The sequence below is a fragment of the Musa acuminata genome, chromosome BXJ2-6 (genome assembly GCF_036884655.1).
Source record: "Musa acuminata AAA Group cultivar baxijiao chromosome BXJ2-6, Cavendish_Baxijiao_AAA, whole genome shotgun sequence".
In the NCBI taxonomy this organism is placed as follows: domain Eukaryota; kingdom Viridiplantae; phylum Streptophyta; class Magnoliopsida; order Zingiberales; family Musaceae; genus Musa; species Musa acuminata.
The window spans coordinates 30007843-30079931 of NC_088343.1; the positions used below are offsets into that span (position 1 = coordinate 30007843).

Sequence of the window (72089 nt, forward strand, 5' to 3'; positions counted from 1 at the left end):
TTGAGCTGTAGATTCGGGCATCGGGCCAAGAAGAGCGAATATTGTACCAAGGATATCGAAGTTGCAGAGTCAACTGGCCGATTAGGCAATAGGCCGCAAGAGAGGACGATGTGCCGAAGAATCGGACGAAGTGTTGAGGGACCAATGACATGCCAGACAACTTGATTAATGCTTAGTATTAATTGTCTAGATCGAAGTATGTTTTACATGTGTATGATTAACTACGACAGCAAGACATGAAGCAAAATGAAGTCTTGGAGTTAAGGACGCGATTTCGTTGGGAATTTGAGAGTTCGTCGGAAGTCTGGACGTTCGTCGGAAGTTCTGACGGAACCTGTTGAATCTCGTATTTTGATGATGAAACTACTTGATATATGTTTATGATTTAATCTGCGTTTTGAGTGACGCAGGATGCTTTGATCAGGATGAGACAATTAAAGCAGGAAAATCATGTTGTGCCGAAGGAACATGTCAGAAGATTGGACGTCGGGCCAGTGGATCGGTCGACGTATCGACAGAAGGCTTCAGGCCGTGGACTCGGGCATCGGGCCAAGAAGAGCGGGTATTGCGCCAAGGATATTGGAGTTGCGGAGTCAACTGGCCGATTGGGCAATAGGCCGCAGGAGAGGACGATGAGCCGAAGAATCGGACGAAGCGTCGAGGGACCAATGACATGTCGGACAACTTGGTTAATTGCTTAGGATTAATTGTCTCGATCGAAGTTTTGTTTTAATTGTGCAGGATTAACTATGATAACGATGAAGACATAAAGCGAAACAAAGTGTCGGAGTCAAGCGCGAAGGATTTGTTGCGAGTTCGAGAGTTCGACGGAAGTCCGAAGGTTCGTTGGGAGTTCGCGGAGCTCGCCGAGAAAGATCGGAGCTTGCCGAAGAAGCTTGTTGGAACTCGCTAAGAACAAATCGTGAAGTCTAGGAGCTTGCCGGGAGTCCGCAGAATGGTTTCCGAGAGTTCATCGGAAGACCGCCGGAAGTTTGCCGGAAGCTCGCCAGAAGAAGTCTTGACTTGCGGACTTTGTAATAGCTTAGAAAATATCTTTAAAATCATAGTTAGCACGTTAATTAGGGTTAGGATTAGGTGTTAATCCTATAACCCAAGTAGGGGCCAATTAGGCCCAAGTTCGGACTGGTTTGGGCCAAGTTTGGAGCCAAACCAAGTGAGCTGAAATAGTGAAAGAGGTGGCACCGCCCCAGCCAAGAGGTGGCACCGCCTGGGCTAAGTCTCCCAGTGAGACTGGGCGATGCAACCTCCCCAGCCAGGAGGTGGCACCGCCTGAGCTCAGTCTTCGAGCAAGACTGGGCGGTGCAACCTCCCTGACAGAGAGGTGGCACCGCCTGAGCTCGGTCTTCGAGCTCTGGCAGAGAGGTGCAACCGCCTCAGTCAAGAGGTGGCACCACCTGGGCTCAGTCTTCGAGCTCTGCCAGGCGGTGCAACCTCTTCAGTCAGGAGGTGCAACCGCCTGATCCCGGAATTCCGGGATTTGATCGTTTTGAGCTCCAAATTTGAATAGGGTTGGGGCCTATAAATACCCCACCCATTCAGCACTGAGATAGCAAGAACTTACCCGAAATCTTGATCTTTTCAGTGGTTCTTAGAGCTCAAAACTGCTAGTTTTCCTCCTCCTTCTGTTCTTCAAGTTTGAGTTGTAAAGAGAGGAGAGAAAACATCTGTAAGGGTTGTCTCCTAAGCCCGTCAAAAGGAGTGAATTTGTAAGAGGGTAGTTGGCCTTCGCCTATTGAAGGAAGGCCTCTAGTTGACGTCGGTAACCTCATCGGTGGAGGAAGCCAAAAGTGGAGTAGGTCAAGACTGACCGAACCACTCTAAATCTCTGGTTTGCGTTTATTTTGAGCACTTTATCATTACTGCAAACCTCCTACATAGCTACTGCTCTCTGCGCTTTTACGAACGAGTTCTGTGCAGTTTACATTCACGTCTTAATTCCATTTACAAACTGCAAACTGCTCTCTGCGCTTTTACGAACGAATTCTGTGCAGTTTACGTTTACGTCTTGATTCCATCTACAAACTGCAAACTGTCTCTCTGCGCTTTTACAAATGAGTTCTGTGCAATTTACGTTTACGTCTTGATTTCACTTACAACTGCAAACTGTCTTCTGCGCTTTTTTTACGAACAAGGTTCTGTGCAGTTTACGTTTACGTCTTTTGATTTCATTTACAACTGCAAACTGTCTTCTGCGCTTTTACAAACAAGGTTCTGTGCATTTTACGTTTACGTCTTGATTTCATTTAGAACTGCAAACTGTCATCTGCGTTTAGACGCAAACTGCGTTTAGACGCAAACTACGTTTAGACGTAAACTGCGCTTAGACGCAAACTGCGTTTAGACGCAAACTGCGTTTAGACGTAAACTGCGTTTAGACGTAAACTGCACTTAGACGCAAACTGTGTTTAGACGCAAACTGCGCTTAGATGCAAACTGTGTTTAGACGCAAACTGTGTTTAGACGCAAACTGCGCTTAGACGCAATCTGCGCTTAGACGCAAACTGCACTTAGATACAAACTGTGAATCAGCTTTTGCATCATAATAGTTTCTATCGAACGAACGCAGCTTTCGGTTTTAATCGCTGTAAAATTTTCGCTGCACTAATTCACCCCCCCCTCTTATTGCTCTCGATCCTAACAATTGGTATCAGAGCGGGGTATTTCTCATTTCGGATTTACACCCGAGAGAAATGGCTCTTTAAGAGGGCTTTTCGGTCTTTCGTCCACCGTTCTTTAACGGATTGGACTACACTTATTGGAAAACTCGAATGAGAGTTTTCTTGATTTCTCTAAATATGGATTTATGGAATATCGTTGAAAACGGTTTTCAACTTCCCTCTAAACCGATGAACGAATGGTCGGATTTAGAGAAGAAGTATTTTTCTTTAAACGCAAAGGCTATGAATGCCTTATTTTGCGCTTTGGACAAAAATGAGTTCAATCGGGTTTCTTTGTGCGAAACGGCTTTCGATATTTGGTGCACTCTTGAAATCACGCACGAGGGAACTAGTAGAGTCAAAGACTCGAAAGTTAATATTTTACTACATGATTTCGAGCTTTTTCATATGAAACCAAGCGAAACCGTTGTTGACATGTACACCCGTTTTACGGATGTCGTCAATGGTTTAAAATAACTTGGTAAAAGCTTTTCGGATTTTGAACTCGTTAACAAAGTTTTGCGCTCACTTTCTAAAACTTGGGATTCAAAAGTAACTGCTATTCAAGAAGCTAAAAACCTAAATAACTTACCACTTGAAGAACTAATTGGTTCATTGATGACATATGAAATGGTGCACAATGCACATGATGAACATGTTGAACACAATCACCTTCCAAAGAATAGGAAGGATTTGGAACTCTGGACAAATGAATGCCACTTGAGCGATGACTCAAGTGATGAGGACAATGATGAACAAAACAACCTTCCAAAGAACAGGAAGGATTTGGGACATAGAACATTTGAAGACCACTCGAGCATAAGCTTAAGTGATGGTGAACTTAAACTACAAATGAAACGAAAATTAAAAAGCAAAAAGAATGGAACTACTTGCTTTAAACGCAAGAAGAAGAACAAAAATTAGGATGAATCGAGCTCCTCCGAAGACGAAGAAAAAATCAACAAAAGCGAGGCGGCAAACTACGCCTTAACAGCCTACAACGTTGAGGTAATAACTTTGGTTTATTTTGAAATTACTTGATGCTTTCATGATGTAGTTTTCTTTTTTAGTTTAGAATTAATTTTCTTGAAAATTACATGTTACAAAAAAAAAATTACAAAATTATGATCATGCTAGTAATTTCGAAAATGATAATATTGCATATTTTATGATTGAAAATATGAAATCATGGTTAAGAAGTAATAATGTGTATCATATTTGATTAACATTGTTGAATGAAATCACGTTTGATTTAAAGTAATGCATAATAATATTAAATGGTTATGATACAATGATTAACAATTTTATGCATGAGATTTTAAGTTATTCATGATCATGAGCTTGTTTGATCTTCATGATTTAAATTCAAAATCTATAGCAAAAATCATGTCTGAATATATGAAAGTGTTAATTTCATTTTCGGATTCACTTAACAAGTGGTATCCTAACAATCGGATTTACTCATACACTTATGAAAAATAATTTTCTAAAATAGATTTGATGAAATGATCCCTGCTTATAAATTCCATCTTGAAATATGAATGATAGTATTTTTGCTTGCAAAGATTTGTTTCACATACATATCTCCTATGATTCATGTGCAGAAAAAGAATTTATAAATCATAATACAATGAGATTTCTTATGCAAAAATAAAGTGCTTTTGTGATTCATTGCTAAAGAGAATAATTATTAAAATCATGATCTTGATAATTATAACATGAAGCTCGTTATAAATCAAGATCGTTCATTATGCTTATCAAAAAGGAGTTCTTCAAATGAAATGCAACTTGTCTTTTGATTTCTTAGAATTCAATGAAGTGTCATATTAATATCTTAAAACTTGGAATATTTTAAAATGTGATCTTGATAATAATGTTTCAAGTTGCTCTTTGTACTATATCTTTTCAAATGAATCATGAGCCTTGATATCATATATTTCATAATATAGAAATAACAAGATTTCTTTGCATTTTGTCTTGAACTTTCATGCTTATCTTAATTTGGCATATAAAGACTAAGGCATGATTAGATGAAAAAGAATCTCTTAAAAAATGCTTTTCTCATCTGATCGAGATTAATGATTTCATTATATTTTGTGAATCTCGAAATTAATTTTAATGACTTGATTATGAATTTCAAGTTAACGATTTGATTTGAATAAGTTTTATCTAAATCATAATCTTGATCTTGTAAAATTGAAGTCACAAATAATATCCTGTGGTATTCATGAATTGATACTCACAATATGAAAGCATTGATATTCATGACTTGAATTGGATTGAAACATTGTATGCTTAAATTAATCATTCTCCTATGTTTCAAAAATTCCTTAAATGCCTTATGTGATGATTGAAAACTAACTTGCTTTATGATGAATCACGAATCATAACTTGATCTATGATGCCTTGAAATGATTGAAATATTTAACACTTTTATGCTCTACCCCCTACTTTCTTCTTGTTTTCAATGATAAAATGGGGAGAAGTTTTGATCATGCATGGTAGGATATAATTTGACAAAATTGATACCATCATGATATGAAACATTTATGATGTGCAATTATGCATGCAATACTTGTGCTTTCTAATTATGATGTGATGTGTTACATATGATGTAAATCATGATTTAAAATGCTATGAGTGCTAAGTTACACACTTTGAGAAGAAATTGTTATATTGAAACATTAATGTAATTATGAATGGTGATATGAAATTATGCATGTAATACTTCAACCTATGATAACGATGCATGCAATGATAAAATATTCATGATGAAAAATTGTCTTGACATTCATAACTTGATTATTCATCCTTTGTCATGATTTTGAAATCGTTGTAAAAGGAAAAAGAACTACAAAACTGTATTCTTCCTTTCTTTTTGACAATGACAAAGGGGGAGATAGCTAGCTTGCACAAGTCAAGAAGATGCAAAAACTTGATTGCTAACTTGCTTATTTCAAGAAGCAAAAATTGTCTTCTTGAAAATCACTATCTTGAATATCTCAAGAAGCAAGACTTGCAACCTGCACATTACAATAGGAAGCAATAATCATGAGCCTACACAAGAAAGTTATCTTGCATTTGCTTTCGAAGTTTTTGCTAGCTTGTATATTGCGAAACTTGTATATCGTAAAAATTGCTCGCTTGTAGTCTAAAGAGAAGCGAAAAGTTGCTATCTCAAAAGAAGCATATGTGCTATCTTGCCTATCTCAAGAGGCAAAAATGCTAACTTGCACATCTAGCAAAACTTGACAAATTTGCATATCTCAAGAAGCAAGAGTTGCTTTCTTGAACATCTCAAAACTGCTAGCTTGCATGTTCTAAAAGTGCTATCTTGTATGCTGTAAAACTTGCATATCTAAAACTTGATAGCCTGAATATTCTAAGCATGATGTAACATTTGCTAAATTTTTTGGCTTCAAAACTGCATGATGATAAAACTTGATAATATGTTTTTCATGCAATAAGTTGAACTTATATTACAAACACTTGATTGTGGTACTTCTCCTTTTTGTTGATGACAAAGGGGGAGAAGTATGTTGATGACATGACATGTGATGCATAAGTTTATGTATATGTTCATGTTGACGTGTTGCAAGTATTCATGATGAATATTGCAATGACTTGAATTCAGTTTGAATTCAAGGTTCTATCAATATGGCATATTGATAGGGGGAGTTTGTTTAAACTCCGGGAGTTAAGTTTAACTCCGTCATCAAGTGGTTGTCATCATCAAAAAGGGGGAGATTGTTGAATCTCGTATTTTGATGATGAAACTACTTGATATATGTTTATGATTTAATCTGCGTTTTGAGTGACGCAGGATGCTTTGATCAGGATGAGACAATTAAAGCAGGAAAATCATGTTGTGCCGAAGGAACATGTCAGAAGATTGGACGTCGGGCCGGTGGATCGGTCGACGTATCGACAGAAGGCTTCGAGCCGTGGACTCGGGCATCGGGCCAAGAAGAGCGGGTATTGCGCCAAGGATATCGGAGTTGCGGAGTCAACTGGCCGATTGGGCAATAGGCCGCAGGAGAGGACGATGAGCCGAAGAATCGGACGAAGCGTCGAGGGACCAATGACATGTCGGACAACTTGGTTAATTGCTTAGGATTAATTATCTCGATCGAAGTTTTGTTTTAATTGTGCAGGATTAACTATGATAACGATGAAGACATAAAGCGAAACAAAGTGTCGGAGTCAAGCGCGAAGGATTTGTTGCGAGTTCGAGAGTTCGACGGAAGTCCGAAGGTTCGTTGGGAGTTCGCGAAGCTCGCCGAGAAAGATCGGAGCTTGCCGAAGAAGCTTGTTGGAACTCGCTAAGAACAAATCGTGAAGTCTAGGAGCTTGCCGGGAGTCCGCAGAATGGTTTCCGAGAGTTCATCGGAAGACCGCCGGAAGTTTGCCGGAAGCTCGCCAGAAGAAGTCTTGACTTGCGGACTTTGTAATAGCTTAGAAAATGTCTTTAAAATCATAGTTAGCACGTTAATTAGGGTTAGGATTAGGTGTTAATTCTATAACCCAAGTAGGGGCCAATTAGGCCCAAGTTCGGACTGGTTTGGGCCAAGTTTGGAGCCAAACCAAGTGAGCTGAAATAGTGAAAGAGGTGGCACCGCCCCAGCCAAGAGGTGGCACCGCCTGGGCTAAGTCTCCCAGCGAGACTGGGCGGTGCAACCTCCCCAGCCAGGAGGTGGCACCGCCTGAGCTCAGTCTTCGAGCAAGACTGGGCGGTGCAACCTCCCTGACAGAGAGGTGGCACCGCCTGAGCTCGGTCTTCGAGCTCTGGCAGAGAGGTGCAACCGCCTCAGTCAAGAGGTGGCACCGCCTGGGCTCAGTCTTCGAGCTCTGCCAGGCGGTGCAACCTCTCCAGTCAGGAGGTGCAACCGCCTGATCCCGGAATTTCGGGATTTGATCGTTTTGAGCTCCAAATTTGAATTGGGTTGGGGCCTATAAATACCCCACCCATTCAGCACTGAGATAGCAAGAACTTACCCGAAATCTTGATCTTTTCAGTGGTTCTTAGAGCTCAAAACTGCTAGTTTTCCTCCTCCTTCTGTTCTTCAAGTTTGAGTTGTAAAGAGAGGAGAGAAAACATCTGTAAGGGTTGTCTCCTAAGCCCGTCAAAAGGAGTGAATCTGTAAGAGGGTAGTTGGCCTTCGCCTATTGAAGGAAGGCCTCTAGTTGACGTCGGTAACCTCATCGGTGGAGGAAGCCAAAAGTGGAGTAGGTCAAGACTGACCGAACCACTCTAAATCTCTGGTTTGCGTTTATTTTGAGCACTTTATCATTACTGCAAACCTCCTACATAGCTACTGCTCTCTGCGCTTTTACGAACGAGTTCTGTGCAGTTTACTTTCACGTCTTAATTCCATTTACAAACTGCAAACTGCTCTCTGCGCTTTTACGAACGAATTCTGTGCAGTTTACGTCTTGATTCCATCTACAAACTGCAAACTGTCTCTCTGCGCTTTTACAAATGAGTTCTGTGCAGTTTACGTTTACGTCTTGATTTCACTTACAACTGCAAACTGTCTTCTGCGCTTTTTTTACGAACAAGGTTCTGTGCAGTTTACGTTTACGTCTTTTGATTTCATTTACAACTGCAAACTGTCTTCTGCGCTTTTACGAACAAGGTTCTGTGCAGTTTACGTTTACGTCTTGATTTCATTTAGAACTGCAAACTGTCATCTGCGTTTAGACGCAAACTGCGTTTAGACGCAAACTGCGTTTAGACGTAAATTGTGCTTAGACGTAAACTGCGTTTAGACGCAAACTACGTTTAGACGTAAACTACACTTAGACGCAAACTGTGTTTAGACGCAAACTGCGCTTAGACGCAAACTGTGTTTAGACGCAAACTGCGCTTAGACGCAATCTGCGCTTAGACGCAAACTACACTTAGATACAAACTGTGAATCAGCTTTTGCATCATAATAGTTTCTATCGAACGAACGCAGCTTTCGGTTTTAATCGCTATAAAATTTCCGCTGCACTAATTCACCCCCCCCCCTCTTAGTGCTCTCGATCCTAACAGAACCAACCGAGAAGTCTCAAAGCTTGCTAGAGAAGCTCGTCGGAACTCGCCAAGAAGATCGTCGTGAAGTCCAAGAGCTTACCGGGAGTCCGCCGGAGCATTGCCGAGAGATCATTAGAAGTTCGCCGGAAGATCGCCAGAAGCTCGCCGAAAGAATAGACTTATGGACTTGTTTAGCTCAGATTATGTCTTAGATTTCGTAGTTAGCACGTAATTGTGTTTGGATTTGGGCCAACCCAATTAGGAGCCAGTTAGGCCCATGTAAGGACTATGTTGAGCCAAAAAAGAGGCCCAAATAGTACCCTAAGAAGTCTCACCGTCGTGGCATAGCCTTCTAGACTATGTCAAGCGGTGGTACTACCGGTCTAGGCGGTTGTACCGCCCTTTGCAGGGTGCCAGGCGGTGGTACCACCAATTTGGGTGGTGGTACACCCAGCACTGCTCCCCAAGCGGTGGTACTGTCAGACCTGGGCGGTGGTACAGCCTAGGACAGTGTTAGTGTCGATTGACACTAGGCGGTGGTACTGCCCAACGCAGGCAGTAGTACCACCCGTGCCCGAGGAACCCGGGATGGAAAAGTTTTAGGCTTCAAGTTTGAATCAACTTGAAGCCTATAAATACCCCTCTCATCCCTAGTTAAAGCATATAAGCATAGAGAGTTCAAAAGTAGAAAAACGCTACTGCAATCTCTTTAGAAATTCCCTCCTCCACTCTAAGTTTAGAAATCTGTAAAAGGAGTGTGAGTGCTTGTAAGAGTTATCTCCTAAACCCGGTAAAAGGAGAAGAGGGGTATAAAAGGTGATTGGTCTTTGCCTATTAAAGGAAGACCTCTAGTGGATGTCGGTGATCTCGTCGGAGGAGGAAGCCGAAAGTGGATATAGGTCACGTTGACCGAACCACTCTAAAACTACTGTGTTCTCTGGTTTGTATTTTATTCTTGCTATTTATGTCACGCCCCTCAAATAATATCGATGATTTTAAAATTTTCATCATAAACTAATCCAGGATCCAAACTAACATTTGAGGATACTGAAAAACATTCTATCAAATTCACATCTATAAAACCTGTGCAGTTTATAATCATATATCACATCACTCGATAATTCACATTTATGGCAACCCAAGCCAACTTGACAAACATGAACAACATTTATAAATCCACAAGCTAAATAATTTATACAATCATAACTCCAACCATTTACCACAAGTTCATTTCATCGTAAACTAGACTTAACATTCCGAAATTCCAATTAAGAGAGATCTTCTAACACTTTTACAAGGTATATCCATTTCGGTTCATTGACAACATTTCATTACATACAAAATATACTTATACAATAATAACATAACAACCAACAAGACTTGCCCATAATTCTGAATAACTCTCCACTACCTCAGCCCAATTCAAACATCTCAAAGAGTGACAACTTGACCTGAAAGATTTATATAACAATGGAGTGAGCTAAAAACAGCTCAGCAAGTGACAAAGCATATTCAGAACAAAAGGAACGGTTTCAAACAAGTAAGATATCATAATACAAGGCAGAATACAAGAATTCTCAAGGATACCATCTCATTAGATACAAAATCATATGTGTCATGTCATTCAAAACATATTTGGTTCAGAACAAATGGAGCACAGAGTAATTGGAGCATATCAATAGTGTACGAGATATTCTAGAGCATATCAATGGCAAATAGGACATTTCAGAACATATCAATTCTTAGCAAATGGAGCACAGAGTAATTGAAGCATATCAATAGCGTATGAAATGTTACAGAGCATATCAATGATATATGGAACATTTCGAAGCGTAACAATAACAAATGAAACAGATAGAAGGTGAAGTGGGATTCCAAACATAATATGGTCCATCCATTTCTGAATGACCACCAAACATAATCTAGACCATCGCAGGCTCTAAGCACATACCCTTTACCATTTCTGGCAAAGGTCGAAATAATCCCACAAACACCAGAGTACAAAAGGATATTGTGAACAATAATTTGAGACAATAGCATATGAAGCACTTCGGAGCATATCAATGGAGTATGAAATGTTGCAGAGCATATCAATGACATGGAACATTTCGAAGCATAACAATAACAGATGGAATATTTCGGAGCATATCAATGGGGTATGAAATATTTCAGAGCATATCAATAACAAATGAAATATTTCAAAATATATCAATAACAAATACCAAACAGAAGCTCAAACATCGTATTTGACGTTGCATTCATATCATTCTTATCCAAAGCATATACAGAAACACATAACCAAAGTTCTGGATATCATATCAAACATACAGAAGGTGTAGTGGGACCACAGACAGAATGTGATTCATCCATTTCTGAATGACCACCAGACAGAAGTCTCCCACGTATGGGAGCTCCATCTACCTACGTCTAGGTGAAGTCAGAGGGGGCTGATAGAGCATCGTAGGCTCTATGCATAACTCCCTTTACCATTTATGGCAAAGGTTCACAAATCCCACAAACACCAGAGTACAAAGGGATAGTATGAACAATAAATAGCATATATCGGAAGCACACGCGGAATAAGAAAACGTACATGTGCCTTTACGAGTCAATACGAAGTAAGCAATAATCTTTCACGATTGTATTCAGATTTGAAAGGAAATGAAAGCAAGAGTATACAAGGATTCCAAGCAATCACATATAGCTCAATTCAAATAAGAAGGTTAGATGAAATCAATTTCCAAAGGAATGAAACCAGAATATGTGAAATCGACCAAAGCTCGATTTCTAGTAGAATTCAAGAGGCACATTGAACAAATGATTCAAACTATCAATCGTGCTCCAATTTACTCAGAAATATATCATTGGAAAGATATTTCAATCTACTTCCAGATAAAATAAGCTTCATATGAATTGAACTGTCCAATAGAGAGAGTTACAAATAATTTGGTAAACAATGGTCGTAGAACAAAATCTCTGTTTGGCAGAATTCATAATGTTAGATTCAACAGATAACTGGATAGGTGTTTGGATTCCAAATCTTTCAATCCATATATCAAAAGAAAGATCTATGAGTCTAGTTTCCAATGAAATCAGTTTTGAACAAATCAGAGTTTCTAACAAAGACTTATAGGCAGCTCGGTATCAAAAGGTCAGAATCTCAAAAGTCACATAGATTCGAATCGTTACGTCTAAACAGGAGATATATCAAATGCAAGGTTAGAACAATTTAAAGTTCCTCATATTCAAAGCAAATGTAGAGATAAAATTGCAGTAAGAAAAGATAAGGACACTTGCAATAGAAAGGATCGAAATATTTGCAATAGAAAGGATCAGAACACTTGCAAGAGAAAATATTAGAAAGCTTGCAATAGGAACGATCAAAACATTTGCAAGAGAAAATATTAGAAAGCTTGCAATAGGAAAGATCATAACACTTGCCTTTCAAAGATTTTGATCTGAAGATCCAAAGAAGGTGTCAGCTCAAATCCTTCTACTTTTCCTCCGTGTCCTCTCCCTGTTTCGTTTTCTACATGTCTTCTCTTTTTCCTCCACAACTGCAGCTCATGCAGAACATAGAGGCATAGTCACCTGCTCTCTCTTACTCTCATTCCTTCATTTTCTTTTTCAAACGTAGCTGTCGCAGCCATCGCCACTACCACTACCACAATCGTAACCACGACCGCAGCCCCTTCCCCTGCACTACTTCCTTCCTCCCTTCTCTCGTTCCTATTTTTTTCTTTCCCAAACACAGCTGTCGTAGACACAGCTGCCACCACCGCAGCCGCAATCACGGCCACAACCCCTTTTTTTTTCCCCTTTTCTTTCTTTCTCTTTCCCAAAAGCAGCTGCTGCAGCAACCATCACTGCCGCAGCTACCGCAGCCAATGTCGCAGCTGCAGTCGCAGCCACCACAGCTACAGCCTCTTCTTCCTCCCTTGCTCTGTTTCCTCTCCTTCTCTTCCAACTGTAGCTGCCACTGCCGCAGCTGCCTCCCCTCTCCTCTTCCTCTCTTCTTCCCTTTTCCTTTCTCTTCTTCTTCCTTTCCTTCTCTTCTTTCCCAGCTGCACTGCTACAGTCGCAGCCTCAGCCACGGCCGTAGCCTCTTCTTCCTCCCCTGCTCACCTTCCTCTCCTTCTTCTCTTCCAACTACAGCTGCCATCGCCGCAACTGTAGCCCCTTCTTCCCCTTCTCTTCTTCCTCTCCTTCCCTTCGTCCATCCTCTCCCTCTTTCCCTGCCATAGCTGCAGCTGCCACAACCGCAGCCGCTGCTACTTCTTTCCCTTCTCCTCTGCCTTCTCCTTCCTTTCTTCTTCTTCTCTTCTTCTCCTTCCTCCCCTTCTTCTCCCTGATGAACAGCACCTCCTTTCCTCTGTTTCCTCCTGCAGGAAACAGAGGTGTCGCCTCTTCACCCACTTCTACTTCTTCTCTTCCTCTCCTTCTTCTTCTCCTTCTTCTCCTTCTTCTTCTCCTCTTCTTCCCTTCTCCTACTTGACACCCCACACCTTCTCACTGCAGCCCATGCCGCAGCCATCCTTCTTTTTTTTTCTCTTTCTCTTCTTCTTTTTCATCTTCTTCTTCTTCTCCTCCCTAACGCCCCCACACCTCGTTTCCTCTGTTTCCGCCTGCAGGAAACAGAGGTGCTGCAGCCCTAGCTGCTGCCACCTCTCGCTCCTCTCCCACTTCCCTCTCTTCTTTTTTTCTTCTTCTATTCTTCTCTTCTCCCTCTTCTTCCTCCTCTCTTCTTTTCCCTCTTCTTCTTTTCTTCTTCTCCTCTTCTTCCTTTCTCCTCCCCAACGCCCCACAGCTCCTCGCTACAACCCTTGCCACAGCCACCTCCTCTTTTCTTCTTCTTCTTCTTCTTCTTCTTCTTCTTCTCTTCCTCTGCTTCTCTTCTTCTCCTCTTCTTCCCTTCTCCTCCCCGACACCCCACACATGAACTCCTCTGTTTCCTCCTACACGAAACAGAGGTGCTGCAGCCCTAGCTACTGCAGCTCTCTCTCTTTCCTCTCCCTCTTCCCTCTCTTCTTCTTCTTCTTTTCTTCTCTTCTCCCTCTTCTTCCTCTCTTCTTTTCCCTCTTCTTCTCTTCTCCCTCTACTTCTCTTCTTCTTCTCCCCACGCCCCACCGCGAAGAAACAGAGAGAGCGTGGGAGGCGGTGGGATAAAACCGAAATTTTTGGTTTTCTTTTTTTTTGTAACTTAACAGTTTAGTCCTTAAAATTTCTATATTTACATATAGGTCCTCCGATTTATAAATAAATCTTTATTAATAATTTTCAAAAGTGAGGGATATTATAATTTATAATACTGCAAACTACTTTACTTAGTCACTATACTTCCATACACTTCCAAGTTATTAAGCTTCCGAAATCGATTTTCGTCGAAATCAGTTTTTATCGTACGAAAGTTTTTAAACCGACGTTATTTTATCGCTGCACTAATTCACCCCCTCTCTTAGTGCCGACTCTTGATCCTAACAAGAACTATATATAAGAGGCAAGATCTATTAATGAATTGAGAGAAAATGTTTGAGAATTACCCTTGTAGTGATCTTCTTGAAAAGTTGAGATTGATCCTTTGATTTGAAGAAGAGAAGGGTTTCCTTGAGTTTCCAGAGGAGGAGCAAGGAGAATAAGGGGTGGAGAGGGGTTTAGAGGTATGGGAAAGAGATGTAGGAGGGCCTGTGATCGGTTCTACCACCGGTCCTAAAAGCCTTTTTATAGAACAGAGTTACCGGCGATGCCACTGCCTACAACCAGTGCCTACTAGCGGTGTTACTGCCAATCCGACGGTGCCACCGCCGGTGCACTGTTTTCCTTAACTTATTATTTTTCTTCATCTAGCATCATTGCTTCTCAATAGGCAAGAATTCTTACCTACTCTTTTAAGCAAGACATTAGTCATTTTGTGGTGCGAATGCTTATTCACGTAAATATTGTATCAAGTCAAAATGAAGTTCAATTTTCGTAATTGGGAGGAAGAACTTTTATTAAAATTATTAATTCATAAAAGACCAATTATACCAATATTGCATGAATCAGATTTCCCTTTTTGCAATGAGAAGAAATAATAGCAAATAAAGACTCAATTTTCAAATGCCGAGAAATCTAGAAATCCAAAAATTGTGAGAAAGAAACTCATGCATAAGAATTCTCAAGTTTCAAATATTGAGAGATCAAGATCAAGTGTTTATCATATAAGATTTCAAATAATCATTGCATCATCAAGTCATCAAACATGATCTTATGGAATATAAGTATCATTTTGTAATTGATAGTTTTAATTATAATGATCTTTTCTTTGTTATTTTGGCTAGAGAGCTTTATGAGTTATTTTGGATCTCTAGTCATAAGCCTTGAGCATCTACTATCAAACTATCATTCTTGCTCTTAGCTTATTATGATAGATAATTCTACAAAAAAAGATGATTTTTAGGTACTTATTTGACCTTGGGCACCTCAAAAATCAATCTACATAATTTATCATGTTGCATTTGAGTCATTTGAGGTTCCTTTAGGAATCCAAATCAATTTATATGGACTATGTCTCTTAAATGGATATTTATACGAAACATATCCAAATTTGTAATAAAAGTTACATTTGTTTTGGGGTGAAACATGCAAGGTAGAGCCTTTAACAAAGGTGGTTGGATTTTGGCGAGAGCTACTCACAAATCTAATTCCGCCTATTCCATAAACGTGAGTCTTATTGGCAAGGATCATGTTTAAGGATTTGCTACCAACCTCAAACTTTTCTAAGGTTTCTTTGAGTAGTAAGTTTTTTCTTTTTAAGCATTTCTAATTCATCACATTTTGTATAAGGAGCTAAACTATCATTGTGCTCAACTTTTAATTTATCAAAATCACTAACAAGAGAAGCATACTCCTTTTTTAATGGTTTATATTTTTTACTAATTAATTTATATTCATTAAATAAATCATAAAGAACACTTAAAAGCTCATTGAAAGATAAATTTGTATCTAATGAACTGCTTACCTCATCTCTGATAGCCATTAGTGCATAGTGAGCAACTTGCTTTGTGTTGGTTAGCTCCTTTTCTTCAAATGCACTTGAATTGTCCCAAATTGCTTTAAGAGCCTTCTTCTTCTTTGGTTGCTTCTTCTTTACTTGGGGACATTCACTTTTGAAATGTCCCGGCCTTTTGCATTCGTAGCATATAACTTATTTTTTCTTGGGTTCAAATTTATTTTTAGTGTCATTTTTAAATTTATTCCTTTTTATGAATTTTTTTAACTTTCTTGTTAAGAGTATCAGTCATCATTATAGTCCTCATCACTTGAATTTTCTTTCAAATGGTCTTCTTGAGTTCTTAGTATCATATCCTTCATGTTATTTGGAAGGTTGTTCTCAAGCTCTTCATGAGCATTAAAAGTCATCTCATAGGTCATTAGTGACCCGATAAGTTTTTCGAGAGGAAAGTTATTTAAATCCTCGGCCTCTTGAATGACCGTTACTTTAGGGTCCCAACTTTTTGGAAGTGATCTCAAAATTTTATTAACAAGTTCAAAGTTCGAAAAATATTTGCCAAGAGCTTTTAAACTATTGGCAACATCTATAAAACGGGTGTACATGTCGACAATAGTCTCGCTTGGTTTCATCCGAAACAATTGCCTTTACTCTACTAGTGCCTTTATGAGTGATTTCGAGTGTGTGTCAACTATCAAAGGCCATTTCACAAATAGACACTCGATTGAACTTGTTTTTATCTAAAGCGTAAATTAAGACATTCATAGCCTTGGCATTTAAAGTGAAAGTTTTCTTCTTCAACTTATTCTAATTACTCATTGGAAGAGAAGACTTTTGAAAGCTATTTTCCACAAGATTTCATAACTCAAAATCCATTGAAATTAGAAAGATCCTCATTCTAGTCTTCCAATATGTGTAATCCGTCCCATTGAACATGGGAGGACTTGTAATTGAATGACCCTCTTGATTATTGATAAATGTCATCTCTCTTAGGTTTTAAACCAAACTAGAGTGACCTTGTTCTAATACTAATTGTTAGGATCAAGAGCGACACTAAGAGGGGAGGGTAAATTAGTGCAGAGGAAAAATTACGTCGATTCCGAAAAATATTTCGTTTCGATAAAAATCGGTTTCGACTCAAATCATTTGTTTCACTTTGAATAAGTAGGGAGGAGAAGGTTGGGCAGTTTGTAATGTAGTAAAGTTGAATGTAGTAAAGAGAATTTACAGTAAGGAAAGAACACACCGGAATTTATAGTGGTTCGGTCGTTGTGGCCTATATCCACTTTCGATTCCTCCTCCATCGAGGTCACTAGCGTCCATTAATGGTCCTCCTTCAATAGGTGAAGACCAACCACCTCTTTACAGTGCTTTCTCTTTTTCACGGGTTTAGGAGATAACCCTTACAAGTCTCACTCCTCTTTCTTAGGTGATTTTTTCACACTTTTGATTGCACTTTGTTACCCTTTTATATAGAAAAGGGTGGGGTATTTTAGACCCTAATGGCTTCAGAATTGGAGCCAAAAAGTGTCACTTCCCCAGATTTCGTAGTACTAACGGTACCACCATCATTATTGGGTGGTACTATTGCTTGACTCTCTAACACTAGACGGTACTATCGCTTGACTCTCTAACACTAGGCGATACTACCGCTTGACAAAGCTCTCAAAGATTGAGCTCTAGTGGTACCATCGCCTGATAAGTAGTACCACCGCTGGTAAGTAATAACTGCTAGCGGTACCACCGCCCAAAGAACTTGGGAGACTGAGTCCCAAGCGATGCCACCATCGGTCGTGATTTCAGGTACTGAATAGGCTACTCAACTGGCCCACTTCAACCCTATTAAGGGCCTTAGTGAGATTATCTCCAAATCCTAACTCAACTTAAGGTCTAACTACGATAATTAAGACATTCTTGTTCCTGTATGTCAATCGTTCTTCTAGTGAACTTCCGACGATCTCTCAACAATGTTCCGACGGACTTTCGGTAAGCTCCCGGACTTCACAACAATCTTCTTAACGAGTTTCGACGAGCTTCTTTGGCAATCTCTTGGACTTCTCGGTTAATTCCGGTGGAACTTTCGATGAACATTCAGACTTCCGAAGAACGGAAGAACTCTTGAACTCCCAATGAGATCTCGATCTTGACTCTGACACAACATTTGCTTTATGTTTTACGCCTATCATAGTTAATCATGCATACTTTTCTCAACATATAGATTAGATCAAATAAGTTATCAATTGATTTCATCATCAAAATCCAAGATTCAATATTATATACTCAGTTTTCAATTTTACAGATTTTACGTACTAATTTTGACACGATGACGAATATAATTTATGAGAAATATAAGGATTTTTATTTTCTATTCTTCGGTTGTGCATGTAATGTTGTGCCAGAATCCTCTACAAATTAGTGCTTTCAAAAAATCTTTGAAAAAATCTTGTAATTTGTAAGGAATGGCTTGAAATAGTTGAACTTGAATCATTATAATATAATCAAAATTATAATAAATTTTTATATTAAAAATTTGATGATTATAATAAAAACCGTCAAAGAAATCTTGTAATTTGTCGAGCATGAAACAGTTGAAATTCTATCATTATAATATAATTTAAATTATATTTTAAATGGATTATTATAATAAAATCTTTGGAAGAAATCCCGTAATTTGTAAGACATGGTTTGAAACAATTGAACTTGGATCATTATAATGTAATCAAAAGTATAATAATATTTTATTTTAAAACTTTGCTCATTATAATAAATACATTCGAAGAAAATTCGTAATTTGTAAAGCCTAACTTGAAAAGTTAAACTTGGATCATTATAATATAATTAAAATGATAATAAAATTTTATATTAAAACTTGAATTATTATAATAAAAACTTTCAAAAAAATCCTGTAATTTATCATGTATGACTTGAAATAGTTGAACTTGGATCATTTTAATATAATCAAAATTATAATAAAATTTTATGTTAAAACTTAGATCATTATAATAAAAACCCTCGAAGAAATATTGTAATTTACAAGACATCGCTTAAAACAGTTAATTTGGATTATTGTAATATAATCAAAGTTATAATAAATTTTTATATTAAAATTTAGTTTATTATATTAAAATTTTTTGAAGAATTTCTGTAGTTTATCATGCATAGCTTGAAATAGTTAAATTAGATTATTATAATATAATCAAAATTATAATAAAAATTTATATTAAAATTTGAATAATTATAATAAAAATCTTGAAATTTTTTTTGTAATTTGTAAGACATGAAACAGTTGAACGTGTACGTACTAACACCAATAACACTTCACTCGAATCCAGATCGAATAAATCTTGAAAAGGTTTTCGTCTATCGTTCGTCGAAGCGTCAGGAGAGACGACATTCCATTATATTCCACCCAAAACTGTAAACGGCTCCAAAAAGTTTCGGAAGAAGTTCGTTTGGATCTCACTGCACTGCTGCAGGCGCCGGGATGTTTCGGCGCACCGCCCGCGTGGCGCTCCGCTTTTCTCCCTTCCTTCCCCGCTATCCCCCTACAACCCTAAACCCCATCCCTAGCCCTACTTCTCACCTCCTCCGCCCCCTCTCCTCCTCCGCCGACTCCGACGCCGAACTCCGAAAGTATGCCGGCTACTTTGTCCTCCTCGTCGGGTGCGGCGCCGCCACCTACTATTCCTTCCCCTTCTCGGCGGATGCCAAGCACAAGAAGGCCCAGATCTTCCGCTACGCCCCTCTTTCCGACGACCTCCACACGGTTTCCAACTGGAGTGGCACCCACGAAGTACACACCCGAGTCTTCCTCCAGCCGGAGACCCTCGCGGACCTTGAGGCCGCTGTTCGAGACGCCCAACAGAACCGCCGCCGGATCCGTCCCGTCGGCTCCGGGCTCTCTCCCAATGGGCTTGGCCTCGCCAAGTCCGGCATGGTGAACCTGGCTCTCATGGACAAGGTGCTTGAGGTGGACCGCGAGGCGAAGCGGGTGACGGTTCAGGCTGGGATTAGGGTATCGCAACTCGTGGATGCACTCAAGGAGCATGGCCTTACCCTCCAGAACTTCGCGTCCATCAGGGAACAGCAGATCGGAGGAATCTTACAGGTCCGTCTGCATAGATATTGTTCCTTCACTTTAAGCTGCATATATTCCACTTGAAGATAGAAAAAGAATTAGACTGCTGCTAGGATTAATTTGTTTCAAGGTCAGGTAAAATAGTTACTTATTCAAACAATCTAATATAGTTGTTTAGGTTTATCCTACATTGTCTTTTTTGATGATTACTTTAGGAGATTCATGCATATGGAGTGAGGTTATTTCTCGAAGGGATTTTTTGCGACTCTTTTTGAGTGTCGAAAAAAGCTGGTTGATAGTCTAGATTTCATTTTTCAATCTTACTTGGTTATATAAGTTTGCACATCTTGCAAGAAAGTAACTTTTTATTGAATGTATACGAGACCCATCATTTGAGGGTCATTCTGGACAATGACAATTGAAGAGAAAGGTCAGAATTTCTTGAATGCCACATCTATTGGGGAAGAGACGTGGAGGGAGGGAGAATGATTTGGATTCCACTGCCCTCTCCAATTATACTGTTAAAAAAAAAAGAATAAAAGAAGAGGAGAAGACAAAATAGAAGAGAAGAGAAGTGAAAAGGAATAGAGAACATGAGGACAGGAGGAGAGTATAAAGTAACGAATAAACAAGAAGAAGAAGAGAAACAAAGAGAAGAGGAGAGAAGTAGAGAAGAAAGAAGTAACTATGGGCTTGCCTATAATTTCCTGGTAACTTTTAATTGGTAGTCTATTTTTTATGTCAGTTTGCATATCTTCATACATAAAATCTTCTTAGATGTAAATTCTAGCCTCTTCATTACTGGTTGTTGTTGTACTCAGTGATGCCTAATTTGATTATTTATTGTTCTTATTCTTTATTTTGGTTCGTGTCTCATAACTATGCTTTATTTAGTACCATTTAACTCTTTTTTTACATAGGACTTTATGTATAACAAATGAATGAACCCACCAACTATCTAAATGAATGTTCTATTGTCAAATTGAGATGTCCCAGGCTTATCTGTCATATTTTGCTTCTTTTTTTATTTTTCTTTGCTTATGTTCTTTTTATTGCAGTTAAAACATGCTTCCTGGATTACTGACTTGTGTGCTATTTCGATGATGCTAGGTGACAATGCCATGTTTATAATATTATCCTCTTCACAACTTCATAATACCCTATTTTATCCAATATCTTATTGGTTCATTCTTGAGTCTCCTTATTAGAGATTAGCAACCAGTTACTTCTACTATGGATATAGCAATTCCTAGATCATTTACTAATATATCTTTCAATGACCTTTCTCTGTATGCACATGATAAATTATATGTTCTATTAGTTGTTTTCTTTTTTCTAGTAATAATAGTTGTTGAATTTAACATTTAGATTCTTATGCACACGTCATGTTTATTGAATTCTTAACTATCTAAACAAGCCCTTTCATAAGTGGTTTTCTTTATGGTTGTCCTTGTTATTGAGTTTTTTTTTGTATATTTGCATTATCTCACAGCAATGAGGCTTGGAATTATAAGCTATCACTAAAAAGTTAATTTAATCCCTGAGCAAAAATAAGATGTTATTTAATTGAAAAAGCACATAAAATTGTAATGGAAGTTTGCCACTTTCTGGCTAAAACTTTATAGCAAATAAGAGCATAGAACATAATGGTAGAAGAGCAACAAGTTAAAGCCAGATTTGATCCCTCTTAGTTTCAATGGACCAAGGCTCAAAATCTTGGTTTAAGATTCATATCCGTTCCTGGGCGAACTGGCATGGTCTTGACCTGGTATGATCTCAACATTGGGGCATACCAACACATGATATCTTGACACCTTTGTGAATCTCATGAAGTGCGGAATTTGAGGGAAAAGGCATCTCCTCATTTAATTGTACTTGTTGCTCATCGATTGCATCCAAAGGTCAACCAATTGTGATGAGCAATCTTTTTTCTGCCCTGAAAGCTGGACAATCGACTCTAACGTGCTCTACCATGGTCTATGGAGGATTGACTGCTTATAGACCAACCTTATATTGATATCTGATGCCGCTCTTCCTCATATTAAGCCTCCTGGTACCCAGTCAATCCTCCTCGATTACCTCTAAAATAAAATGATTAGCATATGATGGATCTCCTCTTGTATCCAAAAGTGGATCACCTAAGCTTTCTGTTGCACATTCCAACCTGTCATTGAGTTTGAGTCATCATTATAAAACGTTAGAATAGATGGATTTGTCTTGGGCTCCTTTGTTCCTTACCAAGTTTATGCAACATAGCTTGACAGGCATGCTATGATGAAGATAAACAATTTTCTCCAATTGCCTATAAGAAAGTTAATTGTGGACTTTTATGTGCATCAAGGCAAATGTCAACCAGTCACACTTGTGATCGCTAGATAAAATGGTTGACCTTCTGTCACGGACAAACTTCTAAACAAGATGTTTGATGTAATGCTTATGTATGTCTGTGTCTTTTGGCATGTTCATGCCTTGTACAGCATGTAGAGGGGCGGCCGAAGGCTTAATAGTCCCATTTTAGTTGGGTTGGTGGCCTCTTTAGGTTTGTAATTAAAGGTTGTGTCATGTGGACACGTGCGAGAGATTTTCGGTCTGTAATGGACCATTTTACCCTTTGTTGTGCCACTGTTCAGAGCTTGTAAAGTCTGTTTGTAATTTGCATTGTCTATGAAGTGTTTTTCGGAGATGTTTGCTTGTGGATCCCGATTGAGGCGTTCTCTCTAACCCGTTCTCTCTTTTGTTGGTCCTAAGGGATAATGGGAGGCTTCCGGGAGGCTGACCTTTGCGGACGGACACGCAAGGGTGCCGCACGACTTAGGCAAAACTAGCTAAGTCCATGACAGATGGTATCAGAGCGGGACAAGCACTAATAGAAACACTTAGCATGCAAACGTGGGGGACTTAGCGGGGCTGCGTTGAGGGCAGTCAGCACACGCGCGACCGTTTGGGGGAAAACGGGCATGGAGATGTAGGGAAAAGGAGTCGCTCGGAGGAGCGGGCATCTGACATTGGCATTCAGAGGAATGGCCAACCCTTCGCGCAAGAGGCACCACGAGAACAGGCAAGCTTGGAAGAATGTGGAGCGCACAAAGGTTGGGATGGCTGAGTTTGAGCTACGGCTCAACGTTGACAACTATACTTGATGGTGCTCAAGACAAGCGAGGCGCTTGGTAAAGGATGAGACCATCCAAGGTGGAATGAGTTGCTCAACGACCAAAAGAGTTCTGCAAAGCTCACAGAGGTGAGGGGAATTGCTAACTCGAAGAATTTGGTACTCATGCATGGGCTTGTATGCGGACGATGGAATGTTCGTGGCCATCCCAAGGCGACCGAAACTCGGTGCCATGGAGCATTGAAACTTTCTCTTCGGCATGTGAAGGATACGTCCGTAGGAGGCTGAAGTGTGCAACGAGTTCAGCATGTTGCTAGGCCTTGAGGGGTGCAGCGGGGACTGTATTGACGGGGAGTCGCAATCTAGCAAGTGCGTTTGCAGGAGGCAGAACAATGCACAGTTTGTTCAGCAGATCGGAGTAGTCCAAGGGGATGGTGGTCTCTGAAACGAAGAGAGATGTTGCTCCAACGGGATAGTTATCCAGGAGGGATAAGTCCCGGCTCTCCAGAGGGAGAATCATGTGGGACGGACCTCATATGTTGAGGAGGAGTACCTCAACAAACAACAACTCCACGAAGCTCGATGGACTGAGCAAGCGGCGAGGAGTCGTCGCATGATCTCGATTGAGAGAATGCTTTGGTGGATGCATTGCGAGATCAAGTGGGGGAGCGACCCAAAGCAACTTAAATGAAGGCACACTTGGAGTCGATGTGGAGATCGGACTCAAGGGAGGGCTGACCCGTGGAATGGTGGGCACGAGGGCCACCATCGACTCAATGTAAAAACGAGGAGCGGAGCAACTTAGGTGTAACTTGGCGAAGTACCCAAGCCGCATGAAGGGAGCCAGCATAGAAGTTGGAACATGGAGGAGAGGCATAGTGCTTTCCTTAGACAGAGGTCAAGGACATGAACTCTTGCAGAGGCAAGAGCAGGATCATGTTGTTCCATGGGTCCTTCATTCTAACGGAGCGGACTCATCTTGCATGGTGCCAAAGACGAAGGGAGCTTCTGGGCACATGCACCTTATCTCGGAGGAGCATTTGATGGAGGAACTAAGGCGACTCAATTTGCGGAGGCGAAGTTGGGTTCAGAAAGCCTTAGCACGGGGCAAGAGGACGCAGAGGCGGGTACTCTCGAAGAATATGCCACAGTGTTGCCATTCAAGTTGCCTTGAAGGAAGCAGTGCGCAGCGGAGATTGTGCTGGTAGGGGCAGAGGCCCAGGATCCAGACAATGGTGTATAAATTACAGTGAAGTCCGTGGACTTCGGGAGCTACTAGGCGACGGACTGTCCTAGAGGGGTGCTTCATCTAGGTGTGACCCAAGAGTGGGTGGATGAAGGTCGATTGCCAAAGGAGCGAGCAAAATCGAAGGTGGAGGAGACCCTGCGATGTATTGGCAGAGGCCACACATGGAGGGTTCACAATTCGAGTTTATTTCACAAGGATCAGAATGCAATGGAGATGTCACCAGGAGGCGACATGGTGCAGCGGATCGTGGTGGAACAGTTCGTGGCAATACGATACACACGATATAGTCCCGGGAGGGACTAGATCATACGGAGGTATGATCGGGAGCTACTGGAAGCTCCACTTCGGTGAACAACACGACGACAAGAAGGGCTATGGATTCAAGGAGTGAAGGCCATGGTACCGCAGAGGCGGGTCTTCCGTGCGTGCATCGAATTTTGCATCGGATGAAAGCCTTGGTCATCAGCATATGGGGGCTGTGTTCCACCAAGGGAAAAGTTCGAATGCAAGTACCAGTGAGTTCCATGGGAGGGACTAGATCATACAGAGGTATGATCGAAGCAGTTGGAGAGTTGGACTGCTCCAGAGCTCATATTCGCTTAAGGGAGCCCAATAAGTCAGAGGACAAGGTCGAGTAAGCGAATGTTGCTACCAAGGAAGCTAAGGAGAACAGAATCGGTGCAAAGCCTACAACGTGATGGCAGAGGCCATGCATGGGAGTTGCAGTCTGTCTTTCCATCGACAAACGGACTGCTTGGAGAACACAGAGGTGTTGAAGCAGGGGGTCGAAAGGGGCGAGGAAGCGACGACGAGTCCAGAGGGACTTAGCTACCCAAAATCAAGCATCAGTTAGAATGGAGGTGGACTCGGAGGAGTGCCATAGAGGCATATCTACTGATTGTGAAGAAAAGGGATGCAGATGCGAGGCGACGGATAGTAGTGCCATGGGCATGGCAGCGCCATGGTACCGTAGAGTCGGGACTTCCGTGAAAGTCATTGATCCCTTGCTGTCATGGAGGAGAGCGCTTGGTCGTGAAAGGGGCCGAGGAGGTGGAGCATGCAGAGGCAATCTCCAAGTACCGAGACAAGGCTGAAGGGCAGAGGCCGAGGAACTTCGTAAGACCGGTGTCAATGAGCTTCTCATCAAGATAGCCGAAAGTGAAGGACTTCGGGTCATGCAAGAGTGCATAACCAAGGAACGAAGCAGGCAGTACGCGGTGCTATACCTTTGCTACTCAGTGGAGTAGGCGGCAGGGTTGATGGAGAAGACGGTACAATCCCAGAGGCGACCAAACCTATGAGAGAATTACTCCAAGTTGGGGTGAAAACTTCCTGCATTCCAGAAGTTCGATGGCATTGAGAAGGTGAATCTCAGTAACTAACTCAACGCAAGGAGTGCAAACACTTCAAGTGCTTCAGAAGTGTGAGCAAAGAGCAGGCGAAGGCTAGTAACCAGCTCGATGCATGAAGTACAACCTCGAGGAGGCGGGCGAAGTCAAGTAACCTTTGCCTTCTCAACTCTTAAGAGAATGGGCGAAATCGAGTACCCTAATTCTCTTATCTATCCAGCAGAGGAGCTCTACACAAGTTCAAAGACTCTTCGAAGATAATGGAAGACAATAGTTGTCAAATCCTCACCAACGGTGATCAGTGCTACTGAGAGTAGATTGTCCGCTTCATTTCCCAACGAAATGCCAATCGAAAGCGGAAGTGATGCGAACCTACTTGGATGTGACAACTAAGTGAAAGAAGAGTCAATGAGCAAATTTTGTGGAGGAAGGACCCAAAACTTCAAAAGTTTACGAGACGATGCTCGTTAAAGCTCCAACAAGCATCCACCCAGTTCAAGCAGCATAAGGAATTTGAGAGACTGGCGCAGTAAGGATGGTCTTTTCCTTCATCTGGGGGATCCGCAGGAATCAACAAGGATCAACACAACTCAGCCAACCCCACACCAGAGTCAGAGTCATTGGTGAGTTGAAGCAGCATGGCGGATCAAAGGTTCGACTACTCAAAAATAGCAGCGGAGAGCAGCTAGGAGCCAAGAGGCGCATTGCAGCTGGAGCAGAAGATTGAAGACTCAGCAAAGGCGAGGAGTTGCAGTGTCGACAAAGGCTTCAACGAGGACGTCGAAGGAATAAGTGGGGGAGAATGTCACGGACAAACTTCTAAACAAGATGTTTGATGTAATGCTTATGTATGTCCGTGTCTTTTGGCATGTTCATGCCTTGTATAGCATGTAGAGGGGCGGCCGAAGGCTTAATAGTCCCATTTTAGTTGGGTTGGTGGCCTCTTTAGGCTTGTAAATAAAGGTTGTGTCATGTGGACACGTGCGAGAGATTTTCGGTCTGTAATGGACCATTTACCCTTTGTTGTGCCACTGTTCAGAGCTTGTAAAGTCTGTTTGTAATTTGCATTGTCTATGAAGTGTTTTTCGGAGATGTTTGCTTGTGGATCCCGATTGAGGCGTTCTCTCTAACCCGTTCTCTCTTTTGTTGGTCCTAAGGGACAATGGGAGGCTTCGGGGAGGTTGACCTTTGCGGACGGACACACAAGGGTGCCGCACGACTTAGGCAAAACCAGCTAAGTCCGTGACACTTCGGTGTTACTTTCCTTAAGTTCAATATGGATTCTCCAAAATTGTGGTCAACATACGATGACAAAGGGTACTTAAACAATCACATTAATATGAACTTATTTGATTGATATGAAGAGAGCCAACTTTTAGTAATTTTAGTAATAAATTGGATAATTTTCTTGTTAAATGTGCCAAAAGCCTCTTGAAATAGATGTCTGCTGAGTTGATATATGACTCAGATTTATATTGCCTCAATTTGTATTTAATGTATCCTTTTTGCAAAAGGGTGAGAGGAGTATATATTTAAAGAAAGATAATTTATAATATGCAGCTGACGCGTACCACTACTAGGACAGTAGCGGTAATGAAAGGATAGTACCAAGGGCTATAAATACAAGTAGATTAGATGTGGATAGTTTGAAGCCCATTCATACACTAAAAGAGACAAAGCAAACAAGAAAGCCCTGTCAAGCATTTAACATATCTTCTCCTTTGTAGTGCATATCATGTGATACATGTCATCCACTGATGGCCTCTTTTCTATACTAATGTGGTGCAGGATTAGTGCAAGGACTCCAAGATGACAATGCTATCTGTTATTTATTCCAAAATTTGGAGGATAGAATGTGCTTCTGTGTGGCTTTGCCATCTGATCTTTCTTGGCTAGATGGATTTTTTAGAGATGAAGTGATGGTCAATTGAGTGACATGGGTTGCAGAAGTTCGCTCTATGTAAACTTTTGCATAACACATACATTCAATGATAATTGTAGATGAAACAAGTGATGCTTGGTGCCTATGTTATGATCCTCTTCACCATTAGTTTATAGTAGGCTGCACATAATGTCCAAAGACATTGCTACGAAGCATGCTTCAGGCTATTTGAAGAAGCTTGGAGGTGTAGCCATCACAATCTAGATCCTTATCACCTTTAATTGCACACCTGATCAGTCACATCTTTAATCAGCCAGTCTTTGTCAACTTCACTTATGACAGGTCCATTAGCCAGTGGGGTCCATATTGACTGTTTTCTGCTCAGTGGAGTTTGATTAAAACTAATACACTCAACAGCAGTGTTAGGTTCCTAGTAAATTTTGTACTGAGTTATAATTGGCAGAATCTTATTGGCATATGTTTTGAATATATTATAACCACAAGAGACCTGATCATGAAAAGTTCATAGTACATCATGAAAATTTAGGTAAAATAATGGATGGTGGACTGCGTCAATGAACACACATTTATGGTTTCACTATCAGTTTTTAAGCAACAATAGAATAGGTTGGTCTGCAAATTAATTGAAGCCATCAAGCTCAGATAATAACTCATCAAATATCAAATTATCTGACCAGAATGGTCGTTAAACATTTTCTACTTAGATCTTTTCAGCCTCTTCTCTCTTCTTTTTTTACCTTTTCTTGGGTGTTTATTGCTTTCTGGATTATCATATTCTTGAGTTTGCTTTATTTGCAATACATCTGTCAGCCTGAGAGCTTTGTGCTACATTTATTTCTTCATGTTGGATTGATATCAAATCAATCTTCTATCTGATCTGCTTGAGTCATCACAAGGTCTCTTAGACTGGAGTTGTCTTATCTCCAGGTTGGAGCTCATGGTACTGGCGCATGGTTGCCGCCCATTGATGAGCAGGTTATCAGCATGAAGTTGGTGACCCCCATGAAGGGAACAATTGTGGTCTCAAAAGAGAGAAATCCCGAACTGTTCTTTCTAGCTCGCTGTGGTCTAGGCGGCCTTGGAGTCGTTGCAGAAGTCACCATTCAATGTGTAGATAGACACGAGCTTGTAGAACACACATTTGTTTCTAATGCCAGTGAGATCAGGAAAAATCACAAGTAATATCATCACTAAGTGGCTGTTTAACTATTCGCAAGTAATATTATCCTAGTTATTGTTTTGGTCCTTCTTGTTTATCTATTTTATATGTTATTATTCAGGAAGTGGCTAGCTGAGAACAAGCATATAAAATATTTATGGATTCCGTATACAGATGCGGTTGTAGTGGTGCGGTGCAATCCTCTGTCTAAGTGGAAAAATCCAAAGTTTAAACCAAAATATGGGAAGGATGAAGCATTGAAACACATCCGTGATCTCTACTGTGATTCACTCAGGAAGTACAGGTGAACATATTGCCCAGGCAGCTTACTCTATCGTGATAATTACTTTGATCTCATCACTTAAGCTTGTAAACAAGTGATCCTTGGAGCACTCAGGCCTTTTTGCAACAATTACACAGGCTTTCTTGATTACATTGCCCGTAGTTTTCTGAGTCTTTTGTGCTGGCCCTATCTGCAAAGACATTGATTTCAAGTTGTAAATGGTTGCAGAACTGATGTTGGTAATGATGAACAAGATATAAATCAACTATCTTTCACAGAATTGAGAGATAAACTTCTTGCCCTTGATCCTCTTAATAAAGATCATGTCATGAAAGTCAACCAAGCAGAAGCTGAGTACTGGAAGAAGTCTGAAGGATATCGTGTAGGATGGAGTGATGAAATACTGGGTTTTGATTGTGGTGGGCAGCAATGGGTGTCTGAAACCTGTTTCCCAGCAGGGACCCTTAAAATGCCTAACATGAAGGATTTGGACTACATAGAAGAATTAAAGCAGCTCATAGAGCAGGAGGATATACCAGCACCTGCTCCAATTGAGCAGCGTTGGACTGCTTGCAGCAAGAGCCTCATGAGCCCAGCCTCAAGCTCAGAAGAAGATGATATATTTTCATGGGTAAGACAAAATTTGCCATTTTCAATTCTTCAATAAGAGCACAATTTATGTGTAGTCAATTTTTGGCTACATTTTTAGAGAAATTTTAATCTGCAGTTCCTCTAATTAACATCAAACCTCTTACATTTTAGTCCTCAAATATTGGTCTTTGCTTTAGTATATTTTCCTTCTGCCAATTGCAAATCTTCGTTGAAAGTTTTCTTACAACATAAGCTTACTATACAGTTGTTATATGTGACACAATAAAGCACTAGAAATAGTTTTTTTTTTTGTAATTGGAAAAAAAGTCTCCTGTGCTCACTTATTGTATCCTTGTCCTTTGTTTTCTTAGGTTGGCATCATCATGTACCTGCCTACAATAGATGCTCGCCAAAGGAAGGATATAACAGAGGAGTTTTTCCATTACAGATATTTGACACAAACTAGACTGTGGGATGAATATTCTGCTTATGAACACTGGGCAAAGATTGAGGTATCAATCAGTTATAGTATATCATTTGACTCTTTTGTTCAACTACAAATACATTTGAAAAAAACTAGAACGAGGGATGAATATTCTGCTTATGAACATTGGGCTAAGATTGAGGTATTAAAAAGTGATAGAATGTCTCATTATTGTTTTGTTCTAGTGCTTAATTTTCCCATTTATAAATATGACAGGATTATATCTTTGGAATGTTGGGAAGTTTCTGGGTGTCAGTTGTGTACCTAGGCAGGTAGTTGGAGTCCATAGTTTTATTTAGCCTGAGGTCCTATCTTGTGGACGACCATCACTGGTCATATAGGGGCTATGAGGGCGTGTAGGTGGTGTTGGCATGTCGTTTGAGCAGATAATTTAGTGGAGCGCTAACCTTCCATTAGTGAAAGTCGGTTATGTGCGCTAAACGAGATGTGCTTGTTAGCCCATGGAAACTTCTACTCCTGATAAGATAGGATGGGGCCAATGGTTTAAATAGGTGCTCAAGTGCTCGCTTAGGCGCTCGGGTGAGGCGAGGCGAGGCTCGAGCGCCTCATAGATTTGCCAGGCGATATGCTTCAATGAAGCGCCGCTTGGGCACTCGCTTGAACCTGAGCATTGGGTGCCTCCGTCCAGCGCCCAATTGAAACCATGCAACCCTAGCACCTACAGTTCGATTGAATAGTAGCTAGTTGGTTCGATTGAACCAACTAAGCTACATAAAGTTACTTTATTTGCAAAATCTACCCCCTGCACGTCGCCTCTCCCCCTCCCCCCCCTGCTTCGCGCGACCCTGAGCAACTCTAGTGTAGCCTCTACCTCCGTTGCCGATGTATAGGACCAATGCTTCCTTTGCCACTGCCTCTGTCGTCGACGCACAAGACCGATGCTTTCTTTGTCATCGATGGAAGAGTTTGAAGGTGTAGCTTTCATGTGTAGTTCTCTCCGTCGTCGTTGCTTCCGTGTGTAGCTCCTTCCACTATTAAGGGAGAAGACTGCAACGTCCTCTATTGATGGACACATCTAAAGCTTCCCTTGCCCACGACGCTGTTGTCTGCAGCTTTTGTTGTCACCACTGTGATAGAACCCTTACGGATTCTAAGCTTGGGGTTGATCTCTTTAGGGGATCGGCTTCCTTGGAACTCTATAGGGGTTCCTTCCTTCAAGTTGGTGCCCAAAGGCTACTAAAAAGATTTATCTATTTCTTATCAAAAGAGGATGAATACATGACTATTTATAGGGCTTCTAAACCCCAACTCCTAATAGGACTCATACTCAAGACTCATACTCAGGACTCCTACTCAATTAGGACTCCTACTCAAGACTCCTAATAGGACTCCTACTCAAGACTCCTACTTCTAACCAACTTCTAATGCTTCTCTAAGAAGCAACCTCTAAACTAATCCTATCCTTAGCCGGCCCCTTCACCTCTTTAATAGGGGTCGGCTAGGTAGGTTTTACATGAATGCCCCTTTCAATTAGGACTCTCCTAGCTAGAGTTCTAACATACCCGCCCTCTTCAAATCAGCCTTGTCCTCGAGGCTGACGATCCATGAATTCTGGGAATTTGATCTTCAAGGCGTTATATTTCTCCCCAGTGGCATCTTCTGTTAGTAGGTTCGCCCACTATATTAGCACTTCAGTAGTGGGTTGTCGTCGTCGAGTCACGATCCGTCGATCAATAATGACACTCGGCTAGGTCTAGAGTTCTCCTTTGGTAGTCATATTTGGTAGATGGTTTTGTGCTGTCTCTTTTTGTCCCAGCTTAAGCTTTAAACATGACACATGGAAGACTGGAAGGATTCGGGAGCTGGCGGGTAAGTCTAATCTATATGCTACCGCTCCGATGCGCTCCAAAATTTGGTAGTGTCCATTGAACCGAGGTGAAAGCTTCATAGATGCTCTGGTCTGGATTGATGTTTGCTTGTATGACTGGAGTCGTAGGAACACCCAATCTCCTACTAAAAATTATCTTTTGCCTTTGTGTTGATTATATTACTGTTTTATCCTTGCTTGAGCTGCAATGAGATTATCTTTTAGCAACTTCAGCATTTTGTCTCTGTCCTGTAGTTCCCTGTCTACTTATTCTACTTTAGAGGTGCCCAACACATATTTTGGGATCACAAGGGGAGGTCGGCCATACATAGCCTTATAGGGAGTACCATTTTATGGATGAATGATAAGTTGTATTATACCGCCACTTGGCCCAGGGAAGCCACTTTGTCCACTCTTTTGGTCGGTCATTGGTGAAGCATCTGAGGTATGTCTCCAAGCACCTGTTTACTACTTTAGTCTGGCCGTTGGTTTGTGGGTGATATGCCGTACTCATTTTTAATTTAGTGCCCTGCATCTGGAATAATTCTGTCTAAAATCTGCTCGTGAAGACCCTATCACGACCACTTACAATAGATCTCGACATCCCATGCAATTTTATAATATTCTCCATAAAGATTTAAGCAATACTACAAGCAGTGTAGGGATTACGAATAGCGCAAAAATGAGCATAATTTGTAAGACGATCCACCACGACAAAAATTTTACTTTTTCCTTGTGATGAGGGAAGCCCTTTGATGAAATCCATTGATATATCAGTCCATATTGAGTTCGGGATGGGTAAAGGTTGCAGCTTTTTGGGACTTGCCACTATCTCGCCTTTATGTCGTTGACATATATTACATTGTGCCACAAATTTAACAATAATATTTTTCATCCCTACCCAATAAAAATTTTGTTTAATTCTCTTATAGGTTTTAAGGAACCTGGAGTGCCCGGCCACAGGTGTGGAATGTATCTCTTGAAGGATGGTTTTTATGCAAGTAGAATTTGGCATAAGCACAATGCGTCCCTTATAGTGCAATTCTTTTGATTCCCAACTGTAATGAGCCACGTAGCTTCGTGTTTCCTCCAATTTTTTTTATGATCTTACTGGTCTCCGGATCTTCCCGCCATTTCCTCTTAATATCCTCAAAGAAGTCACTGGTCGGAAGTGAAACGACCGAAAATTCAGCTTGCTTGTGTAGCCGTGAAAGCGCATCTGCAGCAACATTCTCTTTTCCTTTTTTGTAAGTTATTTCATAATCATATCCAAGAAGCTTTGTTACCAATTTTTGCTACTCGGGGGAAGATATCTTTTGTTCCAAGAAATATTTTAGGCTTTTATGGTCGGTCTTGATTTGAAAGCGTTGCCTAATCAAGTACGGTCTTCATTTGGTCACCGCATGCACAATCACGAGCATCTCCTTGTCGTAAATAGTTATTCTGAGATGGGAAGGAGATAATGCCTTATTGGTATAAGGGAGGGGGTGGCCATCTTGCATTAGTACAACACCAATTTCGACTCCGGAGGAGTCGACTTCAATAACAAAAGTCTTGCCGAAGTCGGGTAGCACTAGTATGTGCGTCGTCCTCATTGCGGCTTTAAGTTCGTCGAAGGCGGTGGTGACTTTGTCTGACCATTGGAAAGCATCTTTCTTCAGCAAGGAAGTAAGGGGTGCATTGATCTTTCTATAGTTTTTCACGAACTTGTGGTAGTAGCTTGTTAAACCGAGAAAGCCACGTAGCTATTTTATGTTCCTCGAGGTCGGCTAGTTCTACATTGCTTTAATTTTGGAGGGGTCTACCGGCACACCTTCCTCTGATATGATATGCCCAAGATATTCCACTTTCTGTTGAAGAAAGCTGCATTTCGATTTTTTGACAAAAAAAACATGTTCTCGAAAAATTGTCAAAACAAGTCGTAAGTGCTGAAAATGACTTTCAAGAAAAGGGCTGTAAATAAGGATATCATCGAAGAAAACCAACATAAATTTACAAAGATAATTTCGGAAAATATCATTCATAAGACTCTGGAAGGTGGAGGGAGCATTGGTGAGACCCGTGCACTCGTATTGGCCGTTGTGTGTTCGAAAGGCGATTTTCGGTATATCTTCTTCGTACACTCGTATTTGATGATACCCAGATTGAAGGTCCAGCTTTGTGAAGACCCGTGCTCCCTTTAATTCATCAAGCAATTCATCTACTACTAGAATAGGGTATGTGTCCTTGACGGTTATGCCGTTGAGAGCTCGGTAATCAACGCACATTCGTCATGTTTCATCCTTTCATACGAGGAGCACTGGTAAAGAGTAGGGGCTGCAACTTGGCCGAATAACTCCTATTTTGAGCATCTCTTTTACAATCCTTTCTATTTCATCCTTCTGGAGATGTGGATACCGATATGGTCGAGTATTTGCTGGAGGTTTGCCCGGAAGAATCGGTATACAATGATCATGCCGACGGGTAGGAGGTAGGTTGCGCGGTTCGTCAAATATATCTAAAAGTTCAGCAAGCAAAGGAAGTAGGTTTGGATCTTCAAATTCTGTTGGCTCTCCCTTAGTTTGCTGCTCAAGTTGTACCAAAAAACCGCTGCATGCTTTGTGCAAAACCTTCTTCATTCGTTGTGTGCAAATCGTCGTTACGTCGCCCCCACGTTTCTCGTGCAGTATCATCGGTTTCCTCTTATTGTAAAATTTCATAATTAGTTTTATAAAGTTCCAGGAAATATCACCTAATGCCGTCAGCCATTCGATGCCGAGCACAGCCTTATAAACATCAAGAGGGAGGAGGAAGAAATATGCAATTATCTCTTAGTCTCGCAGCAACAGTTTCACCTACGGGCACCTATAATCACACTTTAAAATTCGTCCGTCGACGACCTTAACGTCAAACCTGCTGCAATTCTCGATAGGTAAGGCCATCCGGACAGCAACCATGCTGTTCATAAAATTATTAGTGCTCCCGGTGTCAATAAGAACGGTGATAGGTTGTTGCTTCAGAAGTCCTCCCACTTTCATCGTTTGCGGGTTCACGCAACCAGCAAGGGCATGCATTGTAATATCAATCGGCTGTTGTTCTTCATCCGCGACCTCTTCCTCATGCTCCTGGACCTCCTCCTCCATGTCTTCAAGAGGTTCAATCAGTAGGAGGCGGTCCCTTTTGCAGCGATGATCGCGGTTCCACGGCTCGTCGCAATGCCAACAAAGACCCTTTGCTGATCGGTCACGTAGTTCTTCCCTTCTCAATTTTCTTGGCAGTGAAGAATGGTTGGGAGCAGAAGGAGGTTTATATGTTACGAGCCTAGGAGAGGTTCTCAACCTCCGAGCATCTTGCTTGAGCCGTTCTTTTTGTATTCGGGCGAAAGAAATCGCAGCTGTCATGGTACTGGGCTGTCGCGCTTTAACCTCCCCTTTTATCTCTGGCTTGAGTCCTTCGATGAATGTACCTAATAATTGACGGTCAGTCCAATCACAAGCAAGGTAGGATAGCTTCTCAAACCTGGTTTGGTACTCTTGAATCGTAGAGGTTTGTCGAATCTTTGCGAGTTGCCCATCGATATTTTCATACTCCGTAGGTCCGAAACGATTCAGTAGTGTGTTCTTAAATTGATTCCACGTCGGAGCCCCATGATTGTATTCCAGCCAATTGTACCATTGAATAGTATCTCCTTCAAGGTGGATGATAGCAATTTCCACCATAGCATCATCCGACGTTCGGTAGTAGCGAAAGTAACATTCGTCGTACGAAATCCACTCCGCCGGGTCTACTTCCCATCGCGGAAAGTCCACCCTCATGCGTGGCTGAAGCATGTCCGAGGGCTATCCTTCCTTCTCTAGAGGTCTCTTTGAACTCTCTCATCGCAGAAATTTGGTTGGACTCTGTGGTTGTCCAATTTTGAATATGCAAACAATGTGTGCAATTTATCCTCCAAGCGTGATTCAAGTCGCGATTCAATCCGAGATTCCAATGCTTCAAATTTGGCATCAATTGAATCTTGAGAAGTCATAGAATATGCTTGTAGATCAGAGATGTCTCTGTCTTTTTTCTGTTGACGGGTTAATAGCATGGGGTGGTGGAAGGTTCGGAAAAATTGAGGATCATGGAAAGGTACTGCAGTAGATTTTTACATCTAAAGTGTAGCAGTTTGGATGTAAAAGGTCAATGGTTTATATTGAGAATTTTTTGATAAAACCAAAGGGAAATCGGTTGTTGTAATTCACGATGGAATTCGACGATGATCTTTTAAGCAATTGTGGGAATTGCTTTGGGCAGCTGTGGAGGGCTGATGGATGGTTGTGGAAGGGCAGCGAGACGCCAAGAACGCTGCTCTGATACCAAGTGTTAGAACCCTTGCGGATTCTAAGCTTGGGGTTGATCTTTTTAGGGGATCGACCTCCTTGGAACTCCATAGGGGTTCCTTCCTCCAAGTTGCTGCTTAAAGGCTGCTAAAAAGATTCATCTATTTCTTATCAAAAGAGGATGAATACATGACTATTTATAGGTCTTCTAAACCCAACTCCTAATAGGACTCCTATTCAAGACTCCTACTCAATACTCTTAATAGGACTCCTACTCAAGACTCCTAATTCTAACCAACTCCTAATGCTTCTCTAAGAAGCAACCTCCAAACTAATCCTATCCTTAGCCGGCCTCTTCACCTCTTTAATAAGGGTCGGCTAGGTAGGTTTTACATGAATGCCCCTTTCAATTAGGACTCTCCTAGCTAGAGTCCTAACATATTGCCATAGTCGTTTGAAGCTTTCTCTGTCGTTACTGCAGTCGTCTGTAGCTTCCTTCATCACTGTTGTCGTCCGAAGCTTCCTTCCTTGCTGCTACTGTCGTTCGTAGCTTCCTCTGTCGCCGCCACCATTGTCTAAAAGTTTCTCCGTCATCGCCGCCCTCTCCTTCCTCACTTTCTATCGTTGGTGACTCTTTTCTCCCCTCTAATTACTGTTAACAGTAGATTAAATACTGTTAACAGTAGATTGTTAACTACTGTTATCATATAATAGTCCCTATTTAGATTTTAGCATTGTTAATCTCTATATATCAATTGTATTATATAATTTTTATATTTTAAAATTTCAGAGCATTTCGCTTTGCTTGGGTGAGCGCCTAGTGCCTCGGGCGTTTTGGGACTATGGTGCCTAGCGCTTTTTAAATCACTGGTTGAGGCAAGTTGGAGAGAGGCCAAGTGATGAATGCCCTTGACTAAGTTCCTCAATGAGTAATAAGCCTTGTAGTTTGTACCCAGTCCAGGTGTTTTTTCCAAGTATCTCTGATCAGCAGTCAAGCTAGCCCTTTATAGAGGTCTTGGCATGTCCAGGTTGGGTTGGACCATGTCGTATTTAGTGCTTTTGTAGGTCTTTGTAATGTAACTTCTTGTATTAGCTATATGCATGCGTGAAGTACAATTCGGGTGTGCAAATAAGTCTTTTAAAACTGGATGACTTTATTTAGGAAACAAGCCTTCTAGGGTTTTTTTGTGTGCTTCACATGCTATAGTTACCTTTTGTTTTATATTGCCAATAGATTATGATCACTTTTGAGAAGATAAGAAAATTGTCATCATTTATTTATCAAGGAATAGTTTTATAGTAGTAGAATTGATGGTTTATCTTATGTGTTTCTTCAACGACATGTTTAGATGGAGGGTAGTGGGGAGGAGAGAATAGAAATCAGGAGAAAGTTAATTTATCTTCTTTTGTTTCAACAGATGAGAGAAGCAGATGGAAGGTAATTTTCTTTCATCAGATACCATGAGGAAGAAGTGATGGGACCTACTTCTTTCCTGACCACCTTTTTCTTCCCCTCCAAAAATGGAGCCATTTCAAAAGAGAGAGAGAGAGAGAGAGAGAGAGAGAGAGAGCGAGAGAGAAATAATATCAAGTGAACCGTTTAAATTCAGTAATTTTTGGTGTTGGTGTGATACTTGGATGTCTTTGTGTACAGTAAGGATGCTTAATATAATACTTGCGGAGGAGCATATAAAAGATAGATGTTTCACTTTCATGCTGAAATTTATATTTCTTTAGATATATTCTATACATTTTGAAGGTACAGGACTCAAAAATGCAAATAAGTGTTTCTTGATGCAATCTTGGAATTATGTCAATTACTCAAAGTTTCATTAATTTCAGAACTTGTGGTGTCTCTCCGCAGGTTCCAAAGGACAAGGAAGAGCTTGCTGCACTCCAAGAAAGATTAAGGAAGCGTTTTCCTGTTGACACCTATAACAAAGTACGCGGGGAATTGGATCCTAATAGGATTCTTTCAAATGCAGTGCTAGAGAAGCTTTTCCCATGGAAGGAGACTGCTCGAGTCTCATGTTAGTTGAACTGGATTGGCTTGTGTCTGTTGCTTTGCTTTTCTGGACTACAATTATATGCTAAGATAACTGGAATCTGTCGAGAGAGACGAATAATCTGCTGCTCTTATGGTTTAATAATTGCATCGGAGGCAAGATTTTGTTCCATGCCTTTCATCTTGTCAATATATCTGGGTTGGCCATTGCAATTGCCAAAGAATTTCTCACATTTCTCTTGGAAATAAGAAGTGGTTGTTTCTCAGTTCAACATGAGATGTTGTATTTGTTCTGTGTAATTTTATTTACTCCCAAGTGTAGTACTTCCTACTTACCATAGAAATAAGACTAGCTTCAAGAATTATCTGATTGCATAAACATAAAAACTAATTTTCCTTCTATTTCAAATTGACTAGACTGGAGTTCTGCAAGCTGTCATGTGCTCATGCCATGTTCTCCTGGATAAATTCTGGTAGTGATGAACACGTTATATGGTGCAGGGACCCGACGAGAACGGGGCTACTTTTCATCTCAAATAATGGCTGGCAATGTTATGGAAATTAGCAACATCCAAAGAATGGATACTGTCAGATATTTTCTGTCATCATAAGTTTTCGTTGCTTTTTTTGCTCAGATCTCAGCCGTAAATGGATTGTGATAGATTTAAAATATGTAATTTGTTTGTTTGGCAAAAAGGATAAGTAGGGAATGGCCCAATTCAAAACTAGGACCTTGTTGTCAATCGTTTTCATAATTATTTGATTCTTGTCCACAAATTCAATTGTCTCATTTTTCTAATAAAGCTATCCGATTGTGATATACTTTCTAATCTTGTCATAGTTATATTTGGTAAATTAAGAAAAAAAAGCTCGTACCTTAGAAAATTTCTCTATAAGCATTATTAGTTTCAAAAATTTTAGCAGAATGCCTCTTGATCGATAATTTTTTTTTTCACCCCTAGATAGTTAAGGTCTATTTTCTTACCTAAATAGTGATTTTTGGGCCGTCGATTCACTAAAGGTTCAATAGGCAGGAGACAGTTTATTGCACTGTTAAAGTTGCTTGTAAAAGGGTGGCCCAGTGCATAAGATGTGCCATTGGATAAGACCTTAGGTATGAGTGTAATGTTCTATCAGAAGCCTAGACTTCTGAATGGGCATTGTGACATCAGTGTATGACAATCACAAAAACTAGTTTCCTGGCTTGTGCTAGAATAATGGCAAGAGTTAAATTTTATGCTTGTTATCCACATATTGGATTTGGTTTTCTATCGAAATTAAATTAGTATTTCTGGTCGGTGATAGTGATGACTAAAAAGCAACCAATAACATGTATAGGATGCTTTATAAACCAAGCTGACATGTCACTTTCTGGTATCAATTGTTGTAAGAGCAGAATTTGTGGAAGCTAGAAGCAGTAAAAGGTTGTTCCTGACATGGTCAAGAAATAAAAAATTCTTGTTTAAAGAGCTGAATGAAGGAAGGAAATTGATAATCCAAAGTTGACAAACATTACCATGGTGTTGTGCTTGTTTTAAGCCTTTTGCAGTACTAATGTCTACTACGCAAGTTTTATGGTACTTTGCAAAGTGCTTCTTAACTCTATATCTCCACCAGAAAAGTGAGAGCTTTTATTGTCCTGAAAGCAATTCTCAAATGCCACTACTTGAAAAGGCTATTTCGTGACACTTCCTTGTGTTGTATGCTTCTTTCATTGCTTTAGGAATTCTACACTTCTTTGGACACAAAATCTGAAAATAATGTGGTTACAGAAACAAGGTTTGACACTATATTTTCTTTTTTTTTTAAAGGAAGATTAGTTGTTTAAATCTAAATAGAACTCATCAAGAAAAGTTATGCTCTCTTTTAATCTTGATGTTAGCTCTATTCCATCAAGGAACCTTTTCATTCTCTCTAATACTTACTGCTATGACAAAAGAAACAGTGGTGTTATTTATATTGAAAAGTTTACTATGCCAGACTTCCTAAATGTGGGGAATCCTGAATTGTGCACTGTTGCTTCCTTCGTTGCATGATTTTAAACATACTGAGAAATTCCTTACCTACTTCCCTTGTGTTAGCTTTTTAGGTAAAGCATACCTTCTATGTTTGCATTTGTATAATTTTGATACCAATAGCTTTAAACAGATAAACTGAGTTGTAGACAGAAAAAAGTTCTCCATTTGCTGCGGAACCTCCTCAATTTAGACTTTCACTCTTCTAAGTTTGATATTTATTGGGGTCTCCCAAGATCCCTACTTAGAAATTTAGCCATTATGAGGTAATCATCACTGTATGATTAGCATGTCTCGTCGACCAAATGTTATATGCTTGTTGGTGTAAAATGCAATAACTTTTGTATTATTTATTAAGATAAAATATGACAAATTGTATCTCAAATCCAATTTACATTGTTCTGTTCGTGTTCGTTATTTGAGATCTAAACATGAAAATCTTTGCTAATGCAGATCATTTTGGCAAGAGTATATTTGAGGGATGTCACGATCACTAGGAAGCAGCCGAAATATCTGGTTATGGAATCAATACGAGGCGGTTGTCAGGTTCATAAGTTAGAACTGATTACTTAAATCACTCTTATCTTCAGCCCTTCCTTCTTGTCAGTTGGATTCTTATAATTTATCTATTTATTGTTTTCATTACCGGATGTTGCGAGATTTTTTTATTGATTTGGAGGTCCTTAATCTCTTTTATTCTTGGTATTCATTGTTTTTTTGGACGTTTTGTGCATGAAAGGAAGAGAGGAAAATAACAAAAAAGAATGAAGAAATGACAAGGAGGAGGCTAATCGAAAGATTCAAAAACTGTTTGGCTTAGTCCTTTTAAAAGAAAAAAACTAGACACCTCCCTTAAAAGATTAAAGGGATCGAATTGTTCGAAATAGGGTGATTGTTCTTGGACTGATAAATACTAATTGATTGTAACCAATAAATATATACTTAGGATTTGTTCTTACCTCAATAAGAATAGGAATCAAGAGAGGATACGTTATGAAATATGTTTTTGCTTAGTCTTTAGAGGACATAATATTTTTATTTGTTCGAAGTTCAATTATTTCAAGATCTTTTGAGATGGGCATCACAAAATTCATTTTACGGATCCATACCGATGTATTGACCAACTATTCATATAATATATATCAAGGTGTATCGACGTATCATATATTGGTGCAACATATTATATATCAGTATGTATCAAGATATACCGATGGTACATCCAAAATTATTGAAAATAACTCCCAAAAATATCTAAAAATAAAAAAAAGTTAGATTAAGATTTTTAAGTTAAAAATAAATATAAATTTAGTATAATTTTAGTAAAAATTATCTAAATTAGGAAAGAATAGTGACACTTATTCTTTTTAGATTTTGAAGAGTACTTTATGATATGTTTTGGATCGTCCTTCCATTAATTATAAATTATCTATAAAGAAATGATTTGAATTATTATATTTTTTAAATAACTTTAATTTTAAGATTCAAATGAATCAAGTAATCAATCGATAGATATACCTAGTTCTACCAACAAAAGAAACGATGAGACTCCTTAGGTGGTGGATCAGGTTCCTTGATCTAATATATATGTATATTAAGTTGATATGTTTATTGGACCCAATCCTAAGATTGATCCCATGATATAGTATACTAATATACCATATATCATTGGTATATCAATAAGGTGATGGTTGTAGTTTGATCGTCATGAATCATATATATCTAAGGTGGCTCTTAAGGTAAATACGATTGTGGCATGTATTAGTGTAGAGTATAGAGAATAATGTCAGAACTATTGAATCTCGGATTTTGATGATAAAATCAATTGATAAATTATTTGATCTAATCTATATATTGAGAAAAGTGTATAGGATTAATTATGATAGCAGTAAAACATAAAGCAAATGTTGTGTCAGAGTCAAGATCGAGATTTCGTTGGGAGTTCGAGAGTTCGTCGGAAGTCTGGACGTTCATCGGATGTTCTGCCGGAATTAACCAAGAAGTCCAGGAGCTTGCCAAAAAAGCTCATTGGAACTCACCAAAAAGATCGTCGTGAAATTTAGGAGCTTGTCGGAAGTCCGTTGGAACATTACTAAGAGATCGTCGGAAGATCGCTGAAAGCTCGCCGGAAGAACAATTGATAAACTGGAACAAGAATGCTTTGTTAAATGTCTTAATTATTGTAGTTAGACCTTAAGTTGAGTTAGGAATGAGAGGTAATCCCACTAACTCAGTTAGGGGCCAATTGGGCCCTTAACAGGACTGAATTAGGCCAGATTGAACAGCCCATTTAGCACCTGAAGTCATGGTCGATGGTGGCACCGCTTGGGACTCGATCTCCGAGGTGCTCTAGGCAGTGGTACCGCCAACAGTTAATGTTGCCAATGGTGGTACCGCCCCTGTTAGGTGATAGTACCGCTAGAGCTCAATCTCCGAATTCTGTCAAGTGGTGGTACCGCCCAGTGTCAGATTGCAGGCGGTAGTACTGCCCAATAATGACGGTGGTATCACTAGTACCCCAAAATCCGGGGATGTAACACTTGTTGGCTCTAATTATGAAGCCATTGGGGCCTATTGTCACGCCCCCCCTGAATCGATAATATTATAATTCAATAATAATCCATTCTAGAACCCAATCATATATTTGAGGATACTGAGAAAACATTCAAGTCATTCACATCCATAATTCCACAATTCATAAAATCTGTGTAGTTTAAATTCATATACCACATCGATCGATGAATCATAAAATCTGAAAATCAACTCACCAAGATAATAACAACCTCATATATTCACAAGTGTGGGATTCTACATAATCACAAAACTAATATTTACCATATGTTTCATATCATTACATAAATTAAACTTAACACTCCAAAATTCTAAACATAAGAGATTCTTTAAACTTTTACAAAACTCATTAGTTCATATTCACCATCAACATTCCACTAATGGGTTTGCCCAAAGTCTTTTAGCTTTTCACAATCTTAGCCCAATTTAAATGTTTTAGGGAGCGATAAGCTATCATGAAAATTTTATATAGTAATGGGGTGAACACATAGAGCTCAACAAGCGACTAACATATCCATAGCGAAAGAGGACAGTTTCAAAACAAATAAGGTACCAAATACAAGGCTGGGATACAAGAGTTCATAGATAGCCACTTATCGAATGCAGATTTACAATGTCATTTCGTTCGAAGTATGTTTTGTTTATAACAATTAAGTAAAGATTAGTTGGAGCAAATCATTGACGTAAAGATCATTTTGAGACATATTAATGGCGTATAAAATGTTACGGAGCATATTAATTGTATATGAAGCATTTCAAAGCAAATCAAGGGCGTATGAAATGTTTTGGAATATATCAATGGCATATGAAATATTTCGGAGTATATCAATGGCGGATGAAACATTTTGAAGTATATCAATGGTGGATGAAACATTTCGGAATATATCAATGGCGTATGAAATGTTTCGGAGCATATCAATAACAAATAAAATATTTCAGAGTATATCAATGACATAGGAAGTATTTCGGAGCATATCAATGGCATAGGAAGCATTTTGGTGTTGAATCTCAGATTTTGATGATGAAACCAATTGATAGTATTTATGATTTGATCTGCATTTTGAGTGACACAGTAAGCTTCAATCAGGGAGAGACAATTAAAGCAGGAAGGATCATGTTAGGCTAGAGAGAAACATGTCAGAAGATTGGACGTCAAGCCGAAGGATCAGTCGACATATCGATAGAAGGTCTCGAGCCATGAGTTTGGGCATCGGGCTAAGAAGGGCGGAAATTATACCAAGAAAATTAGAGTTGTGGAGGTCAACTAGCCGATTGGGCAATAGGCCACAAGAGAGGACGATGCGCTGAAGAATCGGACAATGCGCCAAAGAATAAGACAAAGCGTCGATGAACCAATGACATATCGGACAATATGATTCAAGCTTTGTAATAATTGTCTAGATCAAAGTTGGTTTTATTTATGTAGGATTAACTACGATAGTGATCAAGGTATAAAGTAAAATAAAGTCCCAGAGTCAAGAACGAGATTTCGTTGGGAGTGCGAGAGTTCGTCGGAAGTCTAGACGTTCATCGGAAGTTCTGCTAGAATTGATCAAGAAGTCCAGGAGCTTGCTGAAGAAGCTCATCGGAACTCACCAAAAAAATCGTCATAAAGTCCAAGAGCTTACCAGGAGTCCGTTGGAATATTACCGAGAGATCGTCGGAAGTTCGTCGGAAGATTGCTAGTAGCTCGCCGGAAGAAACCAAGACTAACGGACCAGATTTGATTAGTGTATGCCTTAAATTTTATAGATAGCACATAATTAGGATTATAATTGGGCCAACCCAATTAGGGGATAGTTGGGACCAAGTTTGAGTTGTGTTTGGCCAAGTGAAAGGCCCAAACAGTGACCCAACAAGTGAAACCATTATGACACAGTCTCCGAGATTGTGTTAGGCAGTGGTACTACCGAGTGGCAGTGTCAGGTGGTGGTACCGCCAGTCTAGGCGATGGTACCGCCTAGACATAGTCTCCCAGGTGGTGGTACTGCTAGATTGGGCGGTGGAACTATTGAATCTCGTATTTTGATGATGAAACCAATTGATAAGTGTTTATGTTTTAATCTGCGTTTTGAGTGATGCAGGATGCTTCGATCATGATGAGACAATTAAAGCAGGAAGAATCATGTTGGGTCGGAGGAAAACATGTCAGAAGATTGGATGTCGGGCCGGAGGATCAGTCGACATAGAAGGTTTCGGGCCATGGATTCGGGCATCGGGCCAAGAAGAGCGGATATTGCGCTAAGGATATCGGGGTTACGGAGTCAACTGGCCGATTGGGCAATAGGCCGTAAGAGAGGATGATGCGCCGAATAATCGGACGAAGTGTCGAGGGACCAATGACATGCCGGACAACATAATTAATGCTTAGTATTAATTGTCTAGATCGAAGTGTGTTTTACATATACAGGATTAACTACAATAGCAAGGCATAAAGCAAAATGAAGTCCCGGAGTCAAAGACACGATTTCGTTGGGAGTTCGAGAGTTCATGGAAATTCCAGACGTTCGTTGGAAGTTCTATCGAAACCATTCGAGAAGTCCAAGAGCTTGTCGGAAGAAGCTCATCGGAACTCGCCAAGAAGATCATCGTGAAGTCCGAGAGCTTAACGGGAAGTCCGTTGGAACATTACTAGGAGATCATCGGAAGTTCGTCGGAAGATTGTTAGAAGCTCGTAGGAAGAAACTAGACTTACGAACTTGTTTAGCTTAGGAAATGTCTTAGATTTCGTAGTTAGCACGTAATTGGGTTTAAATTTGGGCCAGCCCGATTAGGGGTCAACTAGGCCCATATAAGGACTATGTTGGGCCCAATAAGAGGCCCAAATAGTGCCCCAAGAAGTCTTACCATTGTGGCACAGTCTTTGAGACTGTGTTAGGCGGTGGTACCACTAGTCTGGGCGGTTGTACCATGCCTGGCAGAATGCTAGGTGGTGGTCCCGCCAGTCTGGGTGGTGGTATCGCCCAACACTACCCCCCAGGTGGTGGTACTGTCCAGCGCAAGCAGTGATACCGCCCATGTCGGGGGAAACTTTTAAAGCCTATAAATACCCCTCTTATCTCTAGCTAAAATATACAAGCACAAAGAGTTTAAAAGTAGAAAAATGCTGTAGAAATCTCTTGTGAGAATTCTCCTCTAGTCGAAGAGTTATAATTCTGTAAGAGAGGAGTGAGTGCTTGTAAGGGTTGTCTCCTAAACCTGGTAAAAGGAGAAGAGGGGTGCAAGAAGGAGGTTGATCTTCGCCTATAAAGGAAGATCGATAGTGGATGCCGATGGCCTCGACGGATGAGGAATCGACGGAGTGGATGTAGGTCACGACGACCGAACCACTATAAATTGGCGTGTTCTTTAGTTTACATTTTCTTCTTTAGCAATTTGCCTTACTGCAAACCTCTTTAATTGCTTTTTGCCTTCAATTCATTTATGAATGTGTTTCAAGTTAAGATATTTCCGAGATTGGTTTTCAACGTAAATGGTTTTATTGAAATGAAACATTTTGAAGACGTGATTTTACCGCTACACTAATTCACCCCCCTCTTAATGTTGACCTCTTGATCCAAACAATTAGTATCAGAGCTTCATTTTTTATTTTTGGTTTAACACCTAAATAAAAATGGCTCTTTTCGGCTTTTAAGAGGGTCATTCTCTCATTCGTCCTCCCTTTTTCAATGGGATGGACTACACATATTGAAAAACTCGAATGAGAGTTTTTTTACTTTCTTTGGATTTGAACTTATGATACATAGTCGAAAACAGATTTGAAATGTCTTCTCTTCCAAAGAACAATTGGAATGATTTGGAGAAGAAGACGTTTTCTCTAAATTCAAAGGCTATGAATGCCTTATTTTGCACCTTAGACAAAAATGAGTTTAATCGGGTTTCTATGTATGAAACGATTTTCGACATTTGGTACACTCTTGAAATTACACACGAAGGCACTAGCAAAGTTAAGGATTCTAAAGTTAATTTTTTAATGCATGATTTTGAATTTTTTCGAATGAAGCCTAGCGAAACCATTGTTGACATATACACTCATTTTATGGATGTCGTCAATGGTTTAAAAGCTCTTGACAAATGTTTTTCAGGTTTTGAACTTGTAAACAAGATTTTGCATTCTCTTAATAAGAGTTGGGATTTGAAAATAACGGCAATACAATAATCAAAGAACTTGAACCATTTTTCAAGTGAAGAACTAATTGGTTCATTGATCACATATGAAATGACGTGCAATGCACGTGAAGAACTTGAGAACCACCTTCCAAAGAATATGAAAGATTTGGGATATAGAACAATTGAAGACCACTCAAGCATAAGCTCAAATGATGGTGAACTTGAACCACAAATGAAATTTAAAAAGTTCATAAAACTAAAATTAAAAAGCAAAAAGAACGGAACTACTTACTTTGAACGCAAGAAGAAGAAAACAAATTAGGATGAATCGAGCTCCTCCGAAGACGAGGAGAAAATCAACAACGGTAAGGTGGCAAACTATGCTTTAATGGCTTTCGACATTAAGGTAATCAAAATACCTTTAGTTTATTTTGAAATTACATAATGCTTCTCATGACTTATTTTAATTTAGTTTTAATTTAGTTTAAGAAAATTAATTTTTTTATTTGTATGTTTAATAAAAATACAAAAATAAAATTGGATCATACTTACCTTTCCAATGATTTTAAAAATAATCATAAAAATACATATTTTATGATAAACAAAAAAAATAATTTTGATTGAAAATATGAAATCATGCTTGATAATTTAATGTATAATGATCAGGTTTAATGAGTTTATCTTTCAAAATGATGCATGATGATTTTTGAGATTTATGGATTATTGATTTTTATGTTAATGAACATGGCCTTTTCAGCTTTAAACTATGATGTGTGTTTTCATATAAAAATTTGAGCATATTGATTTGAAAGCATATTTAATGGTTTTATAATTCATGATGAATCTTGTGATTTACGGATTATCGATCTTTACCATAATGAAAGTGCCTTATTGATCTTTGTCATAATAAATCTTGCACTTTTGGTTTTAAAAATGATACATATTTTTATTTGGCATAAATGAAATAAAATCATATAAATTGAGACAACTAAAAAGAGGAAAACATTTTTTGAAAATTATTTTTGACTATCTTATTGATTTTGATGAATCCATTTGTATCATTTTTACGAATCACTTGGATTTTGAAAATAATTTTGATGATTTAAATTTGAATAAATTTTTATCCAAATCATAATCTTGATTCCTTGATATTCATAAATTAAGATATATTATGAATCAAGATTTTTCATTAATCGTTCTCTACAATTATTCTTGCTATTTCATTTAAGAGGGGATTTAATTTATGAATCTTGTCTTTTGGTATTTACATGATCTTATTTCTCATGATATGATTTATTTTTGTATAACTCCTTGTATTCATCACCCAATTAATTTTTCTTGATGAGATGAAATGAACGTGTTGAAATAAAAATATGCATGAAATATGGGATACAATATAATTTGACATTTAGATACCATCATGATTTAAAATGCTATGATTTGTTGCTAAAATAATGTATGTTTGGTATCATGAATACTTTAAATGATGAATGTTTGGTATCATGATCAAAATATTGATAAATGCTTAAAAATTTTAATGTCATATATGATATGATCATAATAATGATTGATTTATTTTATCATGCATGGAAAATAAAATGTAAAGTTTTAAAATTGTGCATGTTGTAAATTGAAACTATAATGATGAACAAACATATTAAAATAAGGTTGATACTTAACCCTTGTCATGATTTGAAGATTATAGTAAAGGGAAATGAATTATACTATTGTATTGTTATTCTCTTCTATTTGACAATGACATAGGGGGAGCAAATTTTGCTAGCTTGCAAATCTCAAGAGAAGCAATGTGTGCTAAGTTATACATTTTGAGAAGAAAAAGCTTGCTATCTTGAACATCACTTGCTTGCCTATCTCAAGAAGCAAAACTTGTAACTTACACATCTAGCAAAATTTACAAACTTGTATATTTCAAGAAGCAAGAGTTGCTTTCTTGAACATCTCAAAATTGATAGCTTGCATGTTTTAGAATGTTATAAAATTTTTGCTAGCTTGTATAAATTTACTATCTTACTACCTTGCATATCTAAAACTTGATTACTTGCATGATGTAGCACTTGCTAAATTTTTAAGCTTACAAATTGCATGATGATAAATGCAATGTTTGACATTATATCTCAAACACTTGATAGTTGAACTTCTCATTTTTATTAATAACAAAGGGGGAGAAGTATGTTGATGTTATGCATGATTTTATCATGATATGTTTGCTCCGATTTTTGAATCCAAGAGTTATATGCCATATTGATAGGGGGAGTTTGTTTAAACTCCGGGAGTTAAAGTTAACTCCGTCATCAATTGGTTGTCATCATCAAAAAAGGAGAGATTGTTGAATCTCGTGTTTTGATAATGAAATCAATTGAGAAGTGTTTATGTTTTAATCTATGTTTTGAGTGACGCAGAATGCTTCGATCAGGATGAGACAATTAAAGCAGGAAGAATCATGTTGGGCTGGAGGAAAACATGTCAGAAGATTGGATGTCGGGCCGGAGGATCGGTCGACGTATCGACAGAAGACTTCGGGCCATGGATTTGGGTATTGGGCCAAGAAGAGCAGATATTACGCTAAGGATATCGAAGTTGCAGAGTCAACTAGTCGATTGGGCAATAGGCTGCAAGAGAGGATGATGTAGCAAAGAATCGAACGAAGCGTCGAGGGACCAATGACATGCTGGACAACATGATTAATGCTTAGTATTAATTGTCTAGATCAAAGTGTGTTTTGCAAGTGTAAGATTAACTATAATAGCAAGGCATGAAGAAAAATGAAGTCTCGGAGTCAAGGATGCGATTTTGTTGGAAGTTCGAGAGTTCGTCGGAAGTCCGGACGTTCGTTGGAAGTTCTGTCGGAACCAGCCGAGAAGTCTAGGAGTTTGCTAGAAGAAGCTCATTGGAACTCGCCAAGAAGATCATCGTGAAGTCTAGGAGCTTGTCGGAAGTCCGTTGGAATATTATTGGAAGATCGTCGAAAGTTCGTCGGAAGAAACTAGACTTACGGACTTGTTTAGCTTAGGAAATGTCTTAGATTTCATAGTTAGCATATAATTGGATTTGGATTTGGGCCAACCCAATTAGGGATTAGTTAGGCCCATGTAAGAATTGTGTTGGGCCCAATAAAAGGCCCAAACAGTGCCCCAAGAAGTCTCACCGTCATGGCACAATCTTCAAGACTGTGTCAGGTGGTGGTACCATTAGTTTGGGTGGTGGTACCATTAGTTTGGGTGGTTGTACCACCCCTAGCAGTATGTCAGACGGTGGTACTGCCAATCTGGGTGGTGGTACTACCCAGCACTGCCCCCTAGGCGGTGGTACCGCCCAAGGCAATGTCAGTGTCAGACTGACACTAGGCGGTGGTACCGCTCAGCACAAGCGGTGGTACCGCCCGTTCCCGGGGAACCTGGGATGGGAAACCTTTAGGCTCCAAGTTTAAATCAATTTGAAGCCTATAAATACCCCTCTTATCCCTGGTTAAAATATATAAGTACAGAGAGTTTAAAAGTAGAAAAATGCTATAGAAATCTCTTATGAGAATCCTCCTCTAGTCTAAGTATTAAAATTCTATAAGAGAGGAGTGAGTGCTTGTAAGGGTTGTCTCCTAAACCTAGTAAAAGGAGAAGAGGGGTGTAAGAAGAGGGTTGATCTTTGTCTATAAAGGAAGATCGATAGTGGATGTCGGTGGCCTCGATGGAAGAGGAATCGACGGAGTGGATGTAAGTCATGATGATCGAACCACTATAAATTGGCGTGTTCTCTGGTTGGCATTTCTGTTTAGAAATTTACCTTATTACAAATCTCTTTAATTGCTTTCTGCCTTCAATTCATTTATGAATGTGTTTCAAGTTAAGATATTTCCGAGATTGATTTCCAACGTAAATGATTTTATCGAAACGAAAAGTTTTGAAGACGTGATTTTACCAGTGCACTAATTCACCCCCACTCTTAGTGCCGACTTCTTGATCCTAACAGGAACCACCTAGTGTCAGTGTTGTAGGCGGTGGTACCACCCAACACAAGCGGTGGTATCACTAGTACTCCGAAAATCGGGGTTGAGGCTTTTTTAGGCTCCAAGTTTGAATCCACTTGAAGCCTACAAATACCCCTCTCATCCCTGGTTAACAAATATAAGCACAAAGAGTTTAAAAGTGAGAAAACACTGTAGTAATCAATTGAGAAATCCTCTCCTCTAAGTTCTAAGTTTAGAATTCTATTTAGAGAGGAGTGTGTACTTGTAAAGGTTGTCTCCTAAACCTATGAAAAAGAGAAGAGGGGTGTAAAAGGATAGTTGGTCTTCGCCCATTGAAGGAAGACCATTAGTGGATGTTGGTGGCCGCGACGGAAGAGGAATCAGGAGTAGATGTAGGTCACGATGATTGAACCACTATAAACTGGTGCCTTTGTCTTTTTTTTGCCAAATAAAAAGATTCATCATTGTTTAAGATCAAAAAATAAATTTTATCATGAATATTTGCAACATGTGATCATAAAATCATGCATAATCAATTTTTCAATGCATCATTCCATGCATGATCATTAACATAACTTCTCCCTCTTTGTCATTAACGAAAAGGAGAAGTGCAACTGGTAAGTTTTAGAGACATGCAAGACATATGATGAACATGAGAACAACTTTCCAAAGAACATGAAGGATTTGACACTTAGAACAAATAAAGACCACTCGAGCGAAAGCTCAAGTGATGATAAACTTGAACTTCTCACTATAAAACTTAAAAAAATTATTAAATAAGAATTAAAGAATAAAAATAAACTTAAAAAGAAGTTGTCAAAAAAGAAGAGAGCACTCAAAGTGACTTGGGATGAAATAAGTGCATCCGAAGAAGAGGAGCCAACCGATAAAGACGAAATAACGAACTTCGCTTGGATGACTCTCGACAACGAGGTAAACAACTCAAATGAAACTCAGTTAATTTATTTTGAAATTACTTAATGTTTTTCATATGTAATTTTTAAATTAGTTAGTAAAAAAAATATTAAATAAATAAATAAATAAAAGGGGATAATGCTTTTGTTTTTCTAGCTAATTTTGAAAATGAGAATGACAATTGCATGCTTTATGAAAATACAACAAATGTTAGATTTAAATCTAATGATTAATCCTATATATATTTTTAAGAAAAAATAATGTGTATCTAAATTGATGATTTCAGATTTTGATTGAAAATGCTTTATGAAATCATGTTTGATGATATCATGCTTAATGAGTTTATAGTTTGAAAATTTAATGTCATGCCCAAAGTAGTGATGCATAATAATCATGCTTAATAAGTTTATATTTCGAAATTATGCATGTTGATTTTTATGATTCATGGCTTATTGATCTTTGTCACAATGAAAGTTGTTTTCTCAGTTTTAAACAAGATGGATGGTTTTCATATGAAAAACTTGAGCATATTTATATGAAATATAAAATGAAATACATAAAAAGGAAAATGTATGATCATTAGAATTAAAATGATAAATCAAATCTCTTGTTTAAAGAAGCCATATGTTTAATGTGCCATATTTTTTGTCATGATGATGAAATTTATTTTTTTGATCTTAAACAAAGATGCATCTTTTATTTGGCATAAAAAAGATAAAGGCATGCTTGTATGAAACAAACAACTTAAAATGAAATATTTCTATCTTATTAATTTTTTGATAAAAGATTTATGAATCTATGTATATTATGCTTTTGTGAATCTGTTGGACTATGAAAATGAATTTGAATGAGTTTTATCGAAATCATAATTTCTTGAGATTTATAACATGAAATCTTTTATGAATCAAGATCTCTTATGTTCCTCTTTGCCATTTATTAAAGAGGAAAATAATCCAATTTATTATCTTGATTTCTCGATATTTGATACTTGAAATCTTTCTATGAATTAAGATCATTTTCTCCTTATTTCTTTTTGCTATTCACCAAAAAAAGGGAGAGACTTATCCTAACAAACCATGATATGCTACTTGACATCTTGAGCATTTATGACTTGAATTTTGTTATGCATTTCTTCCCTTTTTTGTTCTTGTTTACAATGACAAAAGAGAGAAAGAAAATCACTAGCTTATCAAGAGATTGATAAATCAATTAATGTCATTTTGAATCTCTTATGATTTTGATGATTCGATGATTTGAATCTAAATAAGATTTTTCCAATTGAATCATGAACCTTCTCTTGATTTCTTAATTTGAGATTTTCTTTTATGAATCAAGATTTCTTACTCTTTATTTTTATATGATTTTTGCATTTTGTTTAAGAGAAAATTTTCTATATGAATCATGTCTTTTGGTATTCACATGATCTTATTTTTCATGATATGATTTTTATAATTCTTTGTATTCATGAAGTATATCTCAACACCAAAATTCTCTTGATATTTTTCATGTGATGATATGAAATTATGCATAAAATACTCATGAATTTATGTTGATGCATACAAATGAGAAGTTATGATCATGCATGGTAGGATGTAATGTAATTTGACATTTTGATACCATCATGATTTGAATTATTTATGATTTGGAATGATGCATGCAATACTATGATTTGTTACTAAAATGATGCATCATGAATGCTTGAGTATCATGTATGATATGCCCATAGTGATGATTTATTTTTAGTATCATGTATGAAGTAAGGATGAAATATATGGTTTTGAAATTATGCATATTTTAATTTAAAACTATAATGATGCACAAATATACTGAAATATGATTGATACTTCACCTTTATCATGATTTAAAAATTATTGTAAAGGGAAAAAGAATTACAAAATTATTTTTTTCCATTCTTTTTGACAATGACAAAAGGGGAGAAGAAACTAGCTTGCATGTTCTAAAATGATATAAAATTTGCTAGCTTACATGGTGTAAAATTTGTTAGCTTGGTTGATGTAAAACTTGCTATCTTACTAGCTTGCATATCTAAAACTTGATAGCTTGCCCAACTCAAAAGAAAAGTAAAAATTACTAGCTTGCACATCCCAAGTAGAAGCAAAATTGCTAGCTTGCACTTCTCAAAAGAGAAGAAAGAACTTGCTATCTTGAACATCACAAAAAATTACAAGCTTGCCTATCTTAAGAAGCAAAAGTACAAACTTTACAATCTTGCACATCTTTAAAATTAATGATGATTTGGTGATTAGGGATGTTGTAAAGTGATAAATAATTTGCTAGCTTGTATGATACAAAACTTACATATCTCTAAAACTTCCTAGTTGCACTTCTCCTTTTTTGTTGATGAGAAAGAAGGAGAAGTTATGTTAATGATCATGTATGGAATGATGCATTGAAATTTTAATTATGCATGATTTTATGATTACATGTTGCAAATATTCATGATGAAATATTGCTTTGACTTGAATTCAATTTGAATTCAAGGTTCTATCAATATGGCATACTGATTAGGGGAGTTAAGGTTAACTCTGTCATTAATTGGTTGTCATCATAAAAAAGGAGAAGATTGTTGAATCTAGGATTTTGATGATGAAACCAATTGATAGTATTTATGATTTGATCTGCATTTTGAGTGATGTAGGATGCTTCGATTAGGGAGAGACAATTAAAGTAGGAAGAATCATGTTAGGCCAGAGAGAAACATGTTAGAAGATTAGATGTCATGCCAAAGGATCGGTCGACGTATTGATAGAAGGCCTCGGACAATGAGTTCGGCTATCGGGCTAAGAAGAGCAAAAATTGCACTAAGGAAATCGGAGTTGCGGAGGTCAACTGGCCGATTGGGCAATTGGCCGTAAGAGAGGATGATGCGTCGAATAATCGGACGAAGCATCGATGAACCAATGACATGCTGGATAACATGATTCAAGCTTTGTAATAATTGTCTAGATCAAAGTTAGTTTTATTTATGCAGGATTAACTATGATAGTGATCAAGGCATAAAGCAAAATAAAGTCTTGGAGTCAAGAATGAGATTTTGTTGGGAATTCGAGAGTTCATCGGAAGTCCAAACGTTCGTCGGAAGTTATGCTTGAATTGATCGAGAAGTCCAGGGAGCTTGCCGAAGAAGCTCGTTGGAACTCGCCAAGAAAATCGTCATGAAGTCCAGGAGCTTGCCAGTAGTCCATTGGAACATTGCCGAGAGATTATCGGAAGTTCACCGGAAGATCGTCGAAAGCTCACCGGAAGAAACCAAGACTAACCGGACCGGATTTGCTTAGTGTATGCCTTAAATTTCATAGTTAGCACATAATTGGGATTGAAATTAGGCCAACCCAATTAGGGGGCAGTTGGGCCAAGTTTGTGCTGTGTTGGGCCAAGTGAAAGGCTCAAACCATGACCCAACAAGTGAAACCATCATGGCACAGTCTCTAAGACTATGTCAGGTGGTGGTACTGTTAGAGTGGGTGGTGGTACCACCCAGTGGCAGTGTCAGGTGATAGTACTGCCAGTCTAAGCGGTGGTATCGCCCAGACATAGTCTCCCAAGTGGTGGTACCATTAGACTAGGTGGTGGTACCGCCTAGTATCAGTGCTGTAGGCGATGGTACCACCCAGCACAAGTGGTGGTACCACTAGTACCCCGAAAATCGAGGATGAGACTTTTTTAGGCTCCAAGTTTGAATCCACTTGAGGCCTATAAACACCCCTTTCATCCTTGGTTAACAAATACAAGCATAGAGAGTTTAAAAGTGAGAAAACACTATAGTAATCACTTGAGAAATTCCCTCCTCTAAGTTCTAAATTTAGAATTCTGTTTAGAGAGGAGTGTGTACTTTTAAAGGTTGTCTCCTAAACCTGTGAAAAGGAGATGAGGGATGTAAAAGGGTAGTTGGTCTTTGCCCATTGAAGGAAGACCGTTAGTGGATGCCGGTGGCCTTGACGGAATAGGAATCGGGAGTGGGTGTAGGTCATGACGACCGAACTACTATAAACTCAGTTTGAATTTCTTTTGAGTAATTTGCTTTAACTGCAAACTTCCTTACTTGCTATACTCTTTCGTATGCTTTCAATTTAAACATCTCTATGAAATGTGTTTTTATCGTAGTAAGAGTTTTGAATCGACGACTTTTATCCACTGCACTAATTCACCCCCTCCGAGTGCCAACTTGTTCCTAACATTCGGAGCATATCAATAGTGTATGAAATGTTTCAAAAGCATAAGAAACATTTTGGAACATATCAAAGAACAAACATGAAATAGAAGCTCAAACATCGTATATGATGTTGCACACATTTCATTCTTATCCAGAGCACATATAGAAGCACATAACCAAATCTCTGGACATCATGTCAAACACATAGATGGCAAAGTGGGATCATAAAATAATATGGTCCATCCATTTCCGAATGACCACCAAACATAATCTAGAGCAACGCGAGCTCTAAGCACATACCCTTTACCATTTTTGGCAAAGGTCCAAATAATCCCTTTACTATTTTTGGCAAAGTTTCATATTATCCTACAAACACCAGAGTACAAAAGGGTATTGTAAATAATAAATTGGGATATATCATAAACACATGCGGAACAATGGACTGCATGTGCCTATACGAAACATTGTGATACAAACACGAACTTTATATAATAGATTCAGGTATCCAAATGATTGATGGACAAGAGTATACAGAGATTCAAAGTAATAATATAAAGCTCAACTAAAGTAAGGATGTTGACTGAAATCAATTTTCAAAGAGATGAAACAAGAATAGGCAGAATCCATCGAAGCTCGATTTTGATAGAATTTGAGAGGCACATTGCATAAATTATTTGGATAACCAATTATACTTCAATTTGCCCAAAATAGGGATCATTCAAAATATGTATCAATATAAATTTAGATAAATCAAGTTTATATGAATTGAAGATTTTAACATTGAGTTATCAACAGTTTAGTAACCAAAGGTCAGAGAACATTATCTCTGTTTTGCAGAATTCATAGAGTTGATTTGAATAGATGATACAATAGACATTTATACTCCAAATCATTCAAATCAGATATGCGCAGAAAGATCTATGAGTCTAGTTTCTGATAAATCATATTTGCATAAACTAGAGTTTTCAACATAGAGTTATAAGTAACAGAGTACTGAAAGGTCAAAACCGATAGTCTCTATCTTATAGATTTCATAGGGTCAATTGAAATAATAGTTTGGATAGACAAATACACTCAAAATTTATCATTCTTAGTGTCAAAAGAAAGATGTGTGAGTCTATTTGTGGATAAATTTAGTTTCTCTTGAATCCAAAATTAGTGTAGAATGTTATGGCTAGACTAATATAAAAAGGTCAAATCTTTAAAAAATTTCAGATTCATAGTTTTGTTCCCAAACGAAAGAAAAATCAGGTATAGAGACAAAGTTTTCCACAATTTTTAGGATTAAGATAAAATCAAAGATTAAGAGTTCTATAGGAAGGGGTTAGAATAATTATCTTAAACAAATTTGAGTCCCAAAGGTATCGAATTGTTGTAGAATCTCAAGGCAAGGCAAAGCTTTTTCTTCCTCTCCTTCAATTGCTCTTCCTTCTCTTCTCAAATCCACGTTGGCTGCAACTCTTAAGTTTTTCTTTAGTTGCTCTTTTAATTACTTAGGTTTGGCTAATATAAGAATTTGTTAGGTGGTAAGCATGCATGAAAGGAGCTTATGTGTCATATATAGAACAAACATAGGTGACATATCCTTAGGTTAGCTAGTGACACATGTCCACCATTTTTTTTGTTAAAACTTAATATGAATCTTTCACAAATCATATCAAATTTCTAATATTTATATTTAGGTCTCTATATTATAAATAAGACCTTACAGAATTTCCAAAAATGAGGGGTGTTACACCTATAAATACCTCACCATTTTCTGTATGAAAGAGCATGAAAGTGTTAACATAATCTTGAATTCTTGGGTGGTTAAAGTATTGTAAAAGTACAAGAGTCCTCCTCCTCCCTTTCTAAGTATTGACATCATTCAAGAGAGGTGTGAGGCTTATGAGAGTTATCTCCTAAACCCATGAAAATGAGAAAGCACTATAAAGAGGTGGTTGGTTTTCGCTTATTGAAGGAGGACCATTAGTGGACGTCGGTGACCTCGACGGAGGAGGAATCGGAAGTGGATATAGGTCACAATGACCAAGCCACTCTAAACTCTAGTGTGTTGTTTCCTTATTGCAAATTCTCTTTACTACATTGCAAACTGCCCAACCTCTTCTTCTCTACTTATTTAAAGTGAAACAAACAATTTGAGTCGAAACCAATTTTTATCATACGAAGTTTCTCGAATCGATGTAATTTTTTTGCTACACTAATTTACCCCCCCCCCTCTTAGTGCCGCTCTTGATTCTAACAATTGGTATCAGAGCAAGGTCACTCTCATTTGGTTTAAAACCCAAGAGAGATAGCATTTGCTGGCAACCAAGAGGGTCATTCAATTACACGTCCACCCATATTCAATGGGATGAATTACATATATTGGAAGACTAGAATAAGGATTTTCCTAATTTCAACGGATTTTGAGTTATGGAACCATGTAGAAAATGGCTTTCAAAAGTTTTCTCTTCCAATGAGCGAATGGAATGAGTTAGAGAAGAAGACTTTCGCTTTAAATGCCAAGGCTATGAAGGCCTTGTTTTGCGCTTCAGATAAAAATGAGCTCAATCGAGTATCTATTTGTGAAACAACTTTTAATATTTGGTACATACTCGAAATCACTCACGAAGGTACTAGTAGAGTAAAGGAGTCAAAGATAAATTTTTAATTCATACTTATGAATTATTTCGGATAAAGCCAAGCGAGACTATTATCGACATGTACACCCATTTTACGGATGTCGTCAATAGTTTAAAAGCTCTTGGCAAAGGTTTTTCAAGCTTTAAACTTGATAATAAAAACTTGAGATCTCTTCCAAAGAGTTGGGACCATAAAGTAACAGTCATTTAAGAGACCATGGATTTAAATAATTTTCCTTTCGAAGAACTTATCGGGTCACTAATGACCTATGAAATGACTTACAATGCTCATGAAGAGCTTAAGAATAACCTTCCAAAGAATAAAAAGGATATAGCACTAAGAACTCATGAAGACCACTTGAAAGAAAATTCAAGTGATGAGGACTTTGATGATGACTTGGCACTCTTGACAAGAAAGTTCAAAAAATTCATTAAAAGGAATAAATTTAAAAATGATACTAAAAATAAAATCGAACCAAAGAAAGAATAAGTAATATGCTACGAATGCAAGAAGCAATGACATTTCAAAAGTGAATGTCCCTAAGCAAAGAAGAAGCAACCAAAGAAGAAGAAAACTCTTAAAGTAACATGAGATGACTCAAGTGCATCCGAAGAAGAGGAGCCAACCAACACAGAGCAAGTTGCTCACTACGCACTAATAGCTATCAGAGATGAGGTAAGTAGTTCATTAGACGTAAATTTATCTTTCGATAAGCTTTTAAGTGCTTTTAATGAATTGTTTGATGAATGTAGAACTTTGAGTAAATAGTATAACTCTTTGAAAAAGGAGCATGCCATTTTAAATATTAAATTTGAAAAACTTAAGCATGATAATCATTTTTTGCCTTCAAGTACTAAGTGTGAACACTTAGAAGCACTTAAAAAGGAAAACTTGCTACTTAAAGAAATCTGAGAAACATTTGAGGTTGGTAGTAAGTCCTTGAACATAATCCTTACTAATAAGGGTCATGTTCATAGAAGAGACAGAATCAGATTTGTGAATAGCTCTTACCAAAATCCAACTACCTTTGTTAAAGGCCCTACCTTACATGTATCACCCCACACCAAATGCAACTTTTGTTGTAAACTTAGACATGTTGCCTATAAATGTCCACTAAAGAGATATAGTCCACACAAATTGATTTGAGCTCATAAAAGAACAGTAAAGAGCTCTATGCAAAACGATGAGTATATCGATTTTTGAGGTACCCAAGGTTAAATGGCTACGTAAAAATCACTCTCTTTTGTAGAAATATTTAACATCATAAGTTAGGAGCAAGAGATGGTACCTTGATAGTGGATGCTCAAGGCACATGACCGGAGATCGATCTCAATTCTTTAAGCTCACTAGCCTAGACGAAGTGTATGTCACCTTTAGAGATAATAACAAGGGTAAAATCATTGGCAAAAGAACCACAGGTAACAAATCTAACTTTTTGATTAAAGATATGTTGTTGGTTGATGGCTTAGAGCATAATCTTTTGAGTATTAGTAAATTGTGTGATAAAGGATATGTTATTAGATTTGAATCCAATACTTGCATTATTGAAAAACCACAAAAAAACACATCTATGATTGCCCTAAAATAAAATAATGTATACACTATCAATATTGATATCTTTGTAATGAAATGTGTTTTTTGGTATTGAATGATGATGCTTGGTTTTGGCATAGGAGATTAGGTCATGCTAGCATGAAACTAATCTCTCAAATCTCATCTAAAGAACTTGTAAGAGGTATTCCTCACATTAAGTTTGTTAAAGATAATATGTGTGATGCATGTTAATTAGGAGAACAAATAAAAGATAGTTTCAAACTAAAGAATCAAATAAGCACCTATAGACCATTGTAATTGATCTGCATGGATTTGTTTGGACTAATTGATACATCAAGCCTAGGAGGTAGAAAATACACATTTGTAATTGTGGATGACTATAGTAGATACACACGGACATACTTCTTGACACACAAAAGTGATTTCTTTAGGTATTTTTCAAAGTTTTGTAAACTTGTTTAAAATGAAAAAGGATTTATGATTTCATCAATTAGGAGTGATTATAGTGTCGAATTTCAAAACCGTAATTTCAAATTTTTTTATGAATCTAATAGATATAACAATAATTTCTCTACTCTAAGAAATCCTCAACAAAATGGAGTAGTAGAAAGAAAAAAATAGAAATTAATAAGAAATGACAAGAATCATATTGAACGAACATAGCCTACCCAAATATTTTTGGGCCGAAGCCGTTAATACGACATGCTATATTATGAATAGGGTTCTAGTAAGACCATTACTTTCCAAAACTCCTTATGAATTGTGTAACAACCAAAAACCCAACATTTCATATTTTAAAGTTTTCGGTTGTAAATGTTTTATCCTGAATGAAAAAGATGTCTTAGGAAAGTTTGATGTAAAATCCGATTAAGGGATTTTTCTTGGCTATTCTTTTAGTTCTAAAGCCTTTCATATTTTTAACAAAAGAATTTTGGTTATAGAAGAATCTATTCATGTTATCTTTAATGAAGTTTTCAAATTAAAAAAAAAAGAGTTTGTTAATGATCTTAATTTTGATGCTTTGAATTTAAATGAACCTTCTTCTTCAACTAGCAACTTGGATGCATCTTCTTCCGAAACATTCTTACCAAAGGAATGAAAATACATAGATTCTCATCCTATGGAGCTAATCATAGGAGACACATCAAAAGGGTTTCAAACTCTTTTTTTTTTTTAATTTTATGCCAACATCGCTTTTCTTTCTCAAATTGAACCTAAATGCATTGATGAGGCCATGAAAGATGATTTATGGGTTATCGCAATGTAAGAAGAGTTGAACCAATTTGAGAGAAATGAGGTGTGGAAGCTTGTTCTAAGGCCAAATGACCATTTAGTTATTGGTACTAAATGGATCTTTAGAAATAAGCAAGATGAATTTGGTATCATGGTTAGAAACAAGGCTAGATCAGTGGCCAAGGGTTTCTACCAAGAAGAAGGTATCGATTATGAAGAAACCTTCACTCCTGTGACACGATTAGAAGTCATAAGGATGCTCCTTGCCTATGCTAGTAGTAATAATTTGAAGTTGTTTCAAATGGATATTAAAAGTGCTTTTCTTAATGGCTTTATTTCTGAAGAAGTTTATGTTGAACAACCTCCCGGATTTGAAAATGATAATCTCCATAATCATGTGTTTAAATTGACTAAAGCTTTTTATGGATTGAAACAAGCCTCAAGGGCTTGGTTTGAGAGACTTAGCTCATTTTTTATCCAAAATAATTTCTCTAAAGGCAAGGTTGATACTACATTATTTATTAAAAATTTTGAAAATAATTTTCCTGTTATTAAAATTTACGTTGATGATATTATTTTTGATAATACAAATGAATCTCTATATGAATCATTTGCCAAGAGTAAGAGCCAAGAGTTTGAAATGAGCTTAATGGGTGAACTAACTTTCTTTTTAGGTTTACAAATCAAACAACTTAGTAATGGTATTTTTCTTAGTTAAACAAAATATGCATTAGACTTACTAAAACTATTTAAAATGGATAGTTCAAAGGCTATCAATACACCTATGAGTACCTCCACTAAGTTAGACATTGACAAAAGTGGAGAAAGCTTTGATCAAAAAACTCATAGGGGTATGATAGGTAGTTTACTATACCACACTGCAACTAGACCAGACATTATATTTAGCATAGGACTTTGTGCTAGGTTTTAATCTAATCATAAGCTATCTCATCTTAAAGCAGCTAAAAGAATTCTTAGATATCTTAAAAGAACCACTAATCTAGGATTATGGTATCCAAAATCTGAAAACTGTGAATTAATTGCTTATGCTGATGCAGATTGTGCTAGATGTAGAATAGATAGAAAAAGTACACTTGGAACATGTCAACTCTTAGGTCATGCACTTGTCTCGTCTTTCAAGAAACAAAACTCGGTTGTACTATCTACGACCGAAGCCGAATACATAGCGGCTAGTGCATATTGTACACAAGTTGTATGGATAAAAAATATATTAGAAGATTATAGAATTTATCTTAAGAATATTTCAATAAAATGTGATAACGCAAGTATAATATGTTTAACAAAAAATCCTATTTAACACTCTAGAACTAAATATATTGACATTAGGTATCACTTTAAATGAGATCATGTTAATAATCATGATGTAATCTTAGAATTTATTGATACAAAACATCAATTGGCTGATATCTTACAAAACCTTTAAATAAAGAATAATTTTATTTCATTAGAAGGGAGTTAGAGATGTTAAATTGTCCAAATGCATGAGTTTGTTGTATTTATTTTTCGGACTAATTTTCCCTTAATGTACTTCATGAATGGAGCTTTCATAAATTTATTTCGTTTTCATCTTCCTTGATATCAAGTTTACTTCATATCCTTGCTCCATTACTTAATGATTTTTGATACACTTAGTCCCTTCACTCATGGAATTCATTAACAAATGCATCTCTCATGGATTTCATTCTTGTGAATTTTTAATGGATTTGATTTATGAAGTTTTATTCAAGGATTTTTAATCCTTCATTTGATGCTTCTTCCTTACTCTTCTCATGAAAGAAAAATTTTATGATTTTTTATAGTGTGTGATGATCACTTGCAAGAATGGGGATTTGATTTCGTATGGATATCTTGATCCTTTTCATAAATCCCTTCTCTTTGTTAAAATTAAAGCATGATTGAATAAAACTCATTTATTATTTTGAATTTTACTTGGTTCAAATCCTTTCATGAAATTATTGAATCTCGGATTTTGATGATAAAATCAATTGATGGGTTAATTGATCTAATCCATATTATTGAATTAAGTTGTAGGATTAACTATCATAATCAGAAAACATAAAGCAAGAATACCGGAGTTAAGTTCGATGGACGTTTAAGAGACCGAAGAATCGTCGGAGATGCTGCCAGAACCAACCGAGAAGAAATCGGAAATTTGTCAAAATTTTCGGAAGTTCGCCGAAGAGATCGTCGGAGGTTCGCGGAGATCACCAAGAAGGCTCGGCTACTCGTTAAAGTCATCACAAGATCGGGAGCTTGCTGGGAGTCCGTCGGAAGAAGTTCGTCGGAAAGCTCGCCGGAACAAGACTCGACGTTCGCGGTTAAAAACTTGCTTAGGATGTTTTTAGTTATGTAGTTCATATGTAATTAGGATTAGGATTAAGAGATAATCCTATATCCTAGTTAGGGGCCAACTGGCCCAAAATTAGACTTGGTTTGGGCTAAATTTAAAGCCCAACCAGTGAACCGGAGGGTCTGGCGGTGGCACCGCCCAGCACTCGAGAGCTGGTCGGTGGCACCGCTTGGCTGGGCGGTGGCACCGCCAGTCCACTGTCAGTGTCAGACACTGACAGGCGGTGGCACCGCCACTGACAGGCGGTGGCACCGCCAGCATCGGGAACCAAAGAGAATTCAAATTTTGGAGCCCAAATTTGAATCCTCTTGAGGCCTATAAATGCCCCTCAAATCTCAGCTGAGAATATAACTTTTTGAGAAGCAATTGATTGAGAGAAAGGTCTTAGAAAAGTCTTAGCAAGTCTTGTTTTTCAATTTGCTAGTGTTCACCTCCTTCTTTCTTGCTGAAAATATGTAAGAGAGTGAATCGCTTGTAAAAAGTTGTAAGAGGGGTATTTACCCTTCCCTTTCAAGAGATTTGCTAGTGGAAGGTGGGAGCCTCATCGAAGAGGGGCCTCGCAAGTGGATGTAGGTCATTTGACCGAACCACTTTAAAATCAACGTGATCTCTGGTTTGCATTTCATTATTGCTATTTACATTACTGCAAACCTTCTTATATACTTTATTTCCTCATTACCTTTGCTGCATATCTTTACGAACACGCATTCAAGTTAAGCACTTCCGAGTTCGATTTTTATCATACGAAAGATTTTTCAAAACCGACGTTTTAATCCACTGCACTAATTCACCCCCCCCCTCTTAGTGCCGCTCTGATCCTAACAGAAATTTGGTCCTTGATGGATTCTTTTCTTACCCTTCTTCCTCTTATTCTTATTTTTATGACAAAGGAAGAAAGAAACTTGGACATCTAAAGAAGAACCGAAAAGCCCTTGAGTAAAAATGTTAGCTTATCCAAAAGGTTATCATGCAAAGTTTTTGCTTATGATTTAGATAAATCATTGTGAAACTTGCTTGAATTTTTACCACACTTGTATTGTTGAATTGTTCTCTTTTTGTTGATGACAAAGGGGGAGAAATGTGACAAATTGATGACAAAATGAATGTCTTAGATAAATGTATCTTATCGTAAATACTTGAAACATATCAAATTGTTTTTTATATGCATTATAGATACTTGAAATGTTTCATGCTTAATAATTGTCTATCATAAGGCAACTTGAGCTTAACTTGTATTTACAATTGATATCTTGTCATGGATTGATGAATTTATCAAGAATTGTCATCTTGCTATATTTCATATTTGAAATTTGTATCATATTTAAAAATGATAATTGTTTATCATCATTAGACTTGAAAATGGATGTCATGCCTTGACATCATTTTTATTGATAAATACATGGTATCGTATTTTGAATTAGAAAATCATGATAAGTATCATGATGTACATGTTGATAAGTTTAAATGAAAATAAATTATCTGTTTGATACTTGAATTCGAAGGCTTTGAATTCAAAAATATCTTTTCTTAAGCATGGCATATAGATAGGGGAAGTTACGGTTAACTCCGTCATCAATTGATTGTCATCATAAAAAATGGGGAGATTGTTGAATCTCGGATTTTGATGATGAAATCAATTGGTAAATTATTTGATCTAATCTATATGTTAAGAAAAGTGTGCAGGATTAACTACGATAGCGGTAAGATATAAAGCAAATATTGTGCCGGAATCAAGATCAAGATTTCGTTGGGAGTTTGAGAGTTCGTTAGAAGTCCGGACCTTCGTCGGAAGTCCGGACGTTCGTCGAAAGTTCCGACGGAATTAACCGAGAAGTCCAAGAGCTTGCTAAAGAAGCTCGTTGGAACTTGCTAAGAAGATTGTCATGAAATCGAGGAGCTTGTTGGAAGTTCGCCAGAACATTGCCGAGAGATCGTTGGAAGTTCGTCGAAAGATCGTTGGAAGAACAATTGATGAACCGAAACAAGAGTGCTTTGTTAAATGTCTTAATTATTGTATTTAGACCTTAAATTGAGTTAGGAATAGGAGGAAATCCAACTAACTCATTTAGGGGCCAACTAGGCCCTTAAGTTAGGAATTGGCCTGAATTGAATAGTCCATTCAGCACCTGAAGTCACGGCCGGTGGTGGCACTGCCTGGGACTCAGTCTCCCAGGTATTTTAGGCAGTGGTACCGCCCAAACTGGGCGATGGTACCATCAGTAGTTAATGCTGCCAATGGTGGTACCGCCAGAGCTCGGTCTTCGAGCTCTATCAAGTGGTCGTACCGCCCAGACTAGGCGGTGGTACCGCCCAATATCAGACTACAGGTGGTAGTACCGCTCAATAATGGCGGTGGTATCGTTAGTACACCGAAATCTAGGGATGTGACACTTTTTGGCTCCAATTCTGAAGCCATTGGGGCTTATAAATACCCCACCCTTTTTTACATGAAAGGGCATGAAAGTAGTAACATAATCTTGAATTCTTGGGGTGTTAAAGTGTTGTAAAAGTACAAGAGTCCTCCACCTCCCTAAATTCTGGTGTGTTCTTTCCTTACTGCAAATTCTTTTTACTGCACTCAACTTTACTACATTATAAACTACCCAACCTCTTCTTCTCTACTTATTCAAAGTAAAACAAATGATTTAAGTCGAAACTGGTTTTTATCATATGAAGTTTCTCGAATCGACATAATTTTTCTACTACACTTATGTTAGGATCGGAGCAGCACTAAGAGGGGGGGGGGTGAATTAGTGCAGCGGATTAAAACTTCAATTTTGAAAAAATCTTTCGTACGATAAGAACGGAACTTGAAAATTTTAACTTGAAAGCGTATTCTTAAAGTTGCGCAGCAAGGGTAATAAGGAACTAAAGCAGTAAGAAGATTTGCAGTAATGTAAATGACAATAATAAAATGCAAACCATAGATTACGCCGATTTTAGAGTGGTTCGGTCAAATGACCTACTCCACTTGCGATGACCCTCTTCGATGAGGCTCCCACCTTCCACTAGCAAATCTCTTGAAATGGAAGGGTAAACACCCCTCTTACAACCCTTTACAAGCAGTTTCAACCTCTTACAAATTTTCAATAAGAAAGAAGGAGGAGAACTCTCTAGCAAATTGAAAACAAGACTTGCTAAGACTTTCTAAGACTTTTCTCTCAATCAAAATGCTTCTCAAAAGTTGTAATCTCAACTGAGATTTGAGGGGTATTTATAAGCCTCAAGAGGATTCAAATTTTGGGCTCCAAAATTTGAATTCTCTTAGGGTTTCCGATGCTGGAGGTGCCACCGCCCAGCGCTCGGGTGCTGGACGGTGAAACCGCCCAGCCAAGGAGGTGTCACCGCCCAGCTCTCGGGTACTGGGCGGTTCCACCGCCCAGCCAGGCGGTGCCACCGCCTGGCTCTCCGATTCATTGGTTTGGCTTAATTTTAGCCCAAACCAAATCCCACTTTGGGCCTAGTTGGCCCCTAACCAGGATATAGGATTATCTCTTAATCCTAATCCTAATTACAAGTGAACTACATAACACAAAAACATCCTAAGCAAGTTTTCAACCGCGAACGTCGAGTCTTGTTCCGGCGAGCTTTCCGACGAATCCTTCCGACGGACTCCCTGCAAGCTCCCAATCTTTGTGATGACTTTAACGAGTAGCCGAGCCTTCTCGGTGATCTCCGCGAGCCTCCGACGATTTCTTCGGCGAACTTCCGACACGTTCCCGATTTCTTCTCGGTTGGTTTCGGCAGCATCTCCGATGATTCTTCGGTCTCTTAAACGTCCATCGAGCTCGACTCCGGTATCCTTGCTTTATGTTTTCTGGTTATCGTAGTTAATCCTGCACACTTAACTCAATAATATGGATTAGATCAATTAACCCATCAATTGATTTTATCATCAAAATCCGAGATTCAACAATCTCCCCCTTTTTGATGATGACGATCAATTGATGACGGAGCTAAACATAACTCCCCCTATCTATATGCTATATTATGAGAAGATAAAAAACACTTGAATTCCATCCCATTGGATTCAAGCATAACCCGATAAGTTCTAATCGTAGAACTTATCGTTATCCTCATTACACAATAGTAAGTACGAAACTTCGATGAAAATCATAAGTTAAATGATAAGGGACGAATTTTGCTACGACAGAAGATAAAGATTTTCAATATAAATTTCATGATATCAATCTTGTGATATTTTCAAGGATTTTCAAGACATATAAGACATTCATATCACACAAGTTTTTTGTAATTCATATTAGTCATGCTATCGTTATGGTGTAAGTCATCACTTCTCCCCCTTTGTCATCAACAAAAAGAGACAAGCCAGCTAATTGATGATCATAGAAAAAGGTTTAGCATTTATCAAAGTTCATCATTCAAATTTGCCAGAAATAGTTTATCCAAAAGACATCATCATTTATGCAGATTAAAACAGTAGTTATCTAAAACGAAAGATCAGTTATCGTTCAATCGATGACAAACTTGAACTTGTTGTTAAAAGCAAACAGAACAGAATAAAAAGATACATCAATTTAATCCTTAGGAGGTAATCCACAATGCTGATACATGATATCTATTTTTTCATTCATCTGTCGTAGTGTCTTCAAAATTTCAACTTGTTGATTCTGAATTTGTTCTTGCTGTGATTTGATCTGAGATAGCTCCGCCATAATGATATCTTCAGAGGAGGAAACAGGAGCTGAAGGTGCTGCGCCAAAGGGACTAGGAGGAGGAGATTCATTTCCCATAAGAATTGGTGTTTCGGGTTGTTCTATTGGTGGAGGAATTGGATCCGTCCTTCTAGGCTGCCTAACCCATATGCCATTGCTAAAAGTGCACCTAAGTCTTTTCAGCAGGTTTTTATTTATTATGTTATATCGATCATTTTGAATAGATTCTTCATCGGGTGGAATGCAAATGTCATAGGCATGAAGAATTCTAGTGATTAACCTCCCATATGGCAATATAGTATCTTTAGTCATAATATCCTGCATGTGTTGGCGAATTAAGTACCCAAAACAATTATGCTGACCGGTCATAATCCAATACATGGTTCCTATTTCTATTTGACTTATTTCGTCAAGATGAAATTGTTTGGGGAATATGATGCTTGTGATAATGTGATGAAGAATTTTAGAGTTGAAAGGCAGTAAGTGTTCACAGCTCTTGGGTAGGAAGTCAAGGTTAGGATTTGCAAAAATTGTTTTCACGGCTTCGGTATAGGTTGCTCCTATTGTTTTGACATCCCATTTACCTTTAAAATAGCATCCCCTATCTTTTTCAGTTATGCCAATTAGCTCACAAATGGTGCTGTCAAATATTCTAATGGGTGTTCCTAGAAGGTAAGTGCTTAGGCTATCATTGTCATATAGGTTGGCATAGAACAATCTCACTAACCGTGGATAGATTGGTTCCTCTATTTGTAGTAGAGGTAGAGCTTCTAGGTGTGCAAACCACCTAATGGGATCTAAGTCCTCTAGTTCATCCAAATCAACGTATTTTCCCTTATGGACACATCGTGTTTCAAATTTTGGAAAGCTAAGGGCTACCTCTTTTGATCTAAAAAGGTCATGGTTATATGAATCTCCTTCAATCCTTATTCCTTTTGATCTCTTAAGAGCCATTTTCTAGACAAGATGATGATGAAATTGTGAAAAATAAGCAAGAGAAAGAGAAAAGAAAAGAGGGATTTCAAGTGTTACCTTGTGGAGATTATGTTGAGAGATGGAAAGCTTGGACCACCAAGAATCCTTCTCCAATGTTTCTAAGAGTTAGAATGAGGGTTAGAGGGAATGGGAGAGAGTTTTTGAGAGGTTTTTCTTCGGGTTGGGGGTGGTGTCACCGCCGGCCCTAACCCCTCGGGTTAAAAGAGTTACTCGGTCGGTGTCACCGCCAAACCGGTCGGTGTCACCGCCTAGCGCCCGAGCGCCAGGCGGTGCAACCGCCGGATCTGGCGGTGCCACCGCTGGCATCACGCGGAGGAAAGAAAAAAAATTTTTCTTCCTTCCTTTTGTTTAGCTTCTTCCCTCAAGATCATAAGTTATACTTTAATGGATCATTTTGAATTGAAGAAGAAGGAAGAATTCAAATTCATAAACGAAGGGAAAAGAACGAGTCCTTTTTGTGAAGTTCATTTTAGGGACAATTTAGCATGCCTAATTCCCTTCGGATGAATTCAAATTGGTCTTCATTCAAAGCTTTTGTAAATATATCTGCTAATTGATGCTTTGTGTCAATGAATTCTAGAACAACATCATTGTTAAGGACATGATCGCGTATGAAATGATGCCTAACGTCGATGTGCTTAGTTCTAGAGTGCTGAATTGGATTTTTAGTAAGGCATATGGCACTAGTATTATCGCATTTTATGGGAATATTTTCAAAGTGAATTCCATAGTCTTCTAATGTATTTTTCATCCAAATTACTTGTGCACAACATGCACTTGCAGCAATGTATTCGGCTTCCGCCGTAGATAGTGCAACTGAATTTTGTTTCTTGGAAGTCCAAGAAACAAGTGCATGTCCTAAAAATTGGCATGTTCCGGATGTACTTTTTCTATCTATCCTGCATCCGCCAAAATCGGCATCTGCATAAGCTATTAGATCGAATTTTTCAGATTTTGGATACCACAATCCTAAATTTGGAGTTCCTTTAAGATACCTAAATATTCTTTTAACACTCTTAAGATGAGATAATTTAGGATTAGATTGAAACCTAGCGCAAAGTCCTACACTAAATATAATATCCGGTCTAGTCGCGGTGAGGTAGAGTAGACTACCTATCATTCCCCTATATGTTTTTTGATCGAAACTCTCACCATTTTCATCCATATCTAACTTAGTCGCAGTACTCATAGGGGTGTTTATTGCTTTTGAATTATCCATGTTAAATCATTTTAACAATTCTAATGTATATTTAGATTGGTTAAGAAATATACCATCACTAAGTTGTTTGATTTGTAATCCCAAAAAGAAAGTTAATTCACCCATTAAACTCATTTCAAATTCAAGACTCATACATTTGGCAAATGATTCACATAGTGATTCATCCGAAGAGCCAAAGATAATATCGTCAACATAAATTTACACAATAAGAAAATTATTTTCAAAATGTTTAATAAACAATGTAGTATCAACCTTGCCTTTAGTAAAATTATTTAAAATAAGAAAGGAACTAAGCCTTTCATACCAAGCTCTAGGGGCTTGTTTCAAGCCATAGAGGGCCTTAGTCAATTTGAATACATGATTAGGAAGAAGAGAATTTTCAAATCCGGGAGGTTGTTCGACATATACTTTTTCGGAAATAAAACCATTCAAGAAAGCACTTTTAACATCCATTTGAAATAGTTTAAAATTATTACTACTAGCATAGGCAAGGAGCATCCTTATGGCTTCTAATCGAGCCATGGGAGCGAAGGTTTCTTCGTAATCGATACCTTTTTCTTGGTTGAAACCTTTGGCCACTAATCTAGCCTTGTTTCTAACCACGATACCATTTTCGTCTTGCTTGTTTCTAAAGACCCACTTAGTACCTATGACTAAGTGGTCACTTGGTCTAGGAACAAGCTTCCATACCTCATTCCTCTCAAATTGGTTCAATTCTTTTTGCATTGCAATGACCCAAAAATCATCTTTTAAGGCTTCGTCAATGCATTTAGGTTCAATTTGAGAAAGGAAAGCGGCGTTAGCACAGAAATTTTTGAAAGAAGAACGGGTTTGAACCCCTTTTGATGTATCTCCTATAATTTGCTCTTTTGGATGAGCATCTACATACTTCCATTCTTTTGGTAAAGAAATTTCGGAAGAAGATGCATTCAAATGGCTATTTTGAGGAGAGGGTTCATTTAAATTCAAGTTATCAAAACCAAGATCATCATCAAAATCATTTTTCTTTAAATCGGAAATTTCATTAAAAACTACATGAATAGACTCTTCTATTACTAAGGTTCTTTTATTAAAAATCCGAAAAGCTTTAGAAACGGAAGAGTAGCTAAGAAAGATGCCTTCATCGGATTTAGCATCAAATTTACCTAAGGCATCCTTTTCATTTAAAATAAAGCATTTACAACCGAAAACTTTAAAATAAGAAATATTTGGTTTTTTGTTATTCCATAATTCATAGGGAGTTTTTGATAGAGATGGTCTTATTAGAACCCTATTCATGATGTAGCAAGCCGTATTTACGGCTTCGACCCAAAAATATTTGGGTAAACTATGTTCATTTAACATAGTTCTTGCCATTTCTTGTAGGTTTATATTTTTTCTTTCAACTACACCATTTTGTTAAGGATTTCTTGGAGTTGAAAAGTTGTGATTGTATCCATTAACTTCGCAAAAATTTTGAAAGTCATGGTTTTGAAATTCACCACCGTGATCACTCCGAATTGATGAAATCATGAAGCCTTTTTCGTTTTGAGTGAGTTTACAAAATTTAGAGAAACACTTGAAGCAATCACTTTTGTGAGCTAAGAAATAGGTCCAAGTGTATCTAGAGTAGTCATCCACAATCACAAAA

At 38.2% G+C, this 72089-nt stretch overlaps 1 protein-coding gene across 1 annotated transcript; it reads left to right on the forward strand.

Annotated features, from left to right (window-relative positions):
• The first annotated feature begins 19039 nt into the window (after positions 1-19039).
• On the forward strand, positions 19040-38293 carry LOC135615241 (L-galactono-1,4-lactone dehydrogenase 2, mitochondrial-like). The gene is made up of 6 exons (XM_065113470.1): positions 19040-19793; positions 28301-28551; positions 28654-28836; positions 29044-29446; positions 29778-29918; positions 37881-38293. Exons 1-6 carry the CDS (start codon positions 19170-19172, stop codon positions 38049-38051), a joined length of 1773 nt encoding a protein of 590 aa, XP_064969542.1. The 5' UTR covers positions 19040-19169; the 3' UTR covers positions 38052-38293.
• Positions 38294-72089: the final 33796 nt, after the last annotated feature.

Bases quoted from the DNA above. Each gene is read 5' to 3' on its own strand.
- LOC135615241 (XM_065113470.1), top strand. From the start codon at position 19,170: ATGTTTCGGCGCACCGCCCGCGTGGCGCTCCGCTTTTCTCCCTTCCTT. The intron at 19,794-28,300 runs GTCCGTCTGCAT...TCTTATCTCCAG, and splicing joins AGATCGGAGGAATCTTACAG to GTTGGAGCTCATGGTACTGG. The intron at 28,837-29,043 runs GTGAACATATTG...AAATGGTTGCAG, and splicing joins GATTCACTCAGGAAGTACAG to AACTGATGTTGGTAATGATG.